We start from the raw sequence: 71,520 nt of genomic DNA on the forward strand, positions 1-71,520 counted from the left end.
CGCTACACCAAGTGAACTGTTCGCTGAGTCACTGGTAAATCCCGCGGCGAAGATTGAGAGGGAAGTTTTCTTTCTGATCGAAACCGTCAGGAACTCCATGGAAAAGGCGCAGCAAATACTTAACCGCGGGTCAACCCGCATAAAGTGTCTAATAAATCATTACATTCCTGTTAAATTCATTGTATAGTTATGAAAAATTAAAAAAAACTAGTTACAATTTTGAATAGTTCTTGCCGCTGACTCATTCTCTCAGGATAATCCGTACATCAGACTCCCGGCCAGGACAGAGGGTCGCTATCTCCAGATCAAAGGTGAGGGGACCGGGACTACAGATACCTGTCTGGACACGGCCCCCGCCCGCCGCTGCTGACTGCTCCTGTGGCTCCTCCCACAGACCCCTGTATAAAGGCGATTGGAGGCACTGCTCCTCCCTCAGTCTCCAGGATGCTGTGTGGTGGTCTCTTGCTGCTGACGGTGCTTTCTTCCAGCCAATAAAAGCCTATCTCGACTCACGTCTCCGAGAGATACTGATGGTGCATCATGGGGGTGATGATAAAAGTTATTTCCCTGGGACGGGGGCACAATTTTAATGTGATTTGGGGAAAGTATAGTTGGGATGTTATACACCCAATGGTGGGGGTGTGAAATGCTCTGCCAAGGAACTCTGAAGCAGGTCAAACCGCGTCAGATCTCATAACGTACCAGATTACTTGCCAGGAATCGAATAGCGGTGCGGGCAATGCGCTGTGTAACACCGAACAGTCCCCTCGGCCCACGATGTTCCTGCCCCAAGATCAATCTAGCCCTTCTCTCGCATTATCCTACATTTTTCTGTCATCCAAGAGTCTCTTAAATGTCCCAAACACCCACCACTCTTGTGTAAAAATCAACCTTCTGACATCCCCCTATAATCACCTTAAAACTATGCTCCCTCGTATTAACCATTTCCGCCCTGGGAAAGAGCGTCTGGGCGCCACTCGATCATTTCTTTTCATCTGACACGCGTCTCAAGTCGCTTCTCGTCCTCATTCACTCCCAAAAGAAAAGCCTAGCTCACTCAACTTTAATAAGTCATGCCCTCTACACCAGGCAGCAGCCTGGCAAATCTCCTCTGCACCCTCTCTAAAGTTTCCTCATCATTCCTATAATGAGGCGACCAGAACTGAACACAATACTCCCAGGGTTTCATAGAACTGCAATGTTACCCCGCAGCTCCTGAACACAATTCCTGACAACACACCGTACACCACCTTAACCAGGCAATAGACTTGCGTGGCCGCTTTGACGATCAATGGATGAGAGCCCCAAGACTGTTGCTCCACACTGCATGAAATCCTGCCATCGACACCCTATCCTGATTCAACCTACCAAAATGAATCCTGTTGCAGAGATCTCATGCTGATCGCAAGTACTGGCCCACACTCTGGGTAGGGCAGTACTGAGGGAGCACTGCAATGCGGGAGGGGTACTGAGACAGCATTGCACCGGGGGAGGGTCACCCCGGGAGGGACCGTGGTGAAAGAAAATCACATTGAGAGAGGGTCACCCCGGGAGGGGCCGTAGTGAAAGAGCATCACACTGAGGGGGGGGGGGGTCGGTATTGAAGTAGTGTTTCACAGGGGGTCGTCCTGCATTGCTGTGACTGCGTTGTTGACCATGCAGAATTGAGCAGTCACTACTTTTGCGCCCCGTTAACAACCTGATCCCTCCTCCATAGTTCCGACTCTGCCCTTCCCCTCACTTTCCAATCTCTGGCTCTCTAGTAACACCCGTTATGAACTTACTCTCCCACCATAGGAAACATCCTCTCCAATTCCACTCTGGGCTTTCACCATTCAATAGGTTTCAATGAGGTCATACCACAAGACCATAAGATTTAGGAGCAGAAATAGGGCATTCGACCCATCGAGTCTGCTCTGCCATTCAAATATGGGCTGATCCAATTCTTCCAGTCATCCCCACTCCCCTACCTTTTCCCCATACCCTTTGATGCCCTGGCTAATCAAGAACCTATCTATCTCTGCCTTAAATACACCCAATGACTTGGCCTCCACAGCCACTTGTTTCAACAAATTCCACAGATTTACCATCCTCTGACTATAAAGTAATTTCCCGCATCTCTGTTTAAATGAACATCCTTCAATCCTGAAGTTGTGCCCTCTTGTCCTAGAATCCCCTACCGTGGGAAATAATTTTGCCATATCTAATGTTTGCAGGCCTTTTAACTTTAGATATGATTCTGGACTGGTCAAAGAACACTGAGGCTGTCTACAAGAAGAGTCAGAGTCGTCTCTATTTCCTGAGGAGACTGAGGTCCTTTAACATCTGCCGGATGATGCTGAGGATGTTCTACAAGGCTGTGGTGGCCAGTGCTATCATGTTTGCTGTTGTGTGCTGGGGCAGCAGGCTGAGGGTAGCAGACACCAACAGAATCAACAGACTCATTCGTAAGGCCAGCGATGTTGTGGGGGTGGAACTGGACTCTCTGACGGTGGTGTCGGAAAAGAGGATGCTGTCCAAGTTGCATGCCATCTTGGACAATGACTCCCATCCACTCCATAATGTACTGGTTAGGCACAGGAGTACATTCAGCCAGAGACTCATTCCACCAAGATGTAACACTGAGCGTCATAGGAAGTCATTCCTACCTGTGGCCATCAAACTTTACAACTCCTCCCTAGGAGTGTCAGACTCCCTGAGCCAATAGGCTGGTCCTGGACTTATTTCCACTTGGCAGGATTTTTATTTTTATTTAATTATTTATGGTTTTATATTGCTATATTTCTTCACTATTCTTGGTGCGGCTGTAACGAAACCCAATTTCCCTCGGGATCAATAAAGTATGTCTGTTTGTCTGCCTGTCTATGAGATCCCCCCTCATTCTCTTGACCTCCAGGGAATACAGCCCAAGAGCTGCCAGATGTTCCTCATACGGTAAACCTTTCATTCCTGGAATAATTCTTGTGAATCTTCTCTGAACCCTCTCCAATGTCAGTATATCCTTTCTAAAATAAGGAGCCCCAAACTGCACACAATACTCCAAGTGTGGTCTCACAAGTGCCTTATAGAGCCTCAACATCACATCCCTGCTCTTATATTCTATACCTCTAGAAATGAATGCCAACATTGTATTCACCTTCTTCACAACTGACTCAACCTGGAGGTTAACCTTTAGGGTATCTTGCACTAGGACTCCCAAGTCCCTTTGCATCTTTGCATTTGAATTCTCTTCCCATCTAAAGAACAGTCTGCCCGTTTATTTTTTCCACCAAAGTGCATTGACCCTACACTTTCCAACGTTATATTTCATTTGCCACTTCTTTGCCCACTCCCCTAAACTATCTAAGTCTCTCCATAGGCTCTCTGCTTCCTCAACACTACCCGCTCCTCCACCTATCTTTGTATTATCAGCAAATTTAGCCACAAATCCATTAATCCCATAGTCCAAATCATTCACATATATCATAAACAACAGTGGTCCCAAATCTGACCCCTATGGAACTCCACTGGTAACCGGCAGCCAGCCAGAATAGGATCTCTTTATTCCCACTCTCTGTTCTCTGCCGATCAGCCAATGCTCCACCCATGCTAGTAACTTCCCTGTAATTCCATGAGCTCTTACCTTGCTAAGCAGCCTCATGTGTGGCAACTTGTCAAAGGCTTTCTGAAAATCCAAGTACACCACATCTACTGCATCTCCTTTGTCTACCCTGCTTGTAATTTCCTCAAAAAAAAAATTGCATTAGGTTAGTAAGGGAGGATTGTCCTTTCAGGAAACTATGCTGGCTTTGGCCTATCTTGTCATGTGGTCACCCTTTATTCTTCTGAATTCTAGTGAATACATGCCCAGAGTCATCAAGCACTCTTCATATGACGTCATTCAATCCTGGAATCTTTTTTGTGAACCTCCTCTGGACCATCTTCAATGTGAGCACATCCTTTCAAAGATAAGTGGCCTACAGCTACTCTCAATACTCCAAGTGGAGCCGCACCAGTGTCTTATAAAGCTTCAACATTACATCCTTGCTTTTATATTCTAGTGCTCTTGAAATACATACTGTAGATACTTTATTGATCCCAAAGGAAACTGCTGTGTCACAGTAACATTACAAGTGCAGATATGCAAATAATATAAGAGAAGTAAGAAAAAAATATTTAAAAACAAGTTAACACGAACAGTCTAACAGGAGAGGGAGGATCATCACTCCCCTGGCTATAGTTTGACTCATTATAGAGCCTAATGGCCGAGGGCAAGAATAACTTCAGAGCAGCACAGTTGTCTCAGTCCATTACTAAGTGCTCCTCTGTTCAGCCAAGGTGGCATGCAGAGGGTGAGAAACGTTGTCCAGAATTGACAGGATTTTCCATAGTTCTTTGTTCTACCACAGCCTCCAGTGTGCCCAGTTTGACTCCTATAACAGAACCAGTCTTTCTAATCAGTTTATTGAGACTGTTGATGCCATTGTCCCAGCACACCACCACATAGAAGATTGTACCAGTGATAACAGACTGGTAGAACATGGGGAGGAGAGGCCTGCATACTCCAAAGGACCTCAGACTCCTCAGGAAGTAGAGGCGACTCTGGCCCTTCTTGTACACAGCCTCTTTGTTGGTGCTCCAATCAAGTCTGTCATCCAGGTGCACCCCCAGGTATTTGTAGGACCTCACCACATCCACATCATCACCATCAATAGTAACAGGGAGCAGTGCAGGTTTAGTCTTCCTAAAGTTCATCACCATCTCCTTTGTCTTCCTGATGTTGAGCTGAAGATGATTCAGCTTGCACCATTTGACAGTCCTCCACCAGGGCTCTGCATTCATCCTCCCATCCTCCCTTTATAGTCGTCTATATAGAGTCGTCTCTACTCAGCAGTTAGATGACAGCATCGTCAACTCCAATGTGTTCTTGGTAGGTAAAATGCAGTGGATCGAGGATAGATCGGACCAGGGGTTGGAGGTGAACCAGGACTAGCCTCTCTACAGTCTTCATGGTGTGTGAGGTCAGAGCCACTGGACGGTAGTCATTCAAGACTTTTGCTCGGCCCTTCTTGGGCACTGGGACCACACATGATGTTTTCCAGAGTCAGGACCCTTTCCACTCTGAGACTCAGTTTGCACTGGAGGACTCCACACGGCACACTCCTTCAGGACCTTCTAACGATGAATGCTGACATCACATTTGCCTTCCTCACCACAGATTCAACCTGCAAATTAACCTTCAGGGAATCATGGAATCCTTCACAAGGACTCCCAGTCCCTTTGCACCTCCGTTTTTTGTATTTTCTCTCCATTTTAGAAAATAGTCAACCCTTTCATTTCCTCTACCAAAGTGCATGACCATACACTTCCTGACACTGTATTCCATCTGCCATTTCTTTGCTCATTCTCCTAATCTGTCTTTCCGTAGACTCTCTACTTCCTCAAAAATACTTGCCCCTCCACCTATTTTCATATTGTCTATAAATTTTGCAACAAAGCCATCAATTCCATCATCCAAATCATTGACATAAAATGTAAAAAGAATCGGTCCCAACGCAGACCTCAATGGAACACCACTCGTCTCCAGCTGCCAGCCAGAAAAAGCCCCCTTTATTCCCACACTTTGACTCCTATCGGCCACTGCCTTATCCATGCAAGAATCTTTCCTGTAATACCATAGACTTGTTAAGCAGCCTCATGTGTGGCACCTTGTCAAAGGCCTTCTGAAAATCCAAGAATACAACATCCACCGATTCTCCTTTGTCTATCCTGCTTGCTATTTCTTCAAAGAATTCCAACTGATTAGTCAGGCAATGTTTTCCCTTGAGGAAACCATGCTGACTTTGGCCTATTTTATCATGTGCCTCCAAGTACCCTGACACCTTATCCCTGTGCTGATTTGATGTTCTGTTGCACAAACAACAAATAAATCTGATTATTAATTGCTTTCTCTCCCTGTTCAGAACAATCCTGGAATGTGAACTCTCCACAGATACTACCTGACTTGCTGTGTTTTTGTTTTTATTTCAGATTTTCTGAAGACAGGTTTTCAGGGAACAATCACAAGCACAGGGACAGCCTTCTGCCCACAACATGTAGGGAGATGGAATGGGGGCAGGGGGGAGATACAGGGTTCGACACTTGGGCCAATTAAGTGTGACAGTGGGGAAGTGTGTATGGAACCGAAGGAAATAGCAGAGGAACTTAATGAATACTTTGCTTCAGTGTTCATTACGAAAAAGGATTTTGGCAATTGTAGGGAAGACTTACAGTGGACTGAAAAGCTTCAGCATACAGTATAGACATTAAGAAAGAGGATGTGCTGGAGCTTTTAGAAAGCATCAAGTTGGATAAGTCTCCGGGACCAAACAAGATGTACCCCAGGCTACTGTGGGAGGCAAGGGAGGAGATTGCTGAGTCTCTGGCAATGATCTTTGCATCATCAATGGGGACAGGAGAGGTTCCGGAGGATTGGAGGGTTGCAGATGTTGTTTCCTTTTTCAAGAAAGGGAGTGGAGATAGCCCAGGAAATTACAGACCAGTGAGTCTTACTTCAGTGGTTGGTAAGCTGATGGAGAAGATCCTGAGAGGCAGGATTTACGAACATTTGGAGAGGTATAATATGATTAGAAATAGTCAGTATGGCTTTGTCAAAAGCAGGTTGTACCTTATGAGCCTGATTGAATTTTTTGAGGATGGTAGAGCAGTAGATGTAGTGTATATGGATTTCAGCAAGGCATTTGATAATGTACCCCATGCAAGACTTATTGAGAAAGTAAGGAGGCATGGGATCCAAAGGGACCTTGCTTTGTGGATCCAGAATTGGTTTGCCCACAGAAGGCAAAGAGTAGTTGTAGACAGGTCATATTCTACATGGAGGCCCTTATTCTTCATGATTTTTATAAATGACCTGGATGAGGAAATGGAGGGATGGGTTAGTAAATTTGCTGATGACATAGAAGTTGGGAGTGTTGTGGATAGTGTAGAGGGCTGTCAGAGGTTACAGTGGGACATCAATAGGATGCAAAACTGGGCTTAAGAAGTGGCAGATGGAGTTCAACCCAGATAAGTGTGAGGTGGTTCATTTTGGTAGGTGAAATATGATGGCAGAATATAGTATTAATGGTAAGACTCTTGCAGTGTGGAGGATCAGAGGGATCTTGGGGTCCGAGTCCATAGGACACTCAAAGTAGCTGCACAGGTTGACTCTATGGTTAAGAAGGCATACAGTGCATTGGCCTTCATCAACTGTGGGACTGAGTTTAAGAGCCAAGAGGTAATGTTGCAGCTATATAGGGCCCTGGTCAGACCGCACTTGGAGTACTTTGCTCAGTTCTGGTCACCTCACTACAGGAAGGATGTAGAAGCCATAGAAAGGGTGCAGAGGAGCTTTCCAAGGATGTTGCCTGGATTGGGGAGCCCGCCTTGTGAGAATAGGTTGAACGAACTCGGCCTTTTCTCCTTGGAGTGACGGAGGATGAGAGGTGACCTGATAGAGATGTATAAGATGATGAGAGGCATTGATCATGTGGATAATCAGAGGCTTTTTCCCAGGGCTGAAAGGACTAAATGAGCAGGCAGTTTTAAGGTGCTTGGAAATAGGTCTCGCTCTGGCTATCCATCCCATAGGATGATGATGGTTCCTTTCAGTCAGTTACTGGGGTTTGATATGTGTGTCCTGGAGTGGCTGTACAGGCCGATCCTTGATAGGCAATGCTTGGCAGGTGAGCCCTGGAGGGGCAGCAGGGGCAGAAGCTCTGTGGTGGCGCTTCCTGTGCCTTTCCTCTGTTACCTCTATGAGCTTGTTCTCAGCAGCGACCACATCTTTTCTGATGGCATCCCTCCACTGTGAGCGATCTTGAGCCAGATCCTCCCATGTTGATGGGGCAATGTCAGCTTTCCTGAGGCTCCTGTGCAGACAATCCTTGTACTGTAGTTGCTGGCCTCCTCGTTTTCGGGTACCACTGGACAGCTGGCCATACAAGATGTCCTTGGGCAGTCTTCCTTCGGGCATTCTGACACGTCCTGCCCAGCGCAGTTGGGCTGACATCCCCAAGGTTGAAACTGCTGGCATTCCAGCTCGAGAGAGGACCTTGGGACTGGAGACCTTGTCTCACCAGGCGATCTTCATCAGAGAATGTAGGTGACGCTGCTGCAGTTGGTCAAGCTGCCGTAAGTGTCTCTGATATGGGCACCACGTCTCACATCCGTATAGCAAGGCTGATATGACAACGGCCCTGCATAACTTGCACAGAGGCCAACCTGATGTTCTGTGACCAAACTCGATCTTTCAGCTGACCAAAGGCAAAGCAGGCTTTTCTGGTTCTTGACTCAATCTCTACATCCAGAGAAGCTGAGGATGTTATTATGCTGCCCAGGTAGCAAAACTTGTTGACAGCATTGAGAGTCATCAATGAGGGCAGTTGGTTCTTCGTAGCTTGAGCCAGGAGCCGGTTGGTACAAAACTTCCATCTTTTTCAGGCTGATTGTCAGTCCGAAGCTTTTGGCTGCACTGACAAAGCGACTGGTGATCTCCTGTAAGTCTTCGAGAGAGTGGGCAACCAGCAAACTGTAGCTCATGTGCCACCATGTCCCTGACTTTTGTTTCTGCTCTCAGTCTTGCGAGGTTGAGGATCCACCATCAACCCTTGTTTGTAGGAAGACCCCTGACTTCAGGTCTGATGTGGCATCCTGAAGAACAGCAGTGAAGAATAGTCCAAACAGAGTAGGAGCCAAAACACAACCCTGTTTTACGCCGTTGCTGATGGGAAAAGGGTCTGACAACTCACCACACGTTTTAAGGTGCTTGGAAGTAGGTACAGAGGAGATGTCAGGGGTTAGTTGTGTTTTTTATTTTTTATTTATTTATTTTTTACACAGAGAGTGGTGAGTGCATAGAATGGGCTAGCAGTGACAGTGGTGGAGGCGGATACGATAGGGTCTTTTAAGAGACTCCTGGACAGGTATATGGAGCTTAGAAAAATAGAGGGCTATGGTTAACCCTAGGTAATTTCTAAGGTAAGGACATGCTTGGCAAGGCATTGTGGCTGAAGGGCCTGCATCCTGCTGTAGTCTTCTATGTTTCTAACCCCAGAGACTGTAAGGTAACATTATTTCCACAATATAGACACGTACACCACTGGATAAAATCAAAAAGGATCATCTTCAGTGGCCAAAGCAGGTTAAGTAGAACAAAGAAAATGGGACCATCTACTGCAAGACCAGATAATATTTTATTGTCTTAAGGGGCATAATTCAATTTCTTTAGTATTCAACTTAAAGAAAATCCCATTTTGAGTAACTGAAACGTCAGTGTTGTAAAATTCATCACAGATGAACCGAAAAGAATTTAAAAGCACTTGGAGTGCGGGGAAAATATGAAGTTAGAAACCAAGGAGATGAAAGCACTTGACACTGTGGGTGGAAGGCTGAAGCCAAAGGCAGATGATACATAATTGAAAAGGGTATTCAATACCGAGGATGATTTTATTGTTACAACATTAATATTCAATCAAGGTACATACGAGATATCCATGTGACATGTTAGCTGCTAAATCGACGAAAGAAAGGAAGAGGATGGTAAATAATTGAAGTGGGGAACTTGTAGCAATATACCTTGGACACAAGTATCCGGGGTTTGGCCATGGACTGTAGGCAGCTATCAGACATGAGCAGCCGGGGTTTGGCCGTGGGCAACTCTCGGACACGAGCAGCCGGGGTTTGGCCGTGGGCTGTGGGCAGCTCTCAGACACGAGTAGCCGGGGTTTGGCTGTGGGCAGCTCTTGGACACAAGTAGCCGGGGTTTGACCGTGGGCTGTGGGCAGCTCTCGGACATGAGGTACCTGCAGAAATATCAGGTATTACCAGTGACAAACTGCTAGTCTCTGAAGACTGGGTATCAGACAGCAACAGCCACCTTACCGAAGTAACAACAGTGACCAGCCGAAGGGGGTTAAGCGAGATTCCAGGTCACCCCTCTGAGCAGCAGAAAGGGATCACCACCAACCAAATCAAGTTACGGGGCTTAATGACACATCATGCTCATGATAGATAGTGGAATCTGGCACAAAGGCTGAACTTTATGAATGTTACTTGTCCAACAATGCACTGCTTCTGGAATTGTACACAACACTGAATAATGATGATTTGATTAACTTCGAGGAGACCAGATTAAACAGGACAACAGCATCTCCTGTAACTTCACAGCTGTGAAGAGTGATGGACATTGTCAGAAACCCTGCAGTTACATTCATATAAATTATAAAAATAGTCTTACCAGATTGTACAAATGGTCACTTGTTTGTTAGTATCTGCTCAGTAAAAACATTTTTAAATTGGCTGATTTCTCCGAGCAGATTAAAGATAATTCCTGTCGTGAATGGAGAGGCTGAGGTCACAGGCACAAGTTAAACGTTTGAGGTGTTAATCTACAGGTACTGGTAAACATTGAATACTGAAAATTCATCTTCCAAATCCCATCCCAGAGCACTGCACGTGATTCGAAGCAACACACACAAACCTGCTGAAGGGTCTCAGCCCAGAATGTCGACTGTCCTCTTTTCCATAGATGCTACTTGACCTGCTGAGTTCCTCCAGCATTTTGTGAGTTGCTTTGGATTTCCAGTGTCTACAGATTTTCTCATGTTCCTGACATGATTTGAAGTAATTTTTCCTGCTGAATCTTGGCACATCTACATTTAAATGTTGGTTTTAAAGGAACGAGCTCCTCTGGGGAATGAAGGGTCTCAATGCAAACCATCTCCTGCTCAAACAATGCTGCCGGCTGGCCAAACTGTACCTGGGGTTTAAGTCCCCACTGAGAGGTGCTGGGAGCTCAGATGCAAGGATGGCTGAAAGGGTTAATGTGGAGAGGTATGAATTTCTCCACCAGTCACTGTCCACAACTGTGGGCCAAGGCAATACCTGGCTCCACTGATCAAGTGCCCAGCCTCCAATCAGCTCCCATAGAATAGTCCAGCACAGTATTCCCTTAGAGGCCATTCTGCCCTCTAGCACTGTGCTAGGCAGTTTAGTCACCATCTTACCACAACGCTCCTAGTCCCCAGAAGCAGCAGCAGTGGTTGGCCACGGATCAGCACTGAAAACTCCGAGCTCTCTCACATGAACAGCTAAAGTTTCATGCGATGAATGAAAAGTTTGAAAGGTTAAGTGAACAAATCGACTGTTGAGCACAGGAACCTGGGAAAACAGGCAAAAGTCATGATCAGAGACTCCCTGAGGAACAGCTGCTGGGGAGGGGGTCATGGCAGTGAGAGAGGGAGGAGGCACATTGCTGGGTTGCAATAAACAGCTGGCTTTCCACAAGTGCAGTCAGGGTGACAACTGAACCTGGATCTGTACCAGAAGGCACTAACTTTAACGAGCAGCTCCCTAAAGATCCAAGGACCCACACTTGGTGCAAACACTGTCCGATGACTCCTTGTAGACCTGCAGCTGGACACTACACTGGTGTACACCGTAGGAATGCCTCAAGACATGACGAGCCTTGCACTGAACATCTTCCCACCTGGACGTTCCCTCTGGAACTGAACACATACAGCAATCAAAACCATGCAGCCAGCAGGAGGGGTACTGGAAGTAAACAGGTGAACACCAGCCAACACCGGCGGTCAGTGGTTCTAACCAGGACACGGCTCACTAGTGTCAGCGCGTGGAAACACCACTACAACTGGGTCTCAGTTCTTCCAACAAGAGAATTCGACTTCTACTTCACTTATTAGAGGTGTGTAATATAGCAGAGATAAGGAGGAATTTCTTTAGCCAGAGGGTGGTGAATCTGTGGAATTCACTGTCTCAGACGGCTGTGGAGGCCGAGTCATTGGGTATGTTTAAAACGGAGGTTGGTAGGTTCTTGATTAGTCAGGGTGTTAAAGGTTACAGGGAGAAGGTAGGAGAATGGGGTTGAGAGGGATGAAAAATCTGCCATGATGAGATGGCAGAGCAGACTCGATGGGCCAAATGGCCAAATCCAGCTCCTATAACGTATGGTCGATATGATAGGAGGACAGCCAGAGACTTTCCAAAGGGTGGGAATGGGTAGTACCAGGAGGTATAATTTTAACGTGATTAGAGGGAAGTAGAGTTGGTGTCAAAAGTAAGTTTGTTTGTTTGTTTTGAGACAGCTTATCCACTGATGTCTATTATAAACCCACAGATTCTCACAGCTACCTGGACTCCCACCCTGTAACGCCACCCCCTTCTCTTAATTCTTCTGTCTCTGCCACATCTGGTCTCGGGATGAGGCTTTTCATTCCAGAACGAAGGAGATGTCCTCCTTCCTCAAAGAAAGGGTTTTCCCTTCCTCCACCATCAACGCTGCCCTCAACTGTATCCCTTCCATTTCACATATGTCTGTTCTTACCCCATCCTCCCACCACCCTACCAGGGATAGGGTTCCTCTTGTCCTCACCTACCACCCCACCAGCCTCCATGTCCAGTACATAATTTTCCAGCAATTCTGCCATCTCCAACAGGATCCCACCACTAAACACATCTTTCCTTGCCCCCCACTGCTTTCTGCCCATCCCCATTTCCCTCTCTCAGCTCATCTCCTTGCCTGCCTATCGCCTCCCTCTGGTGCTCCTCCCCCTCTTCTTTCTCCCATGGCCTTCTGTCCTCTCCTAATAGACTCCCCCTGCTCTAGCCCTGTATCTCTGTCACCACTCAAATTCCCAGCTCTTTACTTCACCTCTCCCCCTCCCGGTTTCACCGTGTTCCTATCTCCTCTCCCCATCTTTTAAATCTGCTCCTCATCATCTTCTCTCCAGTCCTGCTGAAGGGTTTTCGCCCCAAACGTCGATTGTACTCTCTTCCACAGATGCTGCCTGGCCTGAACTCCTCCGGCATTTTGTGTGCATTGTTCGAATTTCCAGCATCTGCAGACTTTCTCTTGTTTGTGACAACATATTGTATATCAGTGATATCAAACCTGATTCTGTTCTCTGGCTGAGAAACCCACCTCCCCACATCACCTTTAAATTTCTCCCCTCTTACCTTAAACCCATGCCCTCTAGTTCCAGACTCCCCTGTGCTCTATTCTATCGATGATCTTTGTAATTTCAGAAACCTCTAACCTCTCAGCCTCTACATTCCAGAGAGAATAAAACAAGCCAGTCCAGACTCTCTGTGTAATTGCAGCCCTCCAGGAGCGTCCCGGTGAATCCCATCTGCAGCCACTCTAACACTGCCACATCCTTCATGCATGAAATTCAGAACTGTCCACGGCATTGAGCACAGATACAGTGACCACAGGGCCAGTGTCCGTGACCGCGGGAAACACAGAAAGAAGTCATCAAGGCTCCAGTCTCAGCTCACTAACTGTGGGGAGACAGGCTCACAGGGAGTACGGAGAAAATTTGCAAAGATGTTGGTGTGTCTGGACGATCTGCGTTATATGAATATTTGAAAAGGTTAGGACTGTATTATTTAGAATGTAGAAAATCAAAAGATTTGATAGAGGTTTATAAAATTATGAGGGGTATAGATTGAGTAAATGCAAGCAGGCTTTTTCCACTGACGTTGGGTGGGACTAGAAGTCATGGGTTAAGAGTGAAAGGTTAAAAGTTTAAGGGGAAAGTGAGGGGAAACTTCTTCTCTCAGAGGATCATGAGAGTGTTGAACAAGTTGCCAGTACAAGTGATTCGTGCAAGCTCAGTTCCAACATTTAAGAGAAGTTTGGATCGGTACATGGATGGGAAGGGTATGGAGGGCTCTGGTCCAGGTGTAGGTCAATGGTTCAACACAGACTAGATGGGCCAAAGGGCCGGTTTCTGTGCTGTACTTCTCTGTGACTCTATTCAGTGACAAAGCGCATGGTTAATAGTCAGTAGGGAGACGAACCGCATGGTTAAAGCCAGTAAGGAGACGAACCGCATGGTTATCAGCCAGTAGGGAGACGAGGCACATGGTTAATAGGCAGTAGGGAGACGAGGCGCATGGTTAATAGTCAGTAGGGAGACAAGGCGCATGGTTAATAGTCAGTAGGGAGACGAGGCGCATGGTTAATAGGCAGTAGGGAGACGAGGCGCATGGTTAATAGTCAGTAGGGAGACGAGGCGCATGGTTAATAGTCAGTAGGGAGATGAGGCGCATGGTTAATAGCCAGTAGGGAGACGAGGCGCATGGTTAATAGCCAGTAGGGAGACGAGGCGCATGGTTAATAGGCAGTAGGGAGACGAGGCGCATGGTTAATAGCCAGTAGGGAGACGAACCGCATGGTTAATAGCCAGTAGGGAGACGAGGTGCATGGTTAATAGGCAGTAGGGAGACGAGGCGCATGGTTATTAGCCAGTAGGGAGACGAACCGCATGGTTAAAGCCAGTAAGGAGACGAACCGCATGGTTAAAGCCAGTAGGGAGACGAGGCGCATGGTTAATAGCCAGTAGGGAGACGAGGCGCATGGTTAATAGCCAGTAGGGAGACGAGGCGCATGGTTAATAGCCAGTAGGGGGACGAGGCGCATGGTTAATAGCCAGTAGGGAGACGAGGCGCATGGTTAATAGCCAGTAGGGGGACGAGGCGCATGGTTAATAGCCAGTAGGGAGACGAGGCGCATGGTTAATAGCCAGTAGGGAGACGAGGCGCATGGTTAATAGCCAGTAGGGGGACGAGGCGCATGGTTAATAGCCAGTAGGGAGACGAGGCGCATGGTTAATAGCCAGTAGGGAGACGAACCGCATGGTTAAAGCCAGTAGGGAGACGAGGCGCATGGTTAATAGCCAGTAGGGAGACGAACCGCATGGTTAAAGCCAGTAGGGAGACGAGGCGCATGGTTAATAGCCAGTAGGGAGACGAACCGCATGGTTAATAGCCAGTAGGGAGACGAGGCGCATGGTTAATAGCCAGTAGGTTGACGAGGCGCATGGTTAATAGCCAGTAGGGAGACGAGGCGCATGGTTAATAGCCAGTAGGGAGACGAACCGCATGGTTAATAGCCAGTAGGGAGACGAGGCGCATGGTTAATAGGCAGTAGGGAGACGAGGCGCATGGTTAATAGTCAGTAGGGAGACGAGGCGCATGGTTAATAGTCAGTAGGGAGACGAGGCGCATGGTTAATAGCCAGTAGGGAGACGAACCGCATGGTTAATAGCCAGTAGGGAGACGAACCGCATGGTTAATAGCCAGTAGGGAGACGAGGCGCATGGTTAATAGCCAGTAGGGAGACGAGGCGCATGGTTAATAGCCAGTAGGGAGACGAGGCGCATGGTTAATAGTCAGTAGGGAGACGAGGCGCATGGTTAATAGTCAGTAGGGAGACGAGGCGCATGGTTAATAGCCAGTAGGGAGACGAACCGCATGGTTAATAGCCAGTAGGGAGACGAACCGCATGGTTAATAGCCAGTAGGGAGACGAGGCGCATGGTTAATAGCCAGTAGGGAGAGGAGGCGCATGGTTAATAGCCAGTAGGTTGACGAGGCGCATGGTTAATAGTCAGTAGGGAGACGAGGCGCATGGTTAATAGGCAGTAGGGAGACGAGGCGCATGGTTAATAGCCAGTAGGGAGACGAACCGCATGGTTAATAGCCAGTAGGGAGATGAGGCGCATGGTTAATAGTCAGTAGGGAGACGAGGCGCATGGTTAATAGCCAGTAGGGAGACGAGGCGCATGGTTAATAGATAGAAGGGAGACGAGGCGCATGGTTAATAGATAGAAGGGAGACGAGGCGCATGGTTAATAGATAGAAGGGAGACGAGGCGCATGGTTAATAGCCAGTAGGGAGATGAGGCGCATGGTTAATAGCCAGTAGGGAGACGAGGCGCATGGTTAATAGCCAGTAGGGGGACGAGGCGCATGGTTAATAGTCAGTAGGGAGACGAGGCGCATGGTTAATAGTCAGTAGGGAGACGAGGCGCATGGTTAATAGCCAGTAGGGAGACGAAGCGCATGGTTATTAGCCAGTAGGGAGACGAGGCGCATGGTTAATAGCCAGTAGGGAGACGAGGCGCACGGTTAATAGTCAGTAGGGAGACGAGGCGCATGGTTAATAGCCAGTAGGGAGACGAGGCGCACGGTTAATAGTCAGTAGGGAGACGAGGCGCATGGTTAATAGCCAGTAGGGAGACGAGGCGCATGGTTAAAGCCAGTAGGGAGACGAGGCGCATGGTTAATAGCCAGTAGGGAGACGAGGCGCATGGTTAATAGCCAGTAGGGGGTCGAGGCGCATGGTTAATAGCCAGTAGGGAGACGAGGCGCATGGTTAATAGCCAGTAGGGAGACGAGGCGCATGGTTAATAGCCAGTAGGGGGTCGAGGCGCATGGTTAATAGCCAGTAGGGAGACGAGGCGCATGGTTAATAGTCAGTAGGGGGTCGAGGCGCATGGTTAATAGCCAGTAGGGAGACGAGGCGCATGGTTAATAGCCAGTAGGGAGACGAGGCGCATGGTTAATAGCCAGTAGGGGGTCGAGGCGCATGGTTAATAGCCAGTAGGGAGACGAGGCGCATGGTGAATAGCCAGTAGGGAGACGAGGCGCATGGTTAATAGCCAGTAGGGAGACGAGGCGCATGGTTAATAGCCAGTAGGGAGACGAAGTAGTCAGTCACTCACCCAGCCTCAAGTGAACGATGGCTGCTGTTTTCCCCACGGTTAGTGACCACACATTCAGATCCTGAACAGAGTGGACATCTTCAATCTTCAGCAACGAATCCCGAATGTGATCAACATCAAGGTGCCGAGGAGTGCCTGAGGGAGCGGAAAGTGAGTGGAAGGAGAGCCAGTGGCAGGCAGCTTCTCAGCGGGAAGTTCAAATATTACGTTTGTACAAGCAGGATCGACAAAGGAGAATCAGTGGATGTTGTCTACTTGGATTTTCCAAAGGCTTTTGACAAGTTGCCATATGTGAGGCTGCTTAACAAGTTAAGACCCATGGTATTACAGGAAAGATTCTAGCATGGATAAAGCAGTGGCTGACTGGCAGGAGGCAAAGTGTGGGAATAAAGGGAGCCTTTTCTGGCTGGCTACTAGTGGTTAGTGGTGTTCCACAGGGGTCTGTGTTGGGACTGATTCTTTTTATGTTGTATGTCAATGATTTGGATGATGGAATTGATGGCTTTATGGCCAAATTTGCAGATGATATGAAGATAGCTGGAGGGGCAGCTAGTCTTGAAGAAGCAGAGAGACTACAGAAGGAATTTCTTTCACCAGAGATTGGTGACTGTGGAATTCTTTCCCACAGGCAGCTGTGGAGGCCAAGTCTTTAAGTACATTTAAGGCAGAGGTTGATAGTTTCTTTATTGGTCAGGGAATGAAAGGATACGGGGAGAAGGGAGGAGATTGGGGCTGAGAGGGAAAATGGATCAGCCATGATGAAATGGCAGAGCAGACACGATGGGCTGAATGGCCTAATTCTGCTCCTATATCTTCTGGTCTTATTCCCGCATTGTTTTGTCATTGCTACCATCATGGAGGAGGTAGAGGAGCCTGAAGACACACACGACACCTGTGCCACAAGACACCTGAACGGTCCTTGGACACGACCTCCGTTCATTTTCAGCTTCATGTATTTTTGGTGTTTACAGATTCCATCTTTACTCTGTACTGCTGCCTCAAAGCAAAAAATTTCAAATCACATACCCCAGTTTGAGCCTGTGCCGCACTGCCAGGTGCCAGAAGAGGCAGATGCATTAGGGGCATTTAAGAGACTCTGAGATAGATCCTCGGGAGGGTCGTGGGCTGGCGGTCTTTGCTTTGTACTCAGGTGGTGGTGTGACTGGTGTGGGATGTTCTGGAGTCCAGAGTTCAATTCCAGCACCATAGGTTCTCCCTGTGAATCACACGGGTTTTCTTCCACAGTCCAAATGTACCGGTTAGTAGGTTAAATGGTCATTTTAAATTCTCCTGTGATTAGGCCAGGGTTAAATCGATGGGCTGGAAGGGGCTGTTCTACGCTGCACCTTGTAACAATAAATAAATGAATAGACTGGCAATACTGTACAGTCTTTATTAGCCACCTGTACCTTCCTTTGAACCGGGTTAGTTACGAGTACCACATCACTAACACACAGGGGTCTGGAGTCGGGAGTGGGCAATGATGCCAGGTTCACCTCTGAAAGACATTAGCGAAACAGAGAGATACGTACTTGGGAAAGGTCTCTGTTTTACTCCCCTGCTAGACACCCACCCTGCCATGTTCCCAAACTTCCAGTGTCCCAAATGGTTCCATCAGCCCTTTTGTGAGGAAACTGATGAATCAGAGCATCACAGACAAAAAGCTGCAGGAACTCAGCAGGTCAGGCAGAATAAACAGCCGACATTTCAGACCGAAGCCCTTCATCAGGACTGGAGAGGAAGGGGGAAGATGCCAGAATAAAAACATGAGGGGTGGGGAAGGAGGCAAACTAGGAGATAGGTGAAGCCAGGTGGGTGGGAAAGGTAATGGGCTGGAGAGGAAGGAATCTGATAGGAGAGGAGAGTGGATCAGAGGAGAAAGGGAAGGAAAAGGGGACCCAGGGGGAGGTGATCGGCAGGTGAGGAGAGGTAAGAGGTCAGACTGGGGAATAGAAGAGGGGAGGGGAAGGGAATTTCTTTTTTACTGGAAGGAGAAAATGATATTCATGCCATCAGTTTGGAGGCTACCCAGACAGAATATAAGGTGTTGCTCCTCCATCCTGGGGTGGACATTCTCAGCCTACCCAAATCTGATGTTTAGCCAAAGAGGCAGGCAGGGCTGGGGCCCGTGCGAGAACCCATGGCTACCCTGAGTCTGGAGAAAGCGGGAGGATCTGAAGGAGAAACCGTTGAGAGTGACGGTGGAGGGGGACTGGTTGGTTCTTGTCAGGAAAGAAGCAGAGAGCTTCAAAGGCTTCTTGATGGGGGATAGAAATGTTTACTGACTGGACATCCGTGGCGAAAATGAGGCGGTCAGGGCTAGGGGATTGAAAGCTGTTCAAGAGATCAAGAGGTGTGAAGTGTGGTGGATGTAGGTGGAAGGGGCTGCACCAAGGGGGTAGAATGGAGTTGAGGTGTGCAGACACGAGTTCAGTGGGGCAGGAGGAGACAGAGACAATGGACAATTAGGTTTGTGAACCTTGGGTAGGAGGTGTAGAAGTGAGCACTGTGGGGTAAGGGAACAGAGTTTGGTGACAGTGGATGGGAGTTCTCCAGAGTTGATGAGGTCAGTGATGGTGTCAGAGACAATTTTCTGATGGTCAATTGCATGGTCCCCAGCTATGCCTGTCATTTCATCAACTATGTGGAATTGTTCACGTTCCAAGCCTTCCCCAACTATGCTCCCCAACACTTCTTTCACTGCATTGACAAATGCATCAGTCTGAACCGCAAGTCTGCATCAGCAAAACTCCACGATTCAGCTTTGAATTGACACTCACTAGCAAATTTATTAGGGTACCCCAGCCCGGTAATGGTGAGTCTGTGGAATCCATTGTCACAGACAATGTAGAGGCCAGGTCAATGCTGTGTTAGGTGGAGACAGAGATCCATTTCCCAACACACACTCATTCAGACACTGGTGGATTACGGTGTAGATATTGCAGTACTTTCCTTGTAGTTTAGCATTTCTACATTTGTAACATTTATGTAATCACCTGTATACCTGCCATTGCTCTGTGAATTTCTTATTGATTGCAGTACAACTCATCTCAGCCATGGATGGTTGAGCCCGGCTGTGAAAGGAGAGTTGGACATGAGGCTAGCAACTCCTCCCCATAAAAACCCAGAGCTACGGACACACCAACCGAAGCTCCAAAGTTATCGTCTCAGAGAGGAAAGAGAACGTGGACTACATCTAGGGACAACATCAAAGACTGGCCCAGGTCAGACGTCTCCACCTGGGGACAATGTCAAAGACTGGCCCAGGACAGAGGTCTCCACCTGGGGACAACATCAAAGACTGGCCCAGGACAGACGTCTCCACCTGGGGACAATGTCAAAGACTGGCCCAGGACACAGGTCTCTGGTGAGCTACTGTCAGCGGCCTGTGCCCCACATCACCAGATCCAATGTGCACGTGCTCACACATCTCTAAATCGCACACACACACATTCTGTTTTTCATTTTTCAAAATGTGATTTTATTTCCCACTCAAGTCTGATTGATGAAAATAATCCTGAGAAAAAGAAATGAAGCACTGCAGATGTTTGGAAACTGAAATATGGGTGTCCTCCGAGCCCACCCCGGTCTGATTAAACCTACCTCCCTACCATTGACTTTGTGAATAAACGAATAGTTTTGCGTACCTTCGAGAAAGATCAGAGCTGTATCCCGTACTATCCGGAAGGTCGTGCACAGAACAAGAAAGGAGAAGATGTAGGTGCAGATCGGGTCAGCGATCTTGTAGGCCGGCTGCAGAAGGGAAACAGTGACCATAATCAGATCCGAACACCCTGGGGTCGCACGGTGAATCAGGGTACGAAAGGGAACACCTACTTTAAAGCGGATGATATAAGCTGCGACCAGGACACCGACACTCTGCACCACGTCGCCCAGAGCGTGGATGAACGCCGCCCGCACGGCCAGATTCCCGGAGTGATCGGAATGCCTGGCAGCATTCTCGGGAGCCGCTCTGGCAGCCTTTTCCGAAGGAGAGTGGGAATGGGAATGGGTGGACTGCTTCAGCAAAAATCCCATTCTGTTAAATTTAAAACATGGAAGTTATGAACAGTGGAAGAACATGCAGAATCGCTCAGCCGGCATCTGATTTCAGATTCCTAGATCATTCTCCGCAGCCCAAGTAACAGTGTACGTATAATCATGGAATACTGCCAGGCAGGAAATTTATCATCCGGTAAACAGAGAAATTTCATCTCATGGATCGAAAACTGAGGTCCTTGGGTTGGTGTGTCTCGAGGTCTGAGGCCCAATGTTTGTCTGAATGTTCAGGCAAAGTTCTGGGAGCCCAAAGGTAGCCAGCCCTGTGTTTGGAGGTGTCTCTGTTCCTCTGACTTTCTCTCCCTCTTTCCCTGTGACTGTGTGTGGGTGTGTGTGTGTCTCTCTCTCTCGCGACCCAGGGGGGGCGGTTGGAAATCAGACCCCTGGACTTACATGAGGTTGATGGCGACTCCAACGGCTGCAATGATGATCATCACATCAGCATGGATCTCGAAGTCCTGGTGGATGGTCCTCTGAACGGCCTCATACACCAGGCCGATGGTAACGGCGTAGATCAGGAACACACTGAGCATGGCAGCTAGAGCCTCTGGGACAGAACAGAAAAGGAGAGGGCGACCATGTCATTAGTGCCCAACACAGCCAGTGTACTCATGGGTAATCCCTGTTGGATTGCCGTATTAAATTGTTAGCTTTCCCATAGTTTAACTTTCTAATGCTTGTTTATATCTTTATATAATCATCCATATCACCCAAGAGGATTATCTTCCACACTCTCTCCACCCAGCAGAGATATTTATCAGGAGCGTTGCATATCAATTTACAAGCATTGTAGATGATCCCTCCCATGAGTCCCATAATGTCTTTGACCGCCCCACCCCACCACCGTCAGCAGGAGGTACTGCAGCATTAGGACAAGGAAACAGCTTCTTCTCCCAGGCCGCGAGACACTGAACTCCCTGCACCACCCCACCACCGTCAGCAGGAGGTACTGCAGCATTAGGACAAGGAAACAGCTTCTTCTCCCAGGCCGCGAGACACTGAACTCCCTGCACCACCCCACCACCGTCAGCAGGAGGTACTGCAGCATTAGGACAAGGGAATGGGAAGCAGCTTCTTCTCCCAGGCCGAGAGGGACAAGGGAATGTTAGAATGGGAAACAGCTTCTTCTCCCAGGCCGAGAGACACTGAACTCCCTGCACCACCCCACCACCGTCAGCAGGAGGTACTGCAGCATTAGGACAAGGGAATGGGAAGCAGCTTCTTCTCCCAGGCCGAGAGGGACAAGGGAATGTTAGAATGGGAAACAGCTTCTTCTCCCAGGCCGAGAGACACTGAACTCCCTGCACCACCCCACCCAGGTCTCATCGAGCACGAAGCACCAGTAGTGTCATACTGTTTACTTTTTAAACTTGTGTTGTAAATGCTCCTTACTATTTATTAATTTATTTCTGGTAGTGTGCGTGCGTGTCTGGAGAAACGTTTGGCAGCATACATGCACAGTTTGACTGACAATAAACCAAAGTTGAAGATACATGGGATTGTTCTGTGGGTTTTTCAGTGGTTTCAAAGTATGAATACTAAATACAACCTTGAGATTCATCTCCTTACAAGCAGCCACAAAACACAGAAACCCAAGAGAACACGTTAAAAAGACTGTCAAACACCCAAAGTGCAGAGAAAAAAACAAATTGTGCAAATAATAAGGGTAAAAAAAAGCATTCAGAACAAAAGTGAGGCCATTCACAGAGCAGGCCACAGTTCAGCGCAGAGCCGAGTGTATGTCACAGGGCCGAGTGTATGTCACAGAGCCTAGAGCAGACCACAGCCACAGTTCAGCGCAGAGCCGAGTGTACGTCACAGAGCCCAGGCAGACCACAGCCACAGTTCAGCGCAGAGCCGAGTGTATGTCACAGGGCCGAGTGTATGTCACAGAGCCGAGTGTATGTCACAGAGCCCAGGCAGACCACAGCCACAGTTCAGCGCAGAGCCGAGTGTATGTCACAGGGCCGAGTGTATGTCACAGGGCCCAGGCAGACCACAGCCACAGTTCAGCGCAGAGCCGAGTGTATGTCACAGAGCCTAGAGCAGACCACAGCCACAGTTCAGCGCAGAGCCGAGTGTATGTCACAGAGCCGAGTGTACGTCACAGAGCCCAGGCAGACCACAGCCACAGTTCAGCGCAGAGCCGAGTGTATGTCACAGGGCCGAGTGTACGTCACAGAGCCCAGGCAGACCACAGCCACAGTTCAGCGCAGAGCCGAGTGTATGTCACAGGGCCGAGTGTACGTCACAGAGCCCAGGCAGACCACAGCCACAGTTCAGCGCAGAGACGAGTGTATGTCACAGGGCCGAGTGTATGTCACAGAGCCGAGTGTACGTCACAGAGCCCAGGCAGACCACAGCCACAGTTCAGCGCAGAGCCGAGTGTATGTCACAGAGCCTAGAGCAGACCACAGCCACAGTTCAGCACAGAGCCCAGTGTATGTCACAGAGCCTAGAGCAGACCATAGCCACAGCCACAGTTCAGCGCAGAGCCGAGTGTATGTCACAGAGCCTAGAGCAGACCACAGCCACAGTTCAGCGCAGAGCCGAGTGTACGTCAGTGAGAGCAAGCAGAACCAGCCCGACCCTCACCTCTTGTTCTGACAGCCTGCATTTTCAATCTGTCTGGCCAGGCAACACACCAAGACCCTGACCCTGCTGCATCGAATCTCTGGTCTTGGGCCCTGCACCATGTTTTGGCCTGAACCTGGTCTTTCCAATTCGGCCTGGTGCTTAGATCAATCAAACTTCACTCTCCATTTAGACGATGGGCCTCAAATCTGCTGTTCTTCCGCTCAGCTGAACATGCCTCAACCTTGGCCCATATTACCAGAAACCAGCTACCCAATTGGTTAACTGATGAATGAAATTTCTGTTATCTCCAGTCCATTAGAAGGTCGCAGTAACAGATAAAATGTTGGAGGAACTCAGCAGATCAGGCAGCATTTACGGAGATCAATAAATAATCTACGTTTTGGTCCGAGACCCTTCTCAGGACCACAACTACTTTTGGTCTTTTTCATTTCTTTGTCTCCGGATGCTTTTTCTTTCCTCTCCGCCTTCGCTGTTGTAATGCTTCCAGTAAGATGGTGGCGTGTTTGATCCCAGAGACAACCAAAGGTGTTACTGCCCATTTTAAATGTACTTTTTATCATCACAAGACCCTGCTGCATGGTACTGCAGGTCTGCCCCATTAGTGAGTTGCTCATTAGTGGAGAAAGTGAGGGAGCTGGCTGGTGCTGGAGTGCAGTCTAACAGCGAGTCTCATCTTAGTAACTCTACTTGTGATCGCCAGACCTTGTTAATGTGGAATGCTGCAAGTCCCATTCACTGATTTATTGGCGGACGGCAGGAGGGGCCTCGGTCAGGTTTCAGGCCGCAGAGTCACCTGTGTACAGCTGCCCAGGAGAGGGGTATCGGAGTCAGTGCGGCTGACACAGTGGGTCGCTGCTGCCCCCAGTGTTCACTTGCCAGAAGACAAGCTGCATTGCATTCAACTACACACTCCTGAAACATTCATGAACTCAGTCTTGGACTAAACGTTTTGTGTGATGGTATTTTATTGATACTTTATTGTCACCAAACAATTGATATTAGAGTGTACAATCATCATAGTGATATTTGTTTCTGCGCTTCGCACTCCCTGAAGTACAAATCGAAGTAAATATAATAAAAATTTAAATTATAAATCATGATTAGAAAATAGAAAAGGGAAAGTACAGTAGTGCAAGTCAGGTCCGGATACTTGGAAGGTACGACCCAGATCCGGGTCAGGATCTGTTCAGCAGTCTTATCACAGTTGGAAAGAAGCTGTTCCCAAATCTGGTCGTATGAATCTTCAAGCTCCTGAACTTTCTCCTGGAGGGAAGAGGGACAAAAAGTGTGTTGGCTGGGTGGGTCTTGTCCTTGATTATCCTGGCAGCACTGCTCTGACAGCGTGTGGTTTAAAGCGAGTCCAAGGATGGAAGATTGGTTTGTGTGATGTGCTGGGCTATGTTCACGATCTTCTGCAGCTTCTTTCGGTCTTGGACAGGACAACTTTCATACCAGGTTGTGATGCACCCTAGAAGAATGCTTTCTACGGTGCATCTATAAAATTAGTGAGGGTTTTAGGGGACAGGCCAAATTTCTTCACTTTTCTCAGGAAGTAAAGGCGCTGGTGGGCCTTCTTGGCAGTGGACTCTGCTTGGTTAGACCAAGTGAAGTCATTTGTGATATTCACCCCAAGGAACTTAAAGCTTTTGACCTGTTCCACCTGCGCACCACCGATGTGGATGGGGTTGACTCCTTCTGAAGTCAACAACCAATTCCTTCGTCTTGCTGACGTTGAGGGATAGGTTATTGTTTTCGCACCATGCCACCAGGTTCTTAATTTCCAATCTGTACTCAGACTCATCATTACCCAAGATACGGCCTACAATTATGCAATATATGTACCTAGTGTCATGTGTGGTACTGTGTGTTACACCTTGGCCCCACAGTAACATTTCGTTTAGCTGTATTCCTGTATGGTTGAATGGCAATTAAACTGGAATTTCAGCACTTAATAAACAACCACAAGCAATAAGCTTGATGCCTCATTCTCGACTTCCAAGGAGTCTTTGGATTGTGAAACCTTCAGGATCCAGCAGCCTGTAGCTGAAGACTGTACTGAGTAATCATTAACATTCTCACAACTACAGCTTAATCGAACCAGCTCACAAGAGGAGTGTCAACACTGCCAAATCTTTTTTCTATTAAGTGCCAGATCAGGAATACTGATCAAGTCAACTAGTTCCCAAAGAGAACTCTGATAGGCCAATCAGAGATTCAGATTTCTGGATCATTGGGACCTCTTTTGGAGCAGGAGTGACCTGTACAAAAAGGACAGGTTGCACTTGAATCCCAGGGGGACCAATATCCTGGTAGGGAGGTTTGCTAAGGCTACTGGGGAGAGTTTAAACAAGAATTGTTCGAGGGTGGAACTGAACTGAAGAGGAGGTTGGCACACAAATAGAGAAAGCTTGTAGACAGTGCGAGAGGGAGGATAGGCAGGTGATAGAGAAGGAATACGCTCTGACTGAAGATCTGAGATGTATCTATTTTAACGCAAGGAGTGTTGTGAATAAAGCGGATGAACTTAGAGCGCAGGTCAATACTTGGAGATATGATGTGGTGCCCATTACAGAGACTTGGATGGCTCAAGGACAGGAATGGTTACTTCAAGTGCCGGGTTTTAGATGTTTCCCAAAGGACAGGGAGGGAGGCAAAAGAGATGGGGGCGTGGCACTGTTGATCAGAGGTAGTGTCACGGCTGCAGAAAAGGTGGACGTCATGGAGGGATTGTCTACGGAGTCTCTGTGGGTGGAGGTTAGGAACAGGAAGGGGTCAATAACTTTACTGGCTGTTTTTTTATAGGGTGCCCAATAGTAACAGGGATATCGAGGAGCAGATAGGGAAACAGATTCTGGAAAGGTGAAATAATAAGAGTTGTCATGGTGGGATATTTTAATTTCCCAAATATCGATTGGCATCTCCCTAGAGCAAGGGGTTTAGATAGGGTGGAGTTTGTTAGGTGTGTACAGGAAGGTTTCTTGACACAATATGTAGATAAGCCTACAAGAGGAGAAGCTGTACTTGATTTGGTATTAGGAAGTGAACTTGGTCAGGTGTCAGATCTCTTAGTGGGAGAGCATTTTGGAGATAGTGAATATAATTCTATCTCCTTTACAATAGCATTGGAGAGAGATAGGAACAGACAAGTTAGAAGTGTGTTTAATTGAAGTAAGGGGAATTATAAGGCTCTTAGGCAGGAAATTGGAGGCTTAAATTGGAAACAGATGTTCTCAGGGAAAAGTACAGAAGAAATGTGGCAAATATTCGGGGGATATTTCTGTGTAGAGTTCTGTTTAGATACAGAACCTATATGAGAATGAGATAAGGAAGTTATGGTAGGGTACAGGAACCGTGGTGTACAAAGGCTGTAATAAATCTAGTCAAGAAGAAAAGAAAAGCTTACAAAAGGTTCAGAGAGCTAGATAATGTTAGAGGCATTGATCGTGTGGATAGTCAGAGGCTTTTTCCCAGGGCTGAAATGGTTGCCACATGAGGACACAGGTTTAAGGTGCTGAGGAGTAGGTACAGAGGAGATGTCAGGGGTAAGTTTTTTACTCAGAGAGTGGTGAGTGCGTGGAATTGGCTGCCAGCAATGGTGGTGGAGGCGGATACGATAGGGTCTTTTAAGAGGCTTTGAGCTTAGAAAAATAGAGGGCTATGGGTAAGCCTAGTAATTTCTAAGGTAGGGACATGTTCGGCACAACTTTGTGGGCTGAAGGGCCTGTATTGTGCTGTAGGTTCTCTATGTTTCTAGATGGTTCACTGCTGCTCAGTGATATAACATAAAAAAATCATTATGTACAATTAAGAAACATTAAAAAATAGTAGAAACACTGGAATCATGATGATCATGATGAAGTCTGCTGGAGAGAGACATTTATACACATGCTGTCCTCCATAATTCAGAGAGATTGAAGGATAAGGTTGCAGGGTGACAAAAGGTGACAGGAGCACTTGGAACTAAAAACTAAACCCTACTGGGAGAAAACAGCACCTGATCTTTCCTCACTGTCCTTCAGCAGTTTAAGGACTAAGTCTAGATGGAACATAACTCACAAGTGCTTTGAAAGTCAGGTATTAACCCTACTTGCCAACAACCAAGCAGTGCCATCCTGGTCCCCTTCATGATAGCTTATGAAGAAGCATGTGACTTCCCTCCCAGAGATGATAGGTGTTTGTGCACTCGACTCCTGAAGGCTTGGACCCCATCGTCGCAGATGTTTCCAACCACAGCTTCTGGAAGACTGTTCCAAATTCTGATAGCACAGTGAAGGAAGCTTCTGTCCAGTGTGTAGGTTCTCGCATCAGGCATAGAAACAGCATGAGCAAGCATAGATAAACTTGATGGTGTGGTGCGCCGTCTCTCATAAGATGAAGGCAGCATGGCGCGAAGGTCTGCAGGGCTGTGGCTGGTTGGATTCTGTGGTGAAAGCTACTGATGGCTAGCTTCTCACGAGCTGTGGCTTCATCTAACCTGTAATCCTGAGAGCCTTTCTGTGAATGGAATCAAGCTGGCTGAGGACACTCTGAGGCATTCATCCATGATAAGTAGGCATACTCCATGATACTTCGTACCTGGGCTTTGTAAACCGTGGCTCTGCCCTCTTTGTCTAGTTTGGATGCTACTTTCCGCAGATCTCCAAGCCTTGGTCCAGCCTTGTTTGAAATAGTGGAAAGGTGTTTATCCCACACCAACTTGCTGTCAATATTAACACCAAGGATTACTAGCTCCTTCTTTAAATGCAGCTTGCGGTTCCCAAAATGCAGATCGGGGTAGATGGATTCCTCTTCCTAGACATCACTGTCGCCTTGCACTGAGTAGGCTCAAAGGTGGCATTCCAGTCATCTGCCCAGGCTTTCACCTTGTCAGGCCCGCTGCCACTGGATAACTCTCTCCTGCTCTAATTGGTGCAAATAGTGTGGAGTCATCAGCATACAGGTATAGCTCGTTACTGCATGTATCAACCAAGCCTGGTACAATAGCTACTGACCCGTCACCCACACAGAGAAGGCAGGGAAGACTTATGGATGACTGCAGGGAGGAGGAATTTCAAAGTTCAGAGTAAATTTATTATCAAAGTACACACTACATATGTCACCATATACAACCCTGAGATTCATTTTCTTGCGGGCATGCTCAATGAATCCATTGAATAATGACCTTCACAGAATCAAAGACAGACTGCGCCAACTTGGCGTTCAACCTGCGTGCAAAGGACAACAAACTGTGCAAATACAAAACAAAAGAAATAATGGTCCAGTTGGCTGTTGGTAAAAAATAAAATCAGATCATTAGAAAGAGATGGACAAAGGGTCAGAAGGTGTAGGATTCTTGTGGGTAGAGTTAAGAAACTGCGAGAGTAATAAGACCTTAATGGGAATTATATACTGTACAAGCCTCCGCAGAGTAGCCAAGATGTGGTGTACACATTACGCTGGGAAATAGAAAGTGCATGTCAAAAGGGCAATGTTATGATAATCATGGGGGATTTCAAGATGCAGGTAGATGGGGGAAAAGCAATCAGGTTGGTGCTGGATTCTAAAGGGTGAATTTATAGAATGCTTATATGATGTCTTTTTAGAGCATGGTTGAGCCCATTAGGGGATCAGTTATTTTGGAATGGGTGTTGTGCAAAGAAACAGATTTGATTAGAGAGCTTAAAGTAAAGGAACCCTTAGGAGAGATATAAATCACTCTGCAATTTGAGGAGGAGAAGCAGAAGTCAGATGTATCAGTATTACATTGGAGTAAAGGGAATTACTGAGGCATGAGAGGGGAGCTTGCCAAAGTTAATTAATAGGGGGCACTAGTAGGGATGATAGCAGAACAACAATGGGTGGAATTTGGAAGGTGCAGGATTGATACATCCCAAAGAAGTTGTTTTCTAAAGGCAGGATGACCATCATGGCTGACAAGGGAAGTCAATGACAACATAAAAGCAAAGAGAGGGCATATAATGGAGCAAAAATTAATGGGAAGTTAGAGAATTGGGAAACTTTTAAAAACCAACAGAAGGCAACTAAAGTCATAAAGAAGGAAAAGATGGAATACGAAGGTAAGCTAGCTAATTATATTCAAAGTCCAAAGTTTCCTAAGGTTTATAAAGTGTAAAAGAGAGACAATAGTAGCTATCAGACCACTGGAAAATGATGCTGGAGAGCTAGTGATGGGCCACAAGGAAATGGCAGATGAACTGAATAAGTATTTTGCATTAGTGTTCACTGTGGAAGACACTTGCAGTATGCTGGAAGTTTGAGAGTGTTGGGGGCAGAAACAAGTGAAGTTGCTATTACTAGGGAGGTGTTTGGGAAGTATTGGAATATAAAAGTTGCATTGTTTGCTGTGCAATCAAAACTATGTAGTCAGCTTTGAACTTGCTATTTGCTATGCATGTATCCAATTTAGTAGGAGAATGAAATCTTAAGAATGTAGAAGACAATGGTGTGGTAATGAGAGGCTAGCTAAGAGATATAGATTAGAACATGATTAAGTCAATGTGTGGAAACAATAGTGGCAGATGTACTATAGACCGATTGGATATGCTAATGCAACTAAACTGGACTCCAGGACTGAGATGCGGAAAAATTTCTTCACTCAGAGGGTAGTGGGGCTGTGGAATTTACTGCCCCAGAGAGCTGTGGAAGCTACTACACTCAATAAATTCAAAACAGAGATAGACATTTTCCTGGATAAAAATGGCATTAGGGGATACGGTGAGCGAGCAGGTAAGTGGACATGAGGCTAGGTTTAGATCAGCCATGTGATCTCCTGGACCAGTTTTCGATAGCCTGGATGGGTCGGAGTGGAATTTTCCTGATTTTTTCTCAATTGGCAACTCGGTTTTTTTCCCCCGGGTGATCACATGGGTTTGGGCGGGATTAATAAAATAAAATGGGCAGCATGGTGCCCTGTTGGTTGGCACTGTTGCCTTGTGGGATTCAGTGAAAACTAGAGTTAAGATTGGATCAGCCATGATCTTGTTGAACGGCGGAGCAGGCTTGAGGGGCTGATTGGCCTACTCCTGCTCCTATCTCTTATGTTCTTATGTAAACCAGGAGATTGCTATAAAAAATGCTATGTACAAGGATCGGTGGGCAATCAGCGACTAGCTCAATGACTGTCTCAGCTTTGATTTGCAAATTAAAGTTTAACCCTTCTTGAAGAATCTTCTGCGTCTCCTGGTCGTTTGTGGGGCATGAGAAACCATGACAGAAGCTGAAAGATCTGAAGGTAGATAAAGTCACCTGGACCAGATGGACTACATTCCAGGGTTTTGAGGAAGTAAGCTAAAGAGATTGTAATGATCTTTCAAGAATCAGATTCTGGCATGGTTCCAAAGCACTGGAAAATTACAAATGTCACTCCACTCTTCAAAAAAAAAAGGAGGCAGCAGAAAGGAAATTATAGGCCAGTTAGCCTGACTTCAGTAGTTGGGAAGACGTTGGAGTCGATTGTTAACAATGTGGTTTTCAGGTATTTGGAGGCAAATGATAAAATAGGCCAAAGTCAGTATGGTTTCAAGAGAAAATATTGCCTTGAAAATCTGTTGGAATTCTATGAAGAAATAACAATCAGGATAGACAAAGGAGAATCAGTGAATACTGTGTACTTGAATTTTCAGAAAGCTTTTAACAAGATGCCACACATGAGGCTGCTTAACAAGTTAAGAGCCCATGGTATTACAGGAAAGATACTATCATGGATACTGCAGTGGCTGATTGGCACAGAGTGGGGATAAATGGAGCCTTTCCTGACTGGCTGCTGGTGAGCAGTGGTGGTACACAGGGGTCTGTGTTGGGACTGATTCTTTCTAAGTTATATGTCAGTGATTTGGATGATGAAACTGATGCCTTTGTGGCCAAGTTTGCAGACATTACGAAGGTAAGTGGAGGGAACATAATTTTGAGGAAGTAGAGAGGCTACAGAAGGATTTAGACAGATTAGGAGATTAGGACAGATTAGGAAGATGGGCAAAGAAGTGGCAGATGGAAAACAGTGTCAGGAAGTGTATGGTCATGCACTTCTATAGAAGAAATGAAAGGATTCACTATTTTCTAAATGGAGAGAAAATTCAAAAATCTTTGCAGGTTGAATCAGTGGTGATGAAGGTAAATGCGATGTTAGCAAACATTACAAGAGGACTAGAATATAGAAGCAAGGATGCGATGCTGAGGATTTATAAGGCATCGGTGAGGCCGCAATTAGAGTATTGTGAGCAGATTTGGGCCCCTTATCTTAAAGAGGATGTGCTGACATTGGAGACGGTTCAGGAGGTTCTCAAGAATAATTCTAGGAATGGAAGGGCTACCGTATGAGGACCTGGATTCACAGGAATTCAGAAGAATGAGGAGAGATCTCATTAAAACTATTGAATGCTGAAAGACCTCAACAGATTGAAAGTGGAGAGGATGTTTCCTATGTAGGGGAGTCTAGGACCAGAGGGCACAGCCTCAGAATAGAGGGATGTCCATTTGGAATGGTAGTGAGAAGGAATTTCTTGAGCCACAGAGTGGTGAATCTGTTGAATTCATTACCACAGGCAGCAATGGAGGCCAAGTGTTGATGTATATTTAAGACAGAGGTTGATAGATTTTTCATTAGTCAGGGCATGAAGGGATATGGGGAGAAGTCAGGAGACTGGGGCTGAGGGGAAAATTGGATGAACCATGATGAAAGGGCAGAGCAGACAAAGGGCCAAATGGCCTAATTCTGCTCCTATATTGTATGGTAGGAGGGAAGGGTTAGATGACCTTGGAGTAGATTAAAGGTTTGGCATGAGCTCTTAGGCCAAATGGCCTGCGCCGCACTGTAATGTCCCCGTTCCCGTACTGCGCCACGCCGTAACGCTCCCCATCCCCACACTGCGCCACGTTGTAATGTCTCTGTACTGCACCGCGCTGTAATGTCCCCCGTTCCCGTACTGCGCCACACCGTAACGCTCCCCATCCCCACACTGCGCCACGCCGTAATGTCCCTGTACTGCGCCGCGCTGTAATGTCCCCTGTTCCCGTACTGTGCCACGCCGTAATGCTCCCCATCCCCACAGCCTCAAAACTGATGACCCACAACACAGTTAACGGATAACTGTTCCCTCACGGCCGGAAATTCACACACAGAACAAGATGCAACTTTACAATCAATGGCCAATTTATTAAATACATCCTGTACCTAATAAAGTGGCCACTGAATGTATGTTGTACGGCAGTAGCCCAGAAACTTCAAGTTTCGATGTGTTGGCTATTCAGAGATGCTCTTCTGCACACCACTGTCGTAACGTGTGAGTTACTGTTGCCTTCCTGTCAACTTGAACCAGTCTGGCCATTCTCCTCTGACCTCTTTCATTAAAAAGTGTTTTCACTTTTAAATGAAACTGCTGTTCACTGGACACTTTTTGTTTCTTGCACCATTCTCTGTAAATTCTAGAAACTGTTCTGTGTGAAAATCCCTGGAGGTCAGCAGTTTCTGAGATACTCAAACCACCCCATCTGGCACCAACAATTATTCCATGGTCAAAGTCACTTAAAACACATTTCTTCCCCATTCTGATGCTTGGTCTGAACAACTGCTGAACCTCTTGACCATGTCTGCATGCTTTTATGCATTGAGTTGCTGCCACGTGATTGGATGATTGTACATTTGCATTAATGAGCAGGTGTATGGGTCCACCTGGAAAGTGGCACGGAGCGTAGACCACCTTTTTTCAACTGCTTACGCACAAAAACCAGGCCACGTACCAAACCGATGCCAACCAAAAGTGAACCTGCTGGTTGGAGGCCTTGCAGAAAGGTAGAGTGCGACCAAGGAAGCTGCAATCCCTAGCACATCGGCCAGCATGTGAACAGCGTCCGTCATAACTGCCAGGCTGTTCGACAGCCATCCTCCTGGGTGAGAGGGAGAGAGGAAAAATGAAAATTCACTTCAAATGATTAATGAACATAGGAACAAGGAGATCCCTCACACTCCCCACCCACTACTCATTAACGAGGAGATCCCTCACACTCCCCACCCACCACTCATTAACGAGGAGATCCCTCACACTTCCCACCCACCACTCATTAATGAGATCTCTCACACTCCCCACTCATTAACAAGGAGATCCCTCACACTCCCCACCCACTACTCATTAACGAGGAGATCCCTCACACTCCCCACCCACCACTCATTAACGAGGAGATCCCTCACACTCCCCACCCACCACTCATTAACGAGGAGATCCCTCACACTCCCCACCCACCACTCATTAACAATGAGATCCCCCACACTCCCCACCCACCACTCATTAACGAGATCCCTCACACTCCCCACCCACCACTCATTAATGAGTAGATCCCTCACACTCCTCACCCACCACTCATTAACAAGATCCCTCACACTCCCCACCCACCACTCATTAATGAGATCTCTCACACTCCCCACTCATTAACGAGGAGATCCCTCACACTCCCCACCCACCACTCATTAACGAGGAGATCCCTCACACTCCCCACCCACCACTCATTAACGAGGAGATCCCTCATACTCCCCACTCATTAACAATGAGATCCCTCACTCCCACTCCCCACTCATTAACAATGAGATCCCTCACACTCCCACCCACCACTCATTAACAATGAGATCCCTCACACTCCCACCCACCACTCATTAATGAGATCCCTCACACTCCCACCCACCACTCATTAACGAGGAGATCCCTCACACTCCCCACCCACCACTCATTAACGAGGAGATCCCTCACACTCCCCACCCACCACTCATTAACAAGGAGATCCCTCACACTTCCCACCCACCACTCATTAATGAGATCTCTCACACCCCCCACTCATTAACGAGGAGATCCCTCACACTCCCCACCCACCACTCATTAACGAGGAGATCCCTCACACTTCCCACCCACCACTCATTAATGAGATCTCTCACACTCCCCACTCATTAACAAGGAGATCCCTCACACTCCCCACCCACCACTCATTAACGAGGAGATCCCTCACACTCCCCACCCACCACTCATTAACGAGGAGATCCCTCACACTCCCCACCCACCACTCATTAACGAGGAGATCCCTCACACTCCCCACCCACCACTCATTAACGAGGAGATCCCTCACACTTCCCACCCACCACTCATTAACGAGGAGATCCCTCACACTCCCCACCCACCACTCATTAACGAGGAGATCCCTCACACTTCCCACCCACCACTCATTAACGAGGAGATCCCTCACACTCCCCACCCACCACTCATTAATGAGGAGATCCCTCACACTCCCCACCCACCACTCATTAACGAGGATCCCTCACACTTCCCACCCACCACTCATTAATGAGATCTCTCACACTCCCCACATTAACGAGATCCCTCACACTCCCCACCCACCACTCATTAACGAGGAGATCCCTCACACTCCCCACCCACCACTCATTAACGAGGAGATCCCTCACACTCCCCACCCACCACTCATTAACAATGAGATCCCCCACACTCCCCACCCACCACTCATTAACGAGATCCCTCACACTCCCCACCCACCACTCATTAATGAGTAGATCCCTCACACTCCTCACCCACCACTCATTAACAAGATCCCTCACACTCCCCACCCACCACTCATTAATGAGATCTCTCACACTCCCCACTCATTAACGAGGAGATCCCTCACACTCCCCACCCACCACTCATTAACGAGGAGATCCCTCACACTCCCCACCCACCACTCATTAACGAGGAGATCCCTCATACTCCCCACTCATTAACAATGAGATCCCTCACTCCCACTCCCCACTCATTAACAATGAGATCCCTCACACTCCCACCCACCACTCATTAACAATGAGATCCCTCACACTCCCACCCACCACTCATTAATGAGATCCCTCACACTCCCACCCACCACTCATTAACGAGGAGATCCCTCACACTCCCCACCCACCACTCATTAACGAGGAGATCCCTCACACTCCCCACCCACCACTCATTAACGAGGAGATCCCTCACACTTCCCACCCACCACTCATTAATGAGATCTCTCACACCCCCCACTCATTAACGAGGAGATCCCTCACACTCCCACCCACCTCTCATTAACACAACATCAAACAGTCATTTACGTTGAAACTGGTCCCTCTTGGCCCAATGAGTATGGTCTGCCCACTTACACCCATGTGACTTTCTTGTACACCTTTGGAATGTGAAAGGAAACCCAAATAGTCACGGGGAGAACGTACAAACTGGTTACAAATGGTGGGAATTGAACCCAGCTCACCGACACTGTAAAGCGCTGTACTAACCACTGCACCACTCTGCTGCCCCATACAACAGAGATTTGTTGTATGTGTTAATAATCAACACAACCCGAGGATGAGCATGTTGTATATCAGTCCAAGTTTAAACTTTGCCACTTGTTTGATTCTCTTGCACAACTTCATCAACCAGCACCTCTCCATCAATCCAGCTTTCACACTTAAGAGCAGAGGTTGATGGGTTCTTGATTAGTCAGGGCATCAAAGGTCACGGAGAGAAGGCAGGAGAATGGTGTTGAGAGGGATAACAAATCAGCCATGGTGGAGCAGACTTGATGGGCTAAATGGCCTAATTCTGATCCCATGTCTAATGGTCCTCCCACCATTCACTCCCCGAACTCCAAGGAGGCATGATGTACACAGCACATTGAGATTTCCCAGCCCCAGGTTGACTTCACATTTAGCTCCAACAAAGCCCATTTGTGTAAACTTGCCACTCATTACGTTTCACTGTGTAACGCTTCTCCTACCTCTTACTGTTCTATGCCTCTCTGTCGGAGTGAGTGGATGTGGCTTCTGTCCCATCATGGTACAGAGCATCTGTCAGTCCAAGAGTACAGCTGACAGGAACGTTTTCACCCCTGCGGTGGAAAGTCAACAGGAAGGGCACGGACATTCAGTGTCAGCTGAACAAAGAGCTGATTATTTTACTTCAGGAAGGGGAGGAAATGGGAGGGTGGGGACATACACTGCTGTCAACGGCGTTGAGATTGTGAGATTCAGGTTCCTCAAAATGAACATCACCAATAGCCTGTCCTGATTGAACCAGACAGATGCCTTCAGTATTTCGCCTTTCATTCTAAACCTCTACAACTCCAGCTCTACTCTCACCCAACCTCAGTGGAAAAAGCCTGCTTTCATTTACCCCACCAGTACTCCTCACAATTTCATATACCTCCACAAGATCTCCCCTCCCCTCATTCTCCATGTCAGGGAATAAAGTCCATCGGGCAGAAGATACAAAAGCCTAAACGCACGGACCAGGACAGCTTCTACTGCACTACTGAACAGACCTCAGGTGCAGTTAGATGGACTTTTGACCTTCCACCATTTTGTCTGCACTTCCTATCACTGTTATGCTCCGTTCTGTATTCTAGTATTTTTTTTAACCCTGTTCTACCGCAACGCACTGGTGTAATGATTTAAGACTATAAGATGTAGGGACAGAATCAGGTCACTTAGCCCATCGAGTCTGCTCTGCCATTCAATCAAGGCAAATCCCAGATCCCACTCAACCCCATACACCTGCCTTCTTGCCACATCCTTTGATGCCCAATTTTCACTTCAAATATATTCACAGTCTTGCCCTCCACCGCATTCTGTGGCAGAGTATTTCACAGATTCACCATTCTCTGGTTAAAAAAAATTCCTCCTTACCTCTGTGCTAAAGGGTTGCCTCTCAAATTTGAGATTGTGCCTTCTAGTTCTGGATACCCCACCACAGGAAACATCCTCTCCACATCCACCCTATCTAGTCTTCTCAACACTGGGTAGGTTTCAATTTTGATGCTGTGCCTTCTAGTTCTCGATACACCCACTACAGGAAACATCCTCTCCACATCCACTCTATCTAGTTCTCTCAACATTGGGTAGGTTTCACTGAGGTCCCCACACATTCTTCTAAATTTGTGACAGTACAGGCCCAAAGCTGCCAAATGCTCCTTAAATGTTAACCCCTTCATTCCTGGAATCATCCTTGTGACCTTCCTCTGGACCCTCTCCAATGACAAAACATCCTTTCTGAGAGATGGGGATCAAAAATTTTGACAATACTCCAAGAGTGGCCTGACTAGCATCTTATAAAGGCTCAGCATTATCTCCTAGTTTTATATCCAATTCCCCTTGACATGAATGCCAACATTGCACTTGCCTTCTTTACCACAGATTCAACCTGTGAATTCATCTTCTAGGAGTCTTGCACACAAGGACTCCTAAGTCCCTCGGTATTTCTGATGTTTGAATTTTCTCCCCATTTAAATAATAATCTGCACTATTGTTCCCTTTACCAAAATGCATTATCATACAATTCCCAACACTGCATTCCATCTACCACTTTTTGTACATTCTTCTAATCTGTTTAAATCCTGCTGTAATCGCATTGCTTCCTCAGCACTACCTACCCCTCCACCTATTTTCGGATCATCTGCAAACTTTGCCACAAAGCCATTAATTCCATTATCCAAATCACTGACAAATAATGAAAAATCAGTGGTCCCAACACTGACCCCTGAGGAACACCACTAGTCACTGGCAGCCAACCAGAAAAGGCCCCTTTTATTCCCATTTGCTGCCTCCGGCCTGTCAGCCATTTCTCTATGCACACCAGTATCTTTCCTGTAATGTCATAGGATTTTATCTTGTTCAGCAGCTTCATGGGTGGCACCTTATCAAACACCTCCTGAAAATCCAAGTAAATGACATCCACTGCCTGTCCTTTGTCCACTCTGCTTGTTACTTCCTTGAAGAATTCCAACAGATTTGTCAAGCAAGATTTCCCTTCACAAAAACCATGCTGACTTTGACTTAGTTTATCACTAGTCTCCAAGTACCCCACACCTCCTCCTTAATAATGGAGTCCAACATTTTCCCGGTCACTGGGTGTGATCTGTATCACCAAGTTTTTCAAGCTTTGGTGGTATAGGTGACAATAATAGACCAACTGGCCAATTCTGCAGTGTACAGAAACCCTCAAAAGGTACCATACAGATTTTTATCCAATCATTTCCTGCCAGCTGATCCAAAGTATCTCACCAAATAGTTGTGTTACCTCAGGAATTTCAGAGAAATAAATCTGTGTTAGATATTCAGTAAAAGCTCAAATAGTTGAAGCCAGACTTACCCACAAGTGTTAGATATTCTGAAATCTGTGTAGGATATTCTGTAGTTCAAATAGTTGAAGGCAAACTTACCCACAAGCTCTCCAATGGTAAATAAACCATAGAGCGTAAGAGCGACCCAGAGTTTTCTCTTCACTGTTCTCTGTCTGACCCGTTCGGAGTTTTTAACGCAGTGACTGCATTCCTCCTCACCGTACAGTCCACGGCCCCTGAGCTCTGGCTTCTGCAGAGCCGCCGTATCCTCCTCGTCACTGGCCCCGCTGGTCCCATTGCAAACCACAGTCGGCAGCTCTCTACTCCCATCCGCCCGACCCCATGCGTCCACTTGCAGAATACTTGCACTGGTGAACGTGGGCGCCTCTTCATCTTCCACATCATCAGCGAAGTCCAGCGCGACAGTGTCACTCGTCAGATCCACGCAAGCTTGGTCCTGCCGGTGGGGCAACGACTTCAACTTTGTCCACAAGGACTTAGCCATAGTGGTCACTCCAGCCTCAGAGAGGGCACTGGGCCGGTCAGTCCTTCCTTCTGGCGATGATTAAACCAGCATCTTCAGAAGATCCTGCAATGAACCGAAACACGATAACTGATCACCAGCACCAAGCTTTCCAATTCCGTGCAGCGTGTATTGGGACAATGTGTCCCAAAGTGCTGGCGTCTCTCAACACATTCACAATCCGTGACTGGGCTCCCGACCATCACAGTGCCCTGGTCCCGGGGAAATCAGCCACTACGCAACACTCAGAATCAGTGACAGATGTGAAAAGGGTTGTTTGTAGCAGGACAGTGCAAGGCTAATCAATTACAAACAAAAGATATTAAAATTACTATGGAGCAGTTACAATAAAAGATCGGTAAATAGAGCAGCGAGACTGCTGACGTTCGCTGTCCGTGAGCCGAGGACAAAACACTTCCCACTTCTGCCCAGGCCGCTGCAGTCACCGCCCGCTGTGAAGGGCAGCAGAGCGGCGTCCGTCACTGAGCCTCGGGCTAGGGTCGTGATCCGTTCCGCTTCGGGTAGCCCTTCAGCCCCCCGACTGCTCCCAGCCTCCGGCCCCAGCCACCAGGCCAGCAGCTATAAAGCTCCGAGGCCGCCGCAAATCCTCACTCTCTGAACGTCGGCCCTGAGCCCGCATCCTACCACGTCCTACCGGTCTGGGACTAGGACTGGTACCGGGCCAGACCGACACCCCAACCCCGAGGCCCCACACTCACTCCGGGGCTTAGTGCTGACAAGTCACCTCAGCTGTGAGCGCAATTGACCAATCACAGCGGAGTAAGAATGTGATTGGCATTCTTAACAACCACGCCCCTTGGCGACAGTTTAACCTATCGGATTATGATTGGCAGCGAACTCAGCCACTCGCGGTGTGAAGACGAAGTTTTCCCCACCCCCTCATCCTCACCCACAATTTTGAGAAGCCGAAGCGGTGCGAGGGTGGAGAAGCGGAGGAGGGATGAGGGGGAGGGGAGGGAATGAGGGGATGAGGGGGAGGGGAGGATGAGGGGTGGGATGAGGGTGAGGGGTGGGGAGGGGATGAGGGGGAGGGGATGGGGAGGAATGAGGGGGAGGGGGGAGGAATGAGGTATGTGGAGGAAGGGGAAGATTGAGGGGGAAGGGGTGGTGGTGAGATGGGGTAGGGAGGGATGAGGGGGTTAGGTGGGAGATGTGGGGGTAGGGGTAAAGGAGAGGGGATGGGGTGTGAGAGGGGGTAGGGGGTTAGGTGGGAGGGGTGATGGGTGAAGGGGAGGGGGTGTGGGGGTGAGGGGAGTGGGGGTTAGGTGGAGGGGGTGGGATTGAGGGAGGGGTGTGGGGTGTGAGGGGGAAGGAGGGGAGAGGGGGACGGGGAAAGGGGGTGGGGTGAGGGGGTGGGGAGGGATGGGGAGGAATGAGGGGGAGGGATGAGATATGTGGAGGAAGGGGAAGATTGGGGGGAGTGTTGAGGGGGAAGGGGTGGTGGTGAGATGGGGGTAGGGAGGGATGAGGGGGTTAGGTGGGAGGAGTGGGGGTAGGGGTAAAGGAGAGGGGATGGGGTGTGAGAGGGGGTAGGGGGTTAGGTGGGAGGGGTGATGGGTGAAGGGGAGGGGGTGTGGGGGTGAGGGGAGTGGGGGTTAGGGGGAGGGGGTGGGGTTGAGGGAGGGGTGTGGGGTGTGAGAGGGGGAAGGAGGGGAGAGGGTGAGGGGTGGAAGAGGGGGAAAGGGGGGAGGGGATGATGGGTAGGAGAAGTAATGGGGAGGGATGAGAGGAAGGGGAGGGGAGAGGAGGAGGAGGGGAGGATGAGGGAGAGGGGAGGGAGGAGGGGAGGGGAGGAGGAAGGGGGAGGGAAAAGGGGGAAGGGGAAGATTGAGAGGGAGTTTTGAGGGGGAAGGTGGTGGTGAGAGGGTGTTAGGGGAGGGGTGAGAGTGGGTAGGGAGGGGTGAGGGGGTTAGTTGAGGGGTTAGGGGTGCAGGGGATAGGGTGAGGGGTGAGGGGGTTAGTTGAGGGGTTAGGGGTGCAGGGGATGGGGGTGAGGTGAAAGGGGGTAGAGGGGAGGGGAGAGGGGGTTAGAGGAAGGGTTGAGAGGGGGTTGAGGGGAGAAGGGTGGGGGAGGGGTGTGTGTTGAGGTGAGAGGGGGAAGGAGGGGAGAAGGGGAGGGGGAGGGGAGGAGGAGGAAAGGTGGAGTGGGGAGGGAGGAGGGAGGGAGTAGGTGGGAGAGTGTGAGGGGGTGGGGATGAGGGTGAGTAGGAAGAGGGAGTGGGAATGGTAGTAGGGAGGGTTGAGGGGCGGTGCAGGGAGGGCGAGATAGGGGAGAGTGGGAGGGGAGAGGGGGAGATGAGAGGAGGGGTGGGGAGGAGATGAGGGGAGAGGGTGAGGGGAGGGGGAGGAGGATGGGATGAGGAGGAGGGAAGGTGGGATTTGGGGAGGGGAGGGGAGAAGTAGGGGTTTAGGGAGGGGGGAAGAGAAGGAGAAGAACTTGCCTACCAACCTTGCCTCCACCTATTCTCGCCGAAGCCTTGTTGAGCCAAAGCCTTACCACTCTGACGATGACAGATTGCACTGCTAGACCGTACAGTTCCCCTCTTTTATGGAGACTGAGTTTTTAAAGTTCCTTGCCAGACTTGTGCGGCTACACTTCTACTGCACCTGTGTAATAGCTGTTCCTGAAGTTGGTGGTGTTAGCCCTGAGGTGCCTGTACCCCCTTCCTGCTGGCAGCAGTGAGAAAAGAGCATATCCTTGGTGACGATAGATGCTGCTTTCCCACAAACATGTAGTTGTTGTTACTCCCTACAGAGACTAGTCGACCAAATTTACAATCATTGTGTAGAGGATAAATTGTGCAATTCTAATCATGATATTGCTGAATAAACTGTAAATTTATTATCAAAGTGCACACATGTCACCAGATAAAACCCTGAGGTTCATTTTCTTGTGGGCATTCACAGTAAGTACAAGAAACACAATAAAATCAATGAAAGACCACACCCAACAGTACAGACAAGCAACCAATGTGCAAAAGACAACAAACTGTGCAAATACAAAATGAAAGAAATAAGAATAATAGTAAATACAAGGTGAAAGGCCTTGGTTGGGTGGATGTGGAGAGATGGCTCCTGTGGTGGGAGAGTCTAAGACTAAAGGGCAAAGCTTCAGGATAGAGGGGCGTCCTTTTAGAACGGAGAAGAGGAGGAACTTCTTTAGCCAGAAAATGGTGAATCTGCGGAACTTGTTGCCGCAGGCATCTGTGGAGGCCAAGCCTTTATGTGTATTTAATGCAGAGGCTGATAGATTCTTGCTTGGATGGGCATAAAGGGATATGGAGGTAAGGCAGGAGATTGGGGCTGAGAGAGAAAATGGATCAGCCATGATGAAATGGTGGAGCAGACTCGATGGGCCAAATGGCTGAATTTTGCTTCTATATCATATGACCTTATATAAATAATAAATATCAAGATGAAGAGTCCTTGAAAATGAGTCCATGGGTTGAGGCAATAGTTCAGTGATAGGGTGAGTGAACCTGAGTGAAGTTATCCCCTCTGGTTCAGGAGCCTGATGGCTGAAAGATAATAACTGTTCCTGAAGTAGTGGGGTGGTGGTAATAACCTATCCAGGAATCCACACATAAAACAGGCTTCTTGGATCCAGGAATGTGTAGGGATTCTCTTAGTTCACAACCATGTTGTATAGAAGTTTCTGAGAAGAGGGATTTTAATATAATATAAATGTTTGTGGTTGCAGTTGTGTTTAAAACCTTGGTGATTTATAATGCAGGTTGTTTGTGCATATTAAAAAAACATTTGACAGAGTACAAATAAAAGGCTGGTTAACAAAACTGAGGAAAAAAGATTGGCTTAAAGAAAACAATGAGTTGTGGTTAGCAATTGTTTTTTTTCAGATGGGAACAAAATGGTTGAGTGGAATTTGTGGTGATGTTACAGGTACAATGAAAAATGTGCTTCCAGCATAATCACAGGCACAGACCACACGCAGAATATGATTCATTACTCACACATCATAAATCACTATTTATCATTTCCTGTCACGAGTACAGGCACTCCGCTATCCAGTGTCACTTTATCAATCAATGTTTATAATGTATTTATATTTATTGTGGTCTTTATCTTATTGTCAACATGAGTGAATCTGCAGATGCTGGAAATAAATAAAAACACAAAATGCTGGCAGAACTCAGCAGGCCAGAGAGCATCTATGGGAGGAGGTAATGACGACGTTTCGAGCCAAAACCCTTCATCAGGAGGGTATCTTATTGTGGTTTTTTTGTGCTGCAATGGATCCAGGGTAACAATTATTTTGTTCTCCTTTACACTTGTGTGCTGGATATGACATTAAACAATCTTGAATAAATTATACCAGATAGTGAAGCCAAGACGTCCGCACATAATCACACAATACAATCAGAGACAGGCCCACGGTAGCACAGGAGGTGGTCTGTAACATTCCTTAGCTGAGGAAGGTTTAGGGTTGTGTGGATCAGTTCAGGAATCTGATGGACGTAGGGACATAGGTCAGTTCAGGAATCTGATGGACATAGGTCAGTTGAGGAATCTGATGGATGTAGGGACATAGGTCAGTTCAGGAATCTGATGGATGTAGGTCAGTTCAGGAATCTGATGGACGTAGGGACATAGGTCAGTTGAGGAATCTGATGGACGTAGGGACATAGGTCAGTTCAGGAATCTGATGGACATAGGGACATAGGTCCGTTCAGGAATCTGATGGACATAGGGACATAGGTCAGTTCAGGAATCTGATGGACGTAGGGACATAGGTCAGTTGAGGAATCTGATGGACATAGGGACATAGGTCAGTTCAGGAATCTGATGGACATAGGTCAGTTCAGGAATCTGATGGACATAGGGACATAGGTCAGTTGAGGAATCTGATGGACGTAGGGACATAGGTCAGTTCAGGAATCTGATGGACATAGGGACATAGGTCAGTTGGGGAATCTGATGGACGTAGGTCAGTTGAGGAATCTGATGGGCGTAGGGACATAGGTCAGTTCAGGAATCTGATGGATGTAGGGACATAGGTCAGTTGAGGAATCTGATGGACATAGGGACATAGGTCAGTTCAGGAATCTGATGGATGTAGGGACATAGGTCAGTTCAGGAATCTGATGGACATAGGGACATAGGTCAGTTGGGGAATCTGATGGACGTAGGTCAGTTGAGGAATCTGATGGACGTAGGGACATAGGTCAGTTCAGGAATCTGATGGACGTAGGGATATAGGTCAGTTGAGGAATCTGATGGACGTAGGTCAGTTGAGGAACCTGATGGACGTAGGGACATAGGTCAGTTCAGGAATCTGATGGACATAGGGACATAGGTCAGTTGAGGAATCTGATGGACGTAGGGACATAGGTCAGTTGAGGAATCTGATGGATGTAGGGACATAGGTCAGTTCAGGAATCTGATGGACATAGGGACATAGGTCAGTTGGGGAATCTGATGGACGTAGGTCAGTTGAGGAATCTGATGGACATAGGGACATAGGTCAGTTGAGGAATCTGATGGACATAGGGACATAGGTCAGTTGAGGAATCTGATGGACGTAGGGACATAGGTCCGTTCAGGAATCTGATGGACATAGGGACATAGGTCAGTTGAGGAATCTGATGGACGTAGGGATATAGGTCAGTTGAGGAATCTGATGGACATAGGTCAGTTCAGGAATCTGATGGACGTAGGGACATAGGTCAGTTCAGGAATCTGATGGACGTAGGGACATAGGTCAGTTGAGGAATCTGATGGACATAGGTCAGTTGAGGAATCTGATGGGCGTAGGGACATAGGTCAGTTGAGGAATCTGATGGACGTAGGTCAGTTCAGGAATCTGATGGACATAGGGACATAGGTCAGTTGAGGAATCTGATGGACATAGGTCAGTTGAGGAATCTGATGGACGTAGGGACATAGGTCAGTTGAGGAATCTGATGGACATAGGTCAGTTGAGGAATCTGATGGACGTAGGGACATAGCTGTTTCTGCACTGGCACTTCAGGCTTCCGTACCTCCTGCCAGATGGTAGCAGTGAGAAGAGGGCTTGACCGGGAAGGTGGGGATCCTTGCTGATTGATGCTGGCTTCTTGTAGATGTCGTCATTGGTGGGGAGGGCGATGTCTGTGACGGGCCAGGCCGTGTCCACTACCCTCTACAGCATCTGTCATTTTATTTGTTTAGAGATATAGAACAGAGTTGGCCTTTCCAACCCAATGAGCCGTAAAACCCCAGCCACCCCGATTTAACCCCAACCTAATCACAGGACTATTCACAATGACCCGGTACATGAGGGAAACCAGAGCACCTGGGGGCACCCATGCATTCCACGGGGGATATACAGAGACTCCTTCCAGTGGAGTACTCTGTAAGAGTGTTGCACTCACCACTACATTACCACTGTGTATCACATGGGTGATGGTCTCACTTGGGTGGTCACAATTTGGCCGGAACTTACACCTCATTGATGGAATAGATCACTGCATCCTTCCCGGTCTCCCAAGTGAGTGGGGGTTCTTGGAGTTTTCCTTGATAGGTTGAGCAAACTAGGGCTTTTCCCTGGAGTGAAGGAGGAGAGAGGTGTACAAGGTGATCAGAGGCATTGATAGAGTGGAGAACCAGAGGCTTTTCCCAAGGGCTAATATGAGCACATAATTTTAAGGTGATTGGAGGTAAGTATAGGGAAATGTCAGAAGTAGGTTTTTGTTTTACACAGAGGGGGTGAATGCGTGGAATGTGCTGCTAGGGGTGGTGGTAATGGCAGATACATTAGCTTCTGTAACAATTGTTTTGACCAGTCAGAGCTGTTAGCCTCAAGCTGAACTCCCAAACCAGGGTCAACGTTCCCTCAAGGTGAGCATGCACCCATCTTTCGCTACTTGTGCACAAAAGGTTGCCACCCTCTACCTCGTTGGCACGTTAAGTACATTTCACAATCGTACACAATCACATTTCCTTTCCCAGTTTCTGATGCCAATGGCATCACAACGTGGAGTTTGTGATGATTTATCTGCAGATTTTAGAACTGGTTTGTTTATACTCTTTTCATTGAAGAAATTATTCAGTGTGTATAGGTTGTCAGAGGGCAAAAAAATTGTACAGCACAAGATTTTTGTACACACTGGATATACAAATTAGAGGGAATATTAACCTGGAGGACTGGTGGACCACTCTTAGTCTGACCTCTACCCTTTGACCTGTTTGGCATGGGCAACCCAACCAAGAGCCAAAGCATAAAGCCCTGACTCCAGCCAATGGATCTCTCTGGGTCATTGAGGCACGCAAGCCTCCGAACCATGACAAGGTTGTAGTTCTCTTGGAGGAATGATGGAAAACTGGAACATCAAGCAGCACAGAACAGTCAAGCCCTCCGGCCTATCATGTTTTACAGAGAGAATGGTGAGTGTATGGAACATTATGTCAGGGTGGTGGTAGAGTCAGATACAATAGGGGCACTTAGGAAACTCTTGGATAGGTACTTGTGTGATAGGAAAATGGAGGGCTATGTGGGAGGGAAGGGTTAGCTTGATCTTATAGATTAAAAGATTAGCACAACATTGTGGGCCAACGGGCCTGTACTGTGCTGTAATGTTAGAACATAGAACATAGAATAGTACAGCACATTACAGGCCCTTCGGCCCACAATGTTGTACTGACCCTCAAACCCTGCCTCCCATATAACCCCCCACCTTAAATTCCTCCATATACCTGTCCAGTAGTCTCTTAAACTTCACTAGTGTATCTGCCTCCACCACTGACTCAGGCAGTGCATTCCATGCACCAACCACTCTCTGAGTGAAAAACCTTCCTCTAATATCCCCCTTGAACTTCTCTCCCCTTACCTTATAGCCATGTCCTCTTGTACTGAGCAGTGGTGTCCTGGGGAAGAGGTGCTGGCTGTCCACTCTGTCTATTCCTCTTAATATCTTGTACACCTCTATCATGTCTCCTCTCATCCTCCTCCTCTCCAAAGTGTAAAGCCCTAGCTCCCTTAATCTCTGATCATAATCCATACTCTCTAAACCAGGCAGCATCCTGGTAAATCTCCTCTGTACCCTTTCCAATGCTTCCACATCCTTCCTATACTGAGGCAACCAAAACTGGACACAGTACTCCAAGTGTGGCCTAACCAGAGTTTTAAAGAGCTGCATCATTACATCGCGACCCCAGAAGAGATCCCAATGGTCCAAAAATCTAAAACCCTGCCCCCTGCACCAACTCCTCAGCCACGCATTCAACTGCCATCTCCTCCAATTACTATCACGTAGTACTGGCAGCAATCCTGAGAACGCCACCCTTGAGGTCCTGTTCTTCAGCCTTCTGCCTAGTTCCCGAAACTCACACTTCAGGACCTCATCCCTCTTCCTGCCTATGTCGTTGGTCCCAACATGTATCACGACTTCTGGTTGCTTTCCCTCTCGTACCAGGATGTCATGCACCCGGTCAGAGACATCCCGGACCCTGGCACCCGGGAGGCAACAAATCATGCGGGTTTCCTTCTCACGTCCACAAAATCTCCTGTCTGCTCCCCTAGAGTCTCCAATGACGACAGCTCTCCTCTTCTCCGTCCCATCCTTCTGCACCACAGGGTCAGACTCAGTGCCAGAGGCCCTGCCACCGTGGCTCACACCTGGTCGGTCGTCCTCGCCAACAGTATCCAGGACGGTAAACTTATTATTCAGGGAATGGCTACAGGGGTGCTCTGGACTACCTGTCTACTCTCCTTCGCCTTCCCCCCTCAGACTGTCACCCAACGACCTGCTTCCGGCAGCCTAGGTGTGACTATCTCCCTGTAGCTCTCATCTATGACTGCCTCATTCTCCCTTATGAGTCGAAGGTCATCCAGCTACTGCAGATCCCTCACACGGTCTTCCAGATCGCCCAGCCGCAAGCACTTCTGGCAGATGTGACTCTGCGGGAGAGGGGAGTTCCCCCAAGCCTGCCACATTTCACAGGAGAGGCACATCACCCTCTCAGCAGGCATTGTAAAGACTAACTGGGAACAAGCTCGTCCTCTGCCACTTCTCGTCGAAGCCTCTCGAGTCAAAGCCACAAATCTTAACTCCTTCACTGGCCCACTCATTCACTGACCGCTTTCCACATGTTGTATGTTATTTCTAACAGAGATAGAGCCACAGAGAACAAGTGGTAGCTGTGAAAGGGGAGCCTCCTGTAAAAGTTGTGCCTAACTTTATTAACTTATCCCACAATCAATCTGCCTTCCCTCCTGCACAACCCACAACCCTCCATTTTCCTTACACCCATGTGCCTACCTAAAAGTCTCTTATTAGCCTCATCCACCATCCCTGGCAGTGTGATCCAGGCATTCATCGCTCACTGTGTGGAAAAAATAATAATCCACCTCTGACATCTTGCCTCTACTTTGCTCCACTCTCTCTAAACAAATGTCCAATGATACTGGCCATCATGGCCTAGCTGTCCACTCGATGTCCCTCATAATCTTGTAAACCTGAGGTGGGGTCTATGCTTCATTAAAGAGAGTCAAGTTACAAAAGCAGCACACACAAAATGCTGGAGGAACCCAGCAGGTCAGGCAGCATGAACAGTCGTTTTGGACTGATTGTTCCTCTTCATGGACGCTGCCTGGCCTGCCGGGTTCCCCTTGCATTTCCAGCACCCACTGAATGGCTTGTGTGGTCAGCACAGTTACAGTGAAGCTCTTATAAAGCTTTGCGGCTCGCCTGGAGCACCGCTTCCTCATGAGAGATGTGATTGTTCCGGAGAGATTCTGTAGGAATTATCGAGAAAGTTAGCAGGCTGGATTAGTTCTTGGAGCAAAGAAGGTTGCGACTCTCAAGAGGGCAGAAGGAAAAACTAACAAGGCGAATAAATATTGCATTTGTTTCCATGACTTTAGAGGGAAAAGGTGACCCGGAATCTTTAACGGGGCTCGGAAAGAGCAAGGGGAATGGGAGGGGCAGGAGAGCGGCCTGGCACTGCGGCAGCCCGGAGCTTTGGTGAGGGTGCAGCCCAGGGGAGGAATCGGCGGCGGGTGCAGAGCGCCGGGGACGGGGAGAGGCCCAGTCTGAGCCCGGGAGTGAGGCCAAGGCCCAGGGGTAAAGGTGAGACAAGGCCGGTCGGCCGGGGCTCTGTGAGTCGGGCTGGGGCTGGGGGTGGACCGAGGCCTGAAGCGCTGCCTCGGACATTCCTGGAGCAGCGGCCAGAAGACAGTCCGACCTCTCCTCCAGACTGCAGAGTTGGCGGCGGCCGGGTAACCGGGGAGAGGGTCGGGCCGGGAGTATGAGAAGCGGAGAGCCGAGCTGGGCCTCCTCCGTCCCCACTTACCGCCCTGACCTTTCCCCATTAACCCCACAGGAGGCGGCGAGTGTGAGGCCCGGCGCCAACCGCCATACCATGGAGCCAGGGCACTGGGCACAGGGCGCCGCTGATGGGCTCACAGCCCCCGCAGGTACGAGGGTGCGGCACCCCCGACGCCGGGGGAGGGACCGGGAGGTGGGTAGCAATTCAACGGCTGAAACTGGGGTATCCCCGAGAAAAGGGGCTGATCCCGGCTGGTCTCGGGTGGGTGGGTAGGAGGCACCGTCAGTGGAGTTGGTGGTGGGGTCCGGTTGAGATCGGCGTGGTGGTCAGGGTGAAGATCGGTGTGTGGTGGTCGGGGTGAAGATCGGTGTGGTGGACAGGGTGAAGATCGGTGTGTGGTGGTCGGGGTGAAGATCGGTGTGGTGGGGTCCGGTTGAGATCGGGGTGAAAATCGGTGTGTGGTGGTCGGGGTGACGATCGGTGTGTGGTGGTCGGGGTGAAAATCGGTGTGGTGGTCAGGGTGACGATCGGTGTGGTGGTCAGGGTGAAGATCGGTGTGTGGTGGTCGGGTGAAGATCGGTGTGGTGGGGTCCGGTTGAGATCGGTGTGGTGGTCAGGGTGAAGATCGGTGTGTGGTGGTCGGGGTGAAGATCGGTGTGGTGGTCAGGGTGAAGATCGGTGTGGTGGGGTCCGGTTGAGATCGGGGTGAAGATCGGTGTGTGGTGGTCGGGGTGAAGATCGATGTGGTGGTCGGGGTGACGATCGGTGTGTGGTGGTCGGGGTGAAGATCGGTGTGGTGGTCAGGGTGACGATCGGTGTGGTGGTCGGGGTGAGATCCATAGGTGATAGGCACGTGTCATCCGTGAGAGGGGGTAGGGGTCTGGGTGAGGGTCCACTGGAGGTGTGGCGGTCAGGGAGAGGTTCATGGGGGGTGGGGCCATCAGAGTGATATCCACGGGGGTGGGGGAGGTCAGATTGAGATCCACGGGGGTGGGGGAACATTAGGGTGAGATCCATGGGGTGGGGTGGGTCAGTGTGAGATCCACAGGGGCAGGGTGGGGAGGTCAGGGTGAGATCCATGAGGGCATAGGGTAGTCAAGGTGAGATACATGGGGGGCATTTAGAGTGAGATCCATGGGGGGGTGCAGGCCCAGGTGAGAGCCGTGAGTTAATGAAGGAGTTTAATCTCATTAATGTGAGGTGATGTATTTTACAAGTACATAACTAATCATAACGTGATTCGGAAGACAGAGGCGGTGCTGGCCTCTGTTAATTGGGGCAGCGAGGTTATACTCCACACCTATATAGGGGAGGCCTCACCTGGAGTAATATGTGCAGTTCCGCTTAGCACACGACAGGACACGTTTGATAATTCTGGAGAGCATGCAGAGAGGTTTCACCTGGGATGGAACAAGAAGCAGAATCTGTATTGGGTTCTCAGCACTCTCTTCTATGATGTGAATTTGTCGTTTTGGATAGACATGAAGTAACTAGATATTAGAAAATTAATATATAGTGCAAAATATGAGGAAGTGTCAATGCAGCATTCAGAAATCTGATGGCAGCAGGAAGAGTCTGATCCCTGAATTACTGAGTGTGGGTCTTCTGACATTTCGTTAATGAGGAGAGACTGGAGGGCTACATCAGTTGCCCCTGGAGCCGAGGGTGTTGAGGGGAAGGATGCTAGAGGTATATGATTATGAGAAGTTAATATAATTATGTTTGAATGCAGAAAACAATCAAGGCAAATGTAATGTTGGCATTCCTTTCAAGAGGATTAGAATGTAAAAGCAAGGATTTAATGTTGAGGCTTTATAAAGCACTCTGAGACCTCACTTGGAGTATTACGAGCAGTTTTGGGCCCCTTATCCAAGAAAGGATGTTCTGACATTGGAGAGGGTTCAGAGGAAGTTCTCAAAAAATATTCTAGGAATGAAAGGGCTACCATATGAGGACCAGTTGATGGGGACCTGTACTCACCGGAATTCGGAAGAGTGAGTGGGGATCTCATTAAAACCCATCGAATGTTGAAAGGCCTTGATAGAGTGGATGTGGAGAGAGTGTCTCTGGTATTGGGAGAGTCTAGAACTAGAGGGCACAGCCTCAGAGTAGAGGGACGTCCATTTAGAAACAGAGATATGAAGCAATTTCTTCAGCCAGAGATTGGGAATTTGTTGCCACAGGCGGCTATGGAGGCCAAGTCATTGGATATATTTAAGGCGGATGTTGATAGATTCTTGATTAGTCAGGGCGTGAAGAGATACAGGGAAAAAGCAGGAGATTGGGACTGAGAGGGAAGCGAAGCAGCCTCAATTCTGCTCCTATATCTTTTGGTCTTGTACTTTCCCCTTCTGAATAGAACTGGAGACTGTGATTGGGATGTTTTTCAGCACAGGATTGGTGGCCGCTTGGAAAACACTCCAGAGGGAGTGGTGGAAGCTGAGTCACTGATGGCAATAAAGTGATTCAATGAACACTTGTATCTCTTAGGCACAAATCGCAGGTTTTGAGGGGGTAACCAAGACAGGTGATGTAGACAGTGAGGTACATGGACCTTACTAAAGTTTTTGACATGGGGCATGGTGGGCTGCTGTAGGACTGTAAGGCAAAATGGATTTGAGGTAAACTGAATTTCTGATAGGAAGGAGAGGGTAATACCGGTTGGAAGTTTCTGATTGGAAGTGTGTTACAAGTGGTGTACTGCAGGGATTAGATCTAGGGTCTTCGTTATCGACGTAATGGATAAGAATGTACGATTGGTCAATTCGTAGATGATGCAGATATTGGTGGAGTGATAGACAGTGAAGTTTATCCTGGAGTACTGTTGGACATAGATCATCTGAAAGGTTGGGTGGGGCAGTTGCTGAGGGAATTTAATGCAGACAACTGTGAGGTAATGTTCTGTCAACTTTCTGAGTGAGTTGTACACTGCAAGCTTCTGTGAAGCAGGCACTGGGACACTGTTTACATTTCATACCTCTGTAGCCTCTCACTAGTTAGATCACATACTTCATTTTTATTTCCCAGCCAAGTTAGACATATTTTCCCAGAATCCACTTCATTGGTAAGATCTTTGCCCACACAATCTCCTGTCTAACCCAATTGGAATTGGTTTATTATTGTCGCATGTACTAAGATATAGTAAAAAGCTTGTCTTGCAAACTGTTCATACAGATCAGATCATTACACAGTGCACTAAGATAGAACAAGGTAAATTAATAACAGAATGCAGAATAATGTGTAACAGCTACAGGGAAAATGTAGTGCGGGTAGACAATAAGATGCAAGATTTAATGAGATAGATTATAGATTGTGAGGTCAAAAGTCCATTTTATTGTTCAAGGGAATCATTCGATAGTCTTACAACAGCAGATAGAGACTGTCCTCGAGTCTTCCGGCTTCTGCCCAATGGGAGGGGGAGTTGGGGGAGAGGAAAGAAGGGTGTGGGTGGGTGGCTGGCTGCTTCACTGAGGCAGTACGAAGTGTAGGCAGAGTCTGTGAAGGGGAGGTCGGTTTCTGTGAACTGCTGAGTAATAAGCACAAACTCTCTGCAGTTTCTAAACAAGAGAAAATCTGCAGATGCTGGAAATCCGAGCAACACACACAAAATGCTGGAGGAACTCAGCAGGTCAGGCAGCATCTATGGAAAAGAGTACAGTCGACATTTCGGGCTGAGACCCTTCAGCAGGATTGGAGAAAAAAAATGAGTAGATTTAAAAGGAGGGGGGTGAGAAACACAAGGTGATAGGTGTTCATCGATTTCTCAAAGTTATGTTTTTGCCCCCCTCCCTCCTCTCCTTCACCAGCCCCATCCCCTTTTTTTTTCCCTCTCTCACCTTATCTCCTTGCCCGCCCATTGCCTCCCTCTGGTGCTCTTCCTCTCTTTTCTTTCTCCCATGGCCGTCTGTCCTATCCTGTTAGATTCCCCCTTCTCCAGCCCTGTATCTCTTTCATCAATCAACTTTGCAGCTCTTTACTTCATCCCTCCCCCTCCCGGTTTCACCTATCATCTCTCCCCTTCCCTCACATTTTAAATCTACTCATCTTTTTTTCTCCAGTCCCAATGAAGGGTCTTGGCCCAAAACATCAATAGCACTCTTTTCCACGGATGCTGTCTGGCCTGCTGAGTTCCTCCAGCACTTTGTGCGTGTTTCTCTGCAGTTCTTGTTGCTTCACCTAGCTGAAAGCATCCAGTCAGGATGCTTTCAAAGGTGCATTGAAAACAAATTGGTAAGAGTTGACAGGGTATTTTCCCACCTCTTTGTGCCTTCAGCAGGTTTACCATCCAAGCCTTCAGTAATCCAGCTAGGCATGTAGGCATGTGGCAGCTGAACACATTACATGTGTTAACCCAAAGTTGAGAATACATTGTCATTTGAAACATGACAGAGTTTCTGTGGACGATCAGAGTGTTGCTTACTGTAGTGTGGGTAACAGTCGTGCGTGTGCTCCTTCCTGTTTCTCAGGTGTCACTGAAAGCGGCCTGGAGTACGAGGGCTCGGGCGAACTGATGTGTGTGAATCAGGAGACTGTGGAGAAGCTGACGGAAGGGTTAATATCTCACTATCTTCCGGATCTGAAGCAACTGAAAAATGCCCTCCAGGAACTGACGTACGTCTGTAAATGTATTCACTCTCGGCCATCGATTGTTTCATTGGTTGCTAGGTCTAAGGGAAATGGGGAAAATTGATACCCACAAAGAGTGGCAACGCAAGGAGACAGAGGGGTATACGAGGCATACAGCAAACATACTTACACCATTTGGGGTGTTGACCATAAAAGATCCAGAGGAACTTCACGAGAATGCTTCTGGGAATGAAAGAGTTAATGTATGATGAGTGTGTGGGTGATGACTCTGGGCCTATACTCTCTGGAGCTTAGAAGAATGGGGGGTGGAGGCGGAATATCATTGAATCCTATCATATATTGAAAGGCCTAGGTAGAATAAATGTGGAGAGAATGTTTCCTATGGTGGGGGAGTCTAGAACCAGAGGACACAGCCTCAGAATAGAGGGATGTCCATTTAGAACAGAGATGAGGAGGAATTTCTTTAGCCTGAGGGTGGTGAATCTGTGGAATTCATTGCCACAGGTGGCTGTGGAGGCCAGATCATTGAGTATATTTAAATGGAGGTTGATAGGTTCTTGATTAGTCAGAGTGTCAAAGGTTATGAAAGAAGGCAAGAGAATTGGGTTGACAGGGATAATAAATCAGTCTAATGGAATGGTGGAGCAGATTTGATGGGCTGAATGGCCCAATTCTGCTCTTATGTCTAATGGTCTTATAGACTTAAAGGTTGGGATGTCATGTTGCAGCTGTATAAAACGGCCGGAGTATTGTGTGCAGTGTCAGGTGTGGGTGGGGGAATAGGTAGGAGGGGGATTATCAAGTGGGAAGCAATTTGCTTTAATTGTGAACCACAAACAAAATGCTGGAGGAACTCAGCAGGTCTGGCAGCATCTGTGGAAAAGAGTACAGTTGACGTTTTGGGCCAAGACCATTCATCAAGACTGGAAAGGTTGGGGGGGAGGGGTAGAAGCCAGAATAAGGTGGTAGGGGTAGTGGGGTCAGAGTACACACTGGTAGGTGATAGGTGAGACCAGGTGAGGGGGAAGGTGGGTGGTAGGGGCAGGGGGTCGAGTACACGCTAATAGGTAATAGGTAGATAGAGATAGATAGATAGATAGATACTTTATTCATCCCCATGGGGAAATTCAACTTTTTTCCAATGTCCCATACACTTGTTGACCAGGTGAGGGGGAAGGTGGGGGAGGGAGGAATTAAGTGAGAATCTATTGTGTTTATGATGTGCTTTGGTATGGGATGATTGTGAACGACCTGCCCCGTAGCTGAGCCGAGATTCTTCATTAAGACTGAAAAGGCAGGGTGGGGGGGGGGGGGGTGTTTAGAAGCCAGAATAAGGTGGTAGTAGGTTGACAATCTGTCCTCTGTGTATTCCAGCCCCAGGCTTCTCGCTGGGAGTCAGTGCATGGTGTCTGAAAAGGGGCTGAGAGCAGTGTCCTTAAACTTGTTTGTATTTCACATTTTAGACAAAATCAAGTGGTTCTGTTGGACACTCTGGAACAGCAGATCGCCAAATTCCGCGAGTGCCATCTGGTGCTGGATATCAACGCTCTTGTGAGTACAATGTGGAACAGAAGTGGTCAGGCAATAGAGAGAAATGGTTTCAGGGTCCGATTCTCTCTGCAAGGAGACCTTCTGCTCTGCCAGCTCATTGGAAAAACTCTCCACTTGCCTACAATTTACCCAGAACAGAGCCAGAGCTCAAGAGAACAATTACATAAATAGCAGCAGGGGTAACCGGGATCTCTGCTCCACTACTGTGTACATTTGTAGCTGCACCAACCCATGTCTCTGTGGTTCCCTAGAGCAAAATTACTCACTGAGTACTGGGGTGGGACACGCAGGAATCACGGGAGGAAAGCTAATAATGTTAAAGGTTACAGGGTCGATTTGGAATAAAATGTGCTTGGATGTGCTGGTCACCGAATTATAGGAAAGATATCAATAAATTAGAGAGAGTGCAGAGACGATTTACTAGGATGTTACCAGGGTTTCAGCACTTAAGTTACAGAGAAAGGTTGAACAAGTTAGGTCTCTATTCATTGGAGCGTAGAAGGTTGAGGGGGGATTTGATCGAGGTATTTAAAATGTTGAGAGGGATAGATAGAGTTGACGTGAATAGGCTGTTTCCATTGAGAGTAGGGGAGATTCAAACGAGAGGACATGATTTGAGAGTTAGGGGGCAAAAGTTTAAGGGAAACACGAGGGGGTATTTCTTTACTCAGAGAGTGATAGCTGTGTGGAATGAGCTTCCTGTAGAAGTAGTAGAGGCCAGATCAGTTGTGTCATTTAAGGTAAAATTGGATAGGTATATGGATAGGAAAGGAGTGGAGGGTTATGGGCTGAGTGCGGGTAGGTGGGACTAGGTGAGATTAAGAGTTCGGCACGGACTAGGAGGGCCGGAATGGCCTGTTTCCGTGCTGTGATTGTTATATGGTTATATAAATAAATGCCAGGTCAGGCCCACAGCAGGATGGGAAATGTGACTTATGCAACTTTTGATAATTAGTACATAGATCCTGTTTCAGGATTCTAGTTTGGTTAAAGTCATTTCAAGTACGCGAGTGTGAAGGAGAATGAAATTAAGGATCCAGTGCTTGCCCAGCATACACGAATAAACTCTTCTCGGGCTGCTAGCTGGGTACAGATATCGATTTTAACTCATGTTTCCGAGAAACTCTGCCATCTTCATCAGGGATGATGCCTGGGCATGTCTAGTCCAGTGGTATTTAAAACACAATAAATAGAAATACTTAAGATAACAAATCCATAGATTGACTGTATGTCCATAAAGTGATGCAATGCACAGGAGTGTCTGTACATAAGGGACTGATGGGAAATGATAAAGTAATGGTGGTTGGGGGTGTGGAGGGGTGGGTTGGTGGCTGGAGGTTTTGTTCAACCTTGCTGCTTGGGGAGACACGGAGCAAACACAATCGCTGGAGGAATGTTGGGCAGCATCTGTGGTAGCAAAGGAGTACATGATAGTTCAGTCCAGGAACCAGCAAAGGGCTTAGAACTGGTCCATTGCCACAGTGGGAATGAGGTGTCATTGACTGGACTGGTCCCAGGAGGGTGGATTTACAGTGTGAGGAAAAGCTTGTGTTTCCGAGTGTTTGGTGGAATTGGGAGTGATCTCAGAGCTCAGTGAAGCTTAAAGTTAACATTGCAGGGTAAGTTGGATGTAGGGAGGATGTCTGTCTGCCTAATGAGCCCAGAACCAGGGGCTCACAGTCTTTGAAAAACAAGTGAGTCATGTTCAACTGAGATAAGGAGAAACTTCTTGCCTTGGAAGGTGGTGAATCTAGAATTATCCACCAGAGCATATGTCTTCATTGGCCTTCAGAAATCAAAGTATTGAGTACAGGAGTTGGATTATGTGTTGAAGCTGTAAAAGACGTTAGTGAAGCCTAATTAGTGTATTGTGTGTAGTTCAGGTGATCTAACCACAGGAAAAATATCAATAAGATTGAAACAGTACAGAGAGAATTTAGAAGGATGTGGCCAGGACTGTGTTACAGCGGTCAGAAGCCTGTGAAGAGGTTCGCCGATTAGAAAAGGCAGCGATTCTTGGCAGTTTGGAGCCTTGAGCAACATCCAATCTTGCCAATAGATTGGCAAGAACAAATTAAAGTAAGGCTGGGACAGAGTTAGAGGGAGATTTTGAGGCTTCAACAAGGAGAGGCTTCTGTCAGAGAAGACAAACAAGTAGGTAGAGTTCTCCCCACAGTTCTTCCTTCTTTATATCTGCTCAGTTGGACTGTAGAGATGCCCAGCAGGAGAGTTGATTGTGATTGGGGATTTCTCCAGTGATTGGGGATTTCTTGTGGGATGTTGGAAGGCAGGGAGACCTCCAGTATCTCTGAACACTACAACTGCAAGAAGTGCATCCAGCTGCAGCTTCTAACAGTTTGCGTTAAGGAGCCAGAGCTGGAACTGGATGAGCAGGTAATCTGGGAGGCTGAGGGAGTGATAGATAGGACATATAGAGAGGTAGTTACACCCAAGGTGCAGGACACAGGACACTGGTGACAGGAAGGGGAAAGGGGTTAAGGAGCCAGTGCAGAGTACCTCTGTGGCCAACCCCCTCAACAACGGGTATAACACTTTGGATACTGTCTGGGGAAATAACCTAACAGAGGAAAGTCACAGTGTCCAGTCTCTGGCATTGAGTCTGAGTGACTCAGATGGCAGGGGTGAGAACAGAATGCTCCGGTGATTGGGGATTTGTTAGTTGGGGAACAGACAGGAGGTTCTGTGGATGAGAATGAGATTCCTGAATGGTATGTTGCCTCCCAGGTGCCAGGGTCCGGCATATCTCGGATCGAGTCCTCGGCATTCTTAAGTGGGAGGGTGAACAGCCAGAGGTCATGGTCCGTGTAGGTACCAATGACATGGGTGGGACGAGTGATGAGGTTCTGCATTGGGAATTCAGAGTTAGGTGCTAAGTTAAAGGGCAGGACCTCAAGGGTTGTGACCTCAGGATTGCCATCCATGTCACATGCTAGTGAGGCCAGAACTAGGAAGATTATACAGTTTAATATGTAGCTAAGGAGTTGGTGTAGGAGGGAGGGCATAAGATTTTTGGATCATCACCCAGGGAAGGTGGAACCTCTACAGAAAAGATGGTTTGCACCTGAACTGGAAGGGGACTAATATAAGATAAAGGAGCAAAATTAGACCACTGACCCATTGAGCCTGCTCTGCCATTTCATCATGGCTGATCCATTTTTCTCAGCCCTGGTCTCCTGCCTTCTCCCCGTATCCCTTCGTGCCCTGACCAGTCGAGAATCTATCTACCTCTGTCTTAAATGTACATGAAGACTTGGCCTACACAGCTGCCTGCAGCAAAGAATTCCACAGATTCACCACTCTCCAGCTAAAGAAATTCCTCCTCAACTCTGTTCTAAAAGGACACCCTCTCTACATCCACTCTATCAAGGCCTTCTAATATTCGATAGGTTTCAGTTAGGTCATCCCTCATTTCTGAATTCTAGTGAATACGGGCCCAGAGCCATCAAACACTACTGGGGGAACTAAACCAGGGAGAGAATGAGGAAGAGTGACTAACCGGGCAAAGGGGCAAGGTTAGCGGGAGGTTTACTATTGTCAACCCGTTCTGTCACAGTTGTTTTTGAATGGACTCACTATTGGAATCATGGAGTACTACTGCACAGGAAAAGGCCAATCGGCCCATCTGGTACATGCTGAACTATTCTATCCAGTGCCATCGATCTGCACCTGGTCCATAGCGCTCCACACACCTCACAGGTACAATCCTGGTCTGCTGCTGCTGCAGCCCACAATGCGTTGTGCATTCAGGGAGGCTCTTCTACACACCACTGCATTAGCACGAGGTTAATTGAGTTCCTGTCACCTTGACCCAGCCTGGCTATTCTCCTCTGAGGTGCTTATGGAGTATACCACACCGTGCAGCACGAGCAAACCTTCCCGCTAGGATACTGGACTAGAATATAAAAGCAGGAATGGAATGTGGAGACTAGCGATGAAGGCATTTGTTGTGGATAAAATCGTACAATGTTAGAATCCCTGTTTAAAATGTTCCATTCCAAATCTGCATTTGAAAAATTATTATGGTTTGATGAAGTGATTTCCCCACCCCGACCAACAGTAGAATTTCCTGGTCCTTCTAGACCAGGCAGAGGCAGATTTAAACCTGGCTTTGCTGGGGAGGTGTGGAGGTTGGATTTGACAGTTGGTGAATAGTTGTTTTGGAAAGTTAAAGACAAAGTGTGTTGTGAGAAAGCATCTGTATCTTTTTAAATTTTTGTACATGTTTGTTTTCATTTGTCTATTTGTAACTATTTTTTCATCACAACTTTTGGTCAGTTTTTGGACATTTTTCATCCAGCACTAAGTGAAACTGCTTGCGGAAACGTACTGTTGCAGCTTCTCATCTGGTGACCATCGTAGGGCACGCTGACTCACACCTGATAGAGAGGTGTGGCTGAATGGCAGAGCAGAACAGTCTCACACTCTCAATCTCACTCTCTCTCTCTCTCTCACACACACACGAGTCTCAGCTCAAGATTTGATGGAAGATTTTCAAGGGATTTTTTTTCTCAGTGTGGTGCTGCCTTTGCAAATAGGTGTTCATTTACCACTTCTCCTCACCTCCCCTGGTGTCCCTCCTTCCCTTTCTCCTCTCTTATCAGATTCCTTCCTCAGCCTTTTACCTTTTTCACCTGTCACCTTCTAGCTTGTCCTCCTTCCCCTCACCCCCCACCACCTTATTCTGACATCTTCCCCCTTCCTTTTCAGTCCTGATGAAGGGTCTCAGCCCGAAACATTGACTCTTTGGTCATTTCCATAGATGCTGCCAGACCTGCTGAGTTACTCCAGCATTTTGTGTGTGTTGCTCTGGATTTCCAGAATCGGCAAAGTCTCTTTGTGTTCATTTATTTTCCTGTAGTTTACAGAGGCCAAATGTTACCATGATAAACTGGTGAACATTCGGAGGGAAATGGTCACGTTGCATGAAAGGACGACAAGGCTGAAGGTATGGAACCCCACGGCTCATCCTGAATGAAGTTTCTGGACATGTTACTATCAACCCTCTCTCCACTTTGACTGCATTGTCTGTCCTTTAGCACTGCAGCACAGAAACACATAGGCCCTTCAGCCCCATTGTTTCATGCCAACCCAAGTTGCTCATCTACACTATTCCAATTTGCCCATTCTTGGCCCATATCTCACCCTTCCACCTCATGTATCTGACCACTTATCTTCTAAAAGTCATTACTGAAGCTGCCTCAACCATGTCCTCGGATTTTTGGATTTTAGACCAGAGTGGTGGAGGGAGGGGCTTTAGGACTCCTTGTTCATCTGGGATAACTCCATGCATGGAGTTCTGTGGGATGGCTGTAGACTTTCCAGGCCTTGTTTTATTTTTCATTACAGTATGTTACCGGCCTCTGCCATCACATGCTGATGGTGGTGCGTTTTCCGTTTGTCACACTCCCAACGTGCCAGCTGATCAGGGAGACCTGATCTTCATGGCCCGCCATTGAACGTCCTTCAGCTTGTGAGCCAGCACAGTCGTCCTGTGGTGGCACTGCCCTGTTGTGCGGTGTTGGCAAGTGGATTGGGGGCTTTAAATGGTGGTAAACTGCAATGATGGAAGTGGGAATGCAGTCCAGCAATCAGTAAATCCAGGATCAAATGGGAACGGTCAAGGAATGATAGATCCAGTTGACTTTACTGTCTGAATTCCTGTTACCACTGTGGGTGCTTTCCTTTAGCCAAAGGCAGGCAATGTCCTCAGCTCCAGAAATGGGATGAATTTTGGCTGTTGTCATTCATTGACTATCTTCACAGTTATTTTTAGCTTCTCCTTTATCATATCATTTATCAATGGCTTTGTATCAGCCCCGTCCCTGTGGTTGCCAAAGACCCCACGAACCTGCAGTGCCCACCGGCCCTCACACTGTGGTCTTTAATTTGAGGTTTGGAGTTTTCTGCTGTTCCTGAAATCTGCCTTCTGTGAAAGTCCATCTCTGTCCTGTGGGGACCAGAGTCCTGTATCTGTAGGGAACGTGGGGACTGTTGTGCTGGATCTCTAAGAGACATGGGGACTGGTGTTCTGGGGGAATGTGGGGATTGGTGTTCTGGGTCTCTGGGGGAATGTGGGGATTGGTGTTCTGGGTCTCTGGGGGAACGTGGGGAATGGTGTTCTGGGTCTCTGGGGGAATGTGGGGACTGATGTTCTGGGTCTGTGGGGATTGGTGTTCTGGGTCTCTGGGGGAATGTGGGGATTGGTGTTCTGGGTCTCTGGGGGAACGTGGGGAACGGTGTTCTGGGTCTCTGGGGGAATGTGGAGATCGGTGTTCTGGGTCTCTGGGGGAATGTGGGGAACGGTGTTCTGGGTCTCTGGGGGAATGTGGGGACTGATGTTCTGGGTCTCTGGGGAATGTGGGGACTGATGTTCTGGGTCTCGGGGGGAATGTGGGGATCGGTGTTCTGGGTCTCTGGGGGAATGTGGGGAACGGTGTTCTAGGTCTCTGGGGAATGTGGGGACTGATGTTCTGGGTCTCTGGGGGAATGTGGGGACTGATGTTCTGGGTCTCTGGGGGAATGTGGGGACTGATGTTCTGGGTCTGTGGGAATTGGTGTTCTAGGTCTCTGGGGGAATGTGGGGACTGATGTTCTGGGTTTCAGGGGAATGTGGGGATTGGTGTTCTGGGTCTCTGGGGGAACGTGGGGAACGGTGTTCTGGGTCTCTGGGGGAATGTGGGGACTGATGTTCTGGGTCTGTGGGGGAATGTGGGGATTGGTGTTCTGGGTCTCTGGGGGAACGTGGGGAACGGTGTTCTGGGTCTGTGGGGGAATGTGGGGATTGGTGTTCTGGGTCTCTGGGGAATGGTGTTCTGGGTCTCTGGGGCAATGTGGGGACTGATGTTCTGGGTCTGTGGGGGAATGTGGGGATTGGTGTTCTGGGTCTCTGGGGGAACGTGGGGAACGGTGTTCTGGGTCTGTGGGGGAATGTGGGGATTGGTGTTCTGGGTCTCTGGGGGATCATGGGGAATGGTGTTCTGGGTCTCGGGGGAATTTGGGGAATGGTGTTCTGGGTCTATAGGTAACATGCTTATACGTTTCTCTGTTTGCAGAGAAGAGCTTTAAAACTTCAGCAGCAGAGACAGAAGGAAGTGCTGGAACACGAGCAGCAAAGGGAGAAGGAGTTGGAACGAGAGCGGCAACTGATTGCTAAGCCTGCGAAGCTCTCGTAGGCACCAGGGGCTGTGGCTTTGACAGCAAACACCAGCAGACTGGAGGTTCAGTGTATTTGGAGGACGTCCTGTCGCACAATGTTTCAGAGCACGGACTTATGAATACTAACCTTCAGTTTGTCTGCTGTGAACAACTCAAAATACCAACCGTAGGAATCCAAAATGCACTTTTGATGAAGGGGAGATTTTCAGTGGGGCCTCTGGGTGATGTGTGGTCCAACATTATACACAGAGCCCAGTGCGAGGTACGATGTTGGACCACGCATTGTAGCAGTAACGTCGTGCCCTGGCACTGCATGGCTTTCATTGTCCTCAAACAACATTGGTTCCGGGTTCTTCTGCCCCTTGGAACAATGGTTAATCAGGCAGCGATGGTCTAGAACGCTGTGATCACCCCCTTGAGTGAGGTCTCTGAAGAAGCAGGTCATCTCGTTTCTCTGTGGCCTGGACGGGTGTCTGGGGTCCAGGGAAGTCAGACTGGATGTCACAACCGAGGCTGTTGCGTTATCTTCAGGTTTATGGATGATGCCCACACTCAGAATAGTTACTAAACTGTGAGCAAGTCACGGGTTTGGTTTGGGACTGATGCCCCAACGTGGAACACAGTTTGGAATTTAGACGTTATGGGTTGCAGCACAGGTTTGTCAGGAGAAGTGAATGTAGAGATCCCACTCTGAGTTGGCAGCTGGGAATGTGCTCTTCATTGTCCTCTCTGCTCACACTTGCCTACATCCTCAGCTCAGGGTTTCATTACAGTCACTGATGACAGACTGATGGGTAGGTTTGCTTTCAGAATCACTTTAATGCCATTCCTAAAGTTGTTTAAACTCAATTCCACCACAGGCATGTCTGCCTCAGCCTCTGCTCTGGACTAAAGTGTGACTGTAATACTGGTGATAGGCTCATTTACTGTCACTAAACCCTGACCACACACCATTCCATCAGGGCTTGCTTCTCCAGTCCAGCACCTGTGCCTCACCAGAGGTCAGTCAGACTGTTGCCTAGAGACAGTTACTGAAAGAGAGAAACGTTTAAAACGATGTTTACTGCCTTCCTGATTGTGGCTGCAAGGCTGGAATTTCCCCTCTATGTAATGGGCTCATTCTGTAAGCCAAGTTAAACTCAGTGGGTGGGGGAGTCCTTCTTTTGCTTCTTAAGCCCCATCACCCCTACAGGGGCTTGGCCACCAACAGCACTTGCCAGAGTCCTTGGCCCTGAGCCAATAGAAGGTTGATGGGCCTTGTGGCTTCCACTTTCACCCACGACTTCGTACGTCTTCTCGGTGAAGATTCGTCTGTCCCAGGAATGAGCTTCTGTTGGCGTTGGCTCTGGATCTTTACAGGATGCCCAAGCCTGGTTTCGAACTGTCGATGGCGGAGTTGGGTGGGGAGGTTAATCGGTGCAAATCATCTGGGAACTAACAAACCACCCCAAAACAAAATTAAAAGTTTCACTTGGCGTTTTTTGATTATACTTACTTGAAATAAAATGTAAGATGTTGGAAATAAAGATAAAGGATTAAAGATCAGCTTTATTTGTCACATGTACACAGAAACATACAGTAAAATGTGTCGTTTGCATCAATGACCAACACAGTCCGAGGATGCGCTGGGGTGGGGGGGGGGGGGGGGGGAGGCAGCCCATATGTGTAACCATGTGTCCGATGCAATAAAGTTTAATGTAAATTTATTATTAAAGTACATATATGTCACCATATATGATTCATTTTCTTGCGGGCATTCTCAGTTGATACCATGGAATCAATGAAAAACTACACACAACGACAGACAAGCAACCAATGTGCCTGCCCACAACTCATTTGCCATAACCCGTACATCTTTGGACTGTGGGAGGAAACTAGAGCACCTGGCGGAAACCCATGCAGTCACGGGCAGAACGTACAAACTCCTTACAGACAGCAACAGGAAGTGAACCGCAATTCCTGGTGCTGTAAGTCGTTACTCTAAACGTTATACTACCATGATGAAATGTTCCACATGTGGGGCAGGAAGAGTGTCTTGTCATCAGCCTCCACAGCTGCTGCCTGACCAGCCGTGTTTCCCATACACAGTATTTTACATAGGATCACACGTGTTTGAAGGCTGAGGCACCTGTGGTCTGAATCCTCATGAGCCCCTAGGTGACCTGATAGCCTTCACTGAAAGAAGCCCTAAGTGACTGCTCTGCTCTGCCCTGTCCTGTACCCTGCACTCCTCCCCACCCGCTGCTCGGACGCTCTCTGATTGCACAGAGCCAAGTCGGGCACTGGGCTGACCCAGCATGGCACCCATTGGGGTTGAGTCACTGGCATGGTTTGTGGTGGGGTATTGGATGCTGCAGGGTGCTGGCTTGTGTTTGGTGGGCACATTTGTGGGTGGGGCAAATGTTTCTACCAACAGGGGAAGGGGTAAAAGCAAGTTACTGGCACCTTAAAACCAGTCACTTGGGCAGATGATACTCATCGGCCATGGTTAGCAGCTCATCTAGGAGAAGAAAATCTCTGATCTCAAACCTCCACTACATCATGATCATGGGGAAGGCTTTGGGAATAAACCCCCAGGGTAAAAGTCTAGAACTGGAGTCCCCAAGGCAGTCCTACGTTGAGTTCAACACTGACTGGCAACTTTGCATTGCCTCTGCTGCCAAACTATTGGTGTCTGCCATTCATCAGCTGTTTGGTAAGGGGGAACTTGCTACATGGGCAACAGCTTGCTCTCCGTATCATACTGCCCTAGACAGTTGGGTCACAACATCCATGGTCAGCCCTACTAATGGGCATCAAGATCCCATCCAACCCTGGGGACTAATCCACCATAGACCCAACACCCCCTGATCTCTACATGCCCTGGATTATTAGTTTACTCCAGATCTCCTTTCACCATGTCCTTCTCCTGGGTGAATACAATCTGATCTACTCATAGGCCTTCCCCTCGATCCAACACAGTCCTTCCTTTATCTTTGAGAGGTCCTGCTCCGCCACTTGCCTATCCTCTTTTTAATGTTCAAACGTTTTAGGCACATATATTTAGCTAGGGTGCAAAAGACTTTTGCACAGTACTGTCGTAATTTTATGTATTGCACTGTACTGCTGCTGCAAAATAAAATCTAATTTCATGACATCTGAGTGATGACAAACCTGATTCTGATCTGGGTCTCCATTGTGAACAGAGAGTGGGAAGGGGGCAGGAAGAGGGGAATCATGGTTGGGAAAATGGGAACGGAGAGGGGAGGGAGTGGGAGGCACCAGTGAGATATTTTGTAATGATCAGTAAACCAATTGTTTGGGATCAAATTACCTCACCTGGTGTCTCAGGACTGGGTGTGTCTACACCCACACCACTCCCTGCCCCTGGCACTCCTCTGCCACCTGTCCCACCCCACCCTTGCCATTCCCAACATCCTTTGCTTCCGCCAGATTTACAAACTCTCTCTCCGCTCCATGTTGACAAATACAGTTCCGTGCAAAAGTCTTCGGCACCCTAGCTAGATATAACTGTATAATGTATACTTTGGTAATACATCTATTTCGAACTTTGAAATCTCTCTCATTTTCCGAGGTTCCATTCCCTCCCTTCCTCTTTTCCGGAACTTTCCAGTTATGAAATCGGATCGGGTGCACTTGCCCAATCACTTCTGCTCCTGATTAACACTTGCCTGATGATATTGCAAAGTAACACACAGAAAATGGAACAGATTTCCTTGTGTTTGATGTTGCCATGTGACTTCATCTGATTGTGTGCTTCCCAACCAAGCTCTGGACATTCAAGGTTTAAAGTAAATTTATTACTGAAGAACACATCTCACACCCCGTACAGTCCCTGAGACATAAGAAACGCAATAGAATCAATGAAAAACCACACCCAACTACACAAACAATCAATGTGCAAAAAAATTAAACTGCAAATACAAAAAAGAAATAATAACTATATTAAATTAGCAATAAATATTGATAACCTGAGATAGAGTCCTTGAAAGTGAGACCCTTGGTTGTGGGAACATTTCAGTGATGGAGCAAGTGAACTTATCTCCTTTGGTTCAAGAGCCTGATGGTTGGGAGATAAGTCCCAACCTGTAAGTCCATATCCTGATGCTGGTAATGAGGAGGACATGCCCTGGATAGTGAGGTACTTGATAGATACTGCTTTCCAGTATAGATTTGCTCCTTGCTAAGGAGGACTTCATTTGTGATGGACTGGGCCATATGCCCTACTTCTTGGTCAAGTCAAGTCAAATCACTTTTATTGTCATTTCGACCATAACTGCTGGTACAGTACATAGTAAAAATAAGACAATGTTTTTCAAGACCATGGTGTTACATGACAATACAAAAACTAGACTGAACTACATAAAAAAACAACACAGAGAAAGCTACACTAGACTACAGACTTACACAGGACTGCGTAAAGTGCAAAAAACAGTGCAGGCATTACAATAAATAATAAACAGGACAATAGGGCAAGGTGTCAGTCCAGGCTCTGGGTATTGAGGAGTCTGATAGCTTGGGGGAAGAAACTGTTACATAGTCTGGTCGTGAGAGCCTGAATGCTTCGGAGCCTTTTCTCAGATGGCAGGAGGGAGAAGAGTTTGTACGAGGGGTACGTGGGGTCCTTCATAATGCTGTTTGCCTTGCGGATGCAGCATGTAGTGCAAATGTCCGTGATGGTGGGAAGAGAGACCCCGATGATCTTCTCAGCTGACCTCACTATCTGCTTTAATGCTTCAACATTCAAGAGCATTGGTATTTCCTTACCAGTTCATGATACAACCAGTCAATATACTCAACACTGCACATCCATAGAAGTTTGTCAAAGCTTGAGATGACATGCCAAATCTTCATAAATTGCTAAGGAAGTAGAGACGCTGTCATGCTTTCTTCACACTCGCACTTGGTCCCAGGAAAGATACTATGAGATGATAATGCTGAGGAATTTGAAGTTGCTGACCCTCTCCACTTCAGATCTGGTGACCAGCAAAGTTATGAGAAGTCCAGGTACGATCTCCAGAAAGCCATCTCATGGGCAAAGTGGCAATTCTGGACTAATCTTGAATCATCAAAGCATGTTCGACAACTGTGGCTGGGCTTTAATAGATCGTGTCTGATAAAGTAAAATCAAGTAGGCAACAACAGGGCTTCTCTTCCAGATGAGCTCGATGCTTTCTATGCTTGCTTTGTCCATCAAAACATGAAGGGACCAGCGCAAACTCCCACAGCCCCCAATGATCCTGTGATTTCAGTCTCTGTGGCTGACGTGAGAGCAGTCTTCTGGAGGGTGAATCCACAAAAAGCATTTGGCCCAGAAAACCTGGCCAGGTACTAAAGACCTGTGCTGATCAACTGGCTAGAATGTTCAGTGAGATCTTTAACCTCTCCCTTCGGTGTATGTGTACCCACCTGCACCAAGTAGGCTTCGATTATACTGGTGCCAAAGAGCATGGTAACCTGCATCTGTAGCATTTGGTACAGGGAGTAATCCCAAGAATACAATCCTAGAGATCTTGGCTTTCAACTTTGGAACTACCTCTGAGGTTGGTACAAAGTTGAAAAAACAAGTAATCTAAGATTGTAAGGTAGGTGTTACCTCTAAGGAGTCATCTTGGAGGCTCCGTCCTGGCCAAATGAATGCCTGTAGGCCCTCCTGGCAAGAGAAAGGATGTGAAACCTTTAGAGAGAGTGCAGAGGAGATTCACCTGGATTAGAGAGTATGTCTTATGATAATAGGTTGAGTGAGCTAGGGTGTTTCTCTTTGGAGTGAAGGAGGTGAACACAATAACTCAATGACAGTGTTAGTGAATATAATGTGGAACAGTTTCTATTATGAACAATACGTGTCAACTTCACCCACAAACCCGTGGGTGTTTATTTGATATTCCTCTTTCGCACATTTCATTTTTTCATTGTAACTTACAGGAATATTTGTCTTGCAATGTACAACTACCACAAACAACAAAGTGCCGATATTCACTGATAATAAACCTGATTATGTTAGAAACATAGAAAACCTATAGCACATACAGGTCCTTCGGCCCACAAAGTTATGCGGAACATGTCCCTCTATTTTTCTAAGCTCCACATAGCTATCCAAAAGTCTCTTAAAAGACCCTATCGTATCCACCTCCACCACCGTTGCTGGCAGCCTATTCCACGCACTCACCACTCTCTGAGTAAAACACTTACCCCTGACATCACCTCTGTACCTACTCCCCAGCACCTTAAACCTGTGTCCTCTCGTGGCAACTGTTTCAGCCCTGGGAAAAAGCCTCCGACTATCCACACGATCAATGCCTCTCATCATCTTGTACACCTCTTTCAGGTCACCTCTCATCATCCGTTGCTCCAAGGAGAAAAGGCCGAGTTCACTCAACCTGTTTTCATAAGGCATGCTCCCCAATCCAGGCAACATCCTTGGAAATCTCCTCTGCACCCTTTCTATGGCTTCCACATCCTTCCTGTAGTGAGGCGACCAGAACTGAGCACAGTACTCCAAGTGGGGACTGACCAGGGTCCTATATAGCTGCAACATTACCTCTTGACTCCTAAATTCAATTCCACGATTGATGAAGACCAATACACCATATGCCTTTTTAACCACAGTCAACCTGCGCAGCTGCTTTGAGTGTCCTATGGACTCAGACCCCAAGATCCCTCTGATCCTCCACACTGCCAAGAATCTTACCATTAATACTATATTCTGCCATCATATTTGACCTACCAAAATGAACCACTTCACACTTATCTGGGTTGAACTCCACCTGCCACTTCTCAGCCCAGTTTTGTATCCTATCAATGTCCCACTGTAACCTCTGACAGCCCTCCACACTATCCACAACACCTCCAACTTTTGTGTCATCAGCAAACTTACTAACCCATCCCTCCACTTCCTCATCCAGGTCATTTATAAAAATCATGAAGAGAAAGGGTCCCAGAACAGATCTCTGAGGCACACCACTGGTCACCGACCTCCATGCAGAATATGACCCGTCTACAACCACTCTTTGCCTTCTATGGGCAAGTCAGTTCTGGACCCACAAAGCAATGTCCCCTTGGATCCCATGCCTCCTTACTTTCTCAATAAACATTGCATGGGGTACCTTATCAAATGCCTTGCTGAAATCCATATACACTACATCTACTGCTCTTTCTTCATCAATGTGTTTAGTCACATCCTCAAAACATTCAATCAGGCTCATAAGGCACGACCTGCCCTTGACAAAGCCATGCTGACTATTCCTTATCATATTATACCTCTCCAAATATTCATAAATCCTGCCTCTCAGGATCTTCCCCATCAACTTACCAACAATCACTGAGGTAAGACTCACTGGTCTATAATTTTCCTGGGCTATCTCTACTCCCTTTCTTGAACAAAGGAACAACATCGGCAACCCTCCAATCCTCTGGAACCTCTCCCATCCCCATTGATGATTCAAAGATCATCGCCAGAGGCTCAGCAATCTCCTCCCTCACCTCCCACAGTAGTCTGGTGTACATCTCATCTGGTCCTGGCGACTTATCCAACTTGATGCTCTCCAAAAGCTCCATCACATCCTCTTTCTTAATATCTACATGATCAAGCTTTTCAGTCTGCTGCAGGTCTGCACTACAATCATCCAGATCCTTTTCCATAGTGAATACTGAAGTATTCATTAAGTACCTCTGCTATTTTCTCCTGTTCCCATACACACTTCCCCACTGCCACCCTTGATAGGTCCTATTCTTTCACGTCTTATCCTCTTGCTCTTCACATTTACGACGTTTTGGGCTGAGACTCTTCATCATGACAGGAAGGGAAGGGCCAGGAGCCGAATTAAAAGGTGGGGGGGGGGGAGAGGAAGGAGCAGAAGCTGGCAGCTGGTAGTGAGCCCAGGTGAGGGGAAAGGTGGCTTCTGCCCCCTTTCCAGTCTTGATGAAGGGTCTTAGCCCAAAATGTTGACTGTTTATTCCCCTTCATAGATGCTGCCTTAACTAGAGTTCCTCCAACAGTTTGCGAGTGTTACACCATTAAAATATTCTTCTCCATAGGAAGACTTGCTTCCACTCATATTTTGTGGGTCTTGAAGCTGGGTGGGTTGGTTTATTATGTCATATGTGTAGAGATACAGTGAAAAGCTTGTCTTACATACAGATTACACAGGTCAAATCATTACCCAGTGCACTGAGGTAGTACAAGATAAAACAATAACAGAATAAAGCGTAGCAGCTACAGAGAAAGTGCAATGCAGTATATGATAAGGTGCAAGATCATAATGAGGTAGATTGTGAGGTCAGGAGTCCATCGTACTGGTAATGGGCAGAGCAGTTCAGCTGCTGAACTGTGATGGGATGCTTCATGTGCTGAGGGTCAATGGAGACACGACGGATTTCTTTTGCTTCTGAGAACAGGTAGAGCGTTGGTGAGTTCTCCAACGTGGATGATGGGTGTTTTGTGAGCTGGTGTGGATGCTTGTTGTTGAGATGGAGGTGCGAACATCCAGGAGAAAGAGGGGCAGTGGTTGGCACCAAAATTCAGGAAATGACTGAGGTCCACATTGAGAACAGAAAGCAAGCAACAATATCGTCTGGGAGGAGGGACACAGGCTCTGCTTGGACCTGCCGGCTTCCACATCTACAGTCTGATATAAACAATGTGTTTCACCTGTGGGAGAAGGTGCTCAAAGTGACAGCAAGCTCAGACTGACAAAGCTGGTGTAATATGAGCTGCGGTGTTCCGTGGCAGCAGTACACAATAAAAAGTACAAAACACAATACAAAGATAAACACGTATATTTAAAGCAATTAAATTAAATAATGAGTGCAAAAAGAGAGGAAAAATGTGAGGTAGTGTGCATGGGTTCAATGTCCCATTCAGAAATCTGATAGCAGTGAGGAAGGAGCTGATCATGAAACATTGAGTGTGGATCTTCAGGCTCCTGTACGTCTTCTCTGATGATCGTATGAGAAGAGACTGAGTGAGTGTATCAGTGGAGGAAAGCTGGTGAGGACAGACATAGAGAGTCGGAGGGATTGTACATCCCATGCTAAAGTGAAAATGTTGGTTCAGAGATTCAAAGGTTGAATGTCAGAGGAATGAA

The 71,520-nt window shown here is 47.7% G+C and overlaps 3 protein-coding genes across 4 annotated transcripts in view; 2 read left to right on the plus strand and 1 right to left on the minus strand.

Annotated features, from left to right (window-relative positions):
• The window catches only part of c30h15orf48 (chromosome 30 C15orf48 homolog), a 1,717-nt gene extending 1,493 nt beyond the window's left edge, over window positions 1-224 (plus strand). The window contains exon 4 of the mRNA XM_073032763.1: window positions 1-224. This exon is cut by the window's left edge and continues 54 nt beyond it. Coding sequence (XP_072888864.1) covers window positions 1-15 — 15 coding nt within the window. The 3' untranslated portion in view covers window positions 16-224.
• Window positions 225-9,193: 8,969 nt separating this feature from the next.
• On the minus strand, window positions 9,194-39,614 carry slc30a4 (solute carrier family 30 member 4). Of its 2 annotated transcripts, none has more exons than XM_073032770.1 (8): window positions 39,553-39,614; window positions 38,410-38,899; window positions 32,938-33,084; window positions 20,998-21,151; window positions 20,383-20,584; window positions 20,193-20,298; window positions 16,546-16,680; window positions 9,194-11,525 (listed from the first exon to the last, which is right to left on the minus strand). In XM_073032770.1, the coding sequence occupies exons 2-8, from the start codon at window positions 38,813-38,815 to the stop codon at window positions 11,371-11,373; spliced, it is 1,305 nt and encodes a 434-aa protein (XP_072888871.1). In that variant the 5' UTR covers window positions 38,816-38,899; window positions 39,553-39,614; the 3' UTR covers window positions 9,194-11,370. The 2 variants fall into 2 exon arrangements, with proteins under 2 accessions (XP_072888871.1, XP_072888872.1); XM_073032771.1 differs by lacking the exon at window positions 39,553-39,614 and adding an exon at window positions 39,446-39,546.
• Window positions 39,615-48,744: 9,130 nt separating this feature from the next.
• On the plus strand, window positions 48,745-63,974 carry bloc1s6 (biogenesis of lysosomal organelles complex-1, subunit 6, pallidin). Its single transcript, XM_073032772.1, has 6 exons — window positions 48,745-48,816; window positions 49,175-49,268; window positions 53,587-53,731; window positions 55,171-55,258; window positions 60,138-60,224; window positions 62,332-63,974. Exons 2-6 carry the CDS (start codon window positions 49,214-49,216, stop codon window positions 62,449-62,451), a joined length of 495 nt encoding a protein of 164 aa, XP_072888873.1. The 5' UTR covers window positions 48,745-48,816; window positions 49,175-49,213; the 3' UTR covers window positions 62,452-63,974.
• Window positions 63,975-71,520: the final 7,546 nt, after the last annotated feature.

Source organism: Hemitrygon akajei, chromosome 30 (genome assembly GCF_048418815.1).
Source record: "Hemitrygon akajei chromosome 30, sHemAka1.3, whole genome shotgun sequence".
In the NCBI taxonomy this organism is placed as follows: domain Eukaryota; kingdom Metazoa; phylum Chordata; class Chondrichthyes; order Myliobatiformes; family Dasyatidae; genus Hemitrygon; species Hemitrygon akajei.

Coding starts and splice junctions, on each gene's coding strand:
- slc30a4 (XM_073032770.1), bottom strand. CDS start 38,815: ATGGCTAAGTCCTTGTGGACAAAGTTGAAGTCGTTGCCCCACCGGCAG. Junction 20,585..20,997: donor GGAGTCGCCATCAACCTCAT/GTAAGTCCAGGG, acceptor TAAATTTAACAG/AATGGGATTTTTGCTGAAGC. Junction 20,299..20,382: donor CTTATATCATCCGCTTTAAA/GTAGGTGTTCCC, acceptor TCCCTTCTGCAG/CCGGCCTACAAGATCGCTGA.
- bloc1s6 (XM_073032772.1), top strand. CDS start 49,214: ATGGAGCCAGGGCACTGGGCACAGGGCGCCGCTGATGGGCTCACAGCC. Junction 55,259..60,137: donor TGCTGGATATCAACGCTCTT/GTGAGTACAATG, acceptor ATTTTCCTGTAG/TTTACAGAGGCCAAATGTTA. Junction 60,225..62,331: donor AAAGGACGACAAGGCTGAAG/GTATGGAACCCC, acceptor CTCTGTTTGCAG/AGAAGAGCTTTAAAACTTCA.